The 72089-nt window shown below is 42.0% G+C and overlaps 2 protein-coding genes across 7 annotated transcripts in view; one reads left to right on the forward strand and one right to left on the reverse strand.

Annotated features, from left to right (window-relative positions):
- Positions 1-6813: 6813 nt before the first annotated feature.
- LOC106994692 (uncharacterized) lies at positions 6814-56042 on the reverse strand. 6 transcript variants are annotated; one of them, XR_013408814.1, is made up of 7 exons: positions 55851-56020; positions 37433-37560; positions 36698-36795; positions 15106-15193; positions 14493-14606; positions 13583-13678; positions 6814-11694 (listed from the first exon to the last, which is right to left on the reverse strand). XR_013408814.1 is itself a non-coding variant. In XM_077977117.1 (5 exons), exons 1-4 carry the CDS (start codon positions 55878-55880, stop codon positions 13608-13610), a joined length of 312 nt encoding a protein of 103 aa, XP_077833243.1. In that variant the 5' UTR covers positions 55881-56020; the 3' UTR covers positions 6814-11694; positions 13583-13607. The 6 variants fall into 6 exon arrangements, 1 of the variants encoding a protein (XP_077833243.1); XR_013408813.1 differs by having other exon boundaries at positions 15097-15193; XM_077977117.1 differs by lacking the exons at positions 36698-36795; positions 37433-37560 and having other exon boundaries at positions 15097-15193.
- Positions 56043-60452: 4410 nt separating this feature from the next.
- The window catches only part of ZNF681 (zinc finger protein 681), a 16183-nt gene continuing 4546 nt past the window's right edge, over positions 60453-72089 (forward strand). Inside the window, exons 1-3 of the mRNA XM_001083380.5 lie at positions 60453-60604; positions 63774-63900; positions 64412-64504. Coding sequence (XP_001083380.3) covers positions 60602-60604; positions 63774-63900; positions 64412-64504 — 223 coding nt within the window. The 5' untranslated portion in view covers positions 60453-60601. The remainder of the gene's footprint in view (positions 60605-63773; positions 63901-64411; positions 64505-72089) is intronic.

The following is a 72089-nucleotide window of genomic DNA, read 5'->3' on the forward strand; positions in this document are numbered from 1 at the left end:
GGTGGAAAAAAGGCAATTGATATAAGGAAGATCTCTGAAGTACTTGAGGGAATTGATGAGCGCCCTAGCCAGTTTTATGAGAGACTCTGTGAGGCATCCCAGTTTTATACTCCAGTTGACCCTAAGGCTGCTGAAAATCAGCACACAGTGAACACAGCATTTGTAAGACAAGTCCAGGGTGACATCAGACAGAAGCTGCAAAAGCTAGAGGGTTTTGCAGGCATGATGCCACCCAGCTTATAGAAGTGGCCACCAAGGTGTACGTCAACTGTGATCAAGAGGCAAAAAAGGAAACAGAGTGGAGACTTAGGAATAAGGCCAACCTGTTAGCAGCAGCCCTCCCAAAAAGGAAAATTAACATTGTAAAGGGATGCAAATGTGGATGTGGGTGTGGGTGTGGGTGTGGGTGTGGGCGTGGAAGTGGCCAAGTTGAACAGGGAGCCAAGAGACTGCTGAGGCTAAAGGGAGGTCAATGTGCGTGGTGCAAAAAGGAACACTAGAAAAATCAATGTCCAGAGGGCACTGAAGAGAATGGCAAAGGCTGTGAAACAAAGAGGCCACCAGCCAAGGGCTGCCACACCCTGAGGGAGCCAGATGTTGACCTGATTGGGCTGGCAGAGACTGAAGAACATGAGGACTAGGACCAACTGGGCTCCTTCTCCCTAGGTCCCCAGGAGCCCATGGCCACATTAGAAGTGGGGGAGGGGAGGAAGGAGCCCCTCCTCTGGGAGGCAGACCAGGTGAAGGCATTTAAACAAATCAAAGAAGCCTTAACTCGGGCTCCAGCCTTAGGACTGCCAGATCTAACTTAGCCTTTCTTTCCATAAGCTCACAAGTGAAAGGAAATGGCTATAGGAGTCCTAACTCAGGTCATGGGATCATGGCATCATCCAGTGGCATACTTATCCAGGCAGTTGGACTCCATGGTGCTGGGATGGCCCCCATGTTTCAAAGCACTAGCTGCCATAGCCTTACGGGCAAGGGAAGCTGACAAACTAACTCTAGGACAGCAACTAACCATCTGAGTATTGCACTAAGTTATAACATTAATGGATCAGAGAGGGCCCCATTGGTTATCAAACCCGAGAATGACTTGGTACCAAGGGCTTCTATACGAGAATCCTCGCATAACTCTAGAGATTGTGAACACTCTAAACCCAGCTACTTTGCTTCCAATTGAATCAGAACCAGGAGGTACCTCTTCATTGCTGTACAGACACAGTCAATGAGGTATTCTTAAGCTGGAGAGAACTTACAGACCAACCCCTCAGGGACCCAGATATTGAGTACTTTATAGATGGAAGCAGTTTTGTACTGGAAGGAGTCCAACGGGCCAGGTATGCAGTAGTAACATTGCACTCAGTGGTAGAAGCTCAGTCTCTGCCCACAGAAACTTCAGCCCAAAAAGCAGAGCTGATAGCTCTAACAAGAGCCCTTTTGCCAGCAAAGGACAAAAAGGTCAATATTTATACTGATTCCAAATATGCTTTTGCCACACTGCATGTCCATGGAGCTATATATAAGCAGAGAGGAGGACTTTTAACTGCCAGGGGCAAAGAAATAAAATACAATGAAGAAATTCTACAGCTCTTAGATGCTGTATGGGCCCCAGAGAAGGTAGCTGTTATGCACTGTAAAAGACACCAGAAGTCAGGGACACTGGAGGCCAAGGGAAATGGAAAAGCAGATAGAGAAGCAAGATGGACAGCAATGACTGCTCCACACTCTAGAAAACAAGCCCTGACCATGCCTCTCCTCCCGGAATCTCCCCTCCAGGAGACCCCAAGTTACTCTCCAAGTGACAGCGCCTGGTTTGCCCAAGAATCTGGAGAATATATTGAAGGAGGATGGTAGAAATTATCCAATGCGAGACTAGCCGTCCCTGAAATGGTGGCCCCTGAATTTGTGAGGCAATTCCAGCAAGGAACTCACATGGGAAAAATGGCACTAGAGACACTATTAGGACACCACTTCTATGTGCCACGGCTCACTGCCATCACATGAGCCGTTTGTGAAGAATGCCTACCTGTGCCCAGAACAACCTATTACAGGGGCCCACCTTGTGAAAGGCCCCTGTGGATTCAGGAAATAGGGGCTGCACCTTGTGAAAATCTGCTTATGGACTTTACTGAGTTGCCCCTAGCAGGGCACTATCGATACATGTTAGTACTTGTCTGTACCTTTTCAGGATGGGTCAAGGCTTTCCCCACCAGGACTGAGAAAGCACAAGAAGTACTGCTAAGAAACATTATCCCCAGATTTGGACTGCCCTTGACTCTAGCATCAGAAAATGGACCGGCATTCATAGCCAAGATAGTTCAGGAACTAACACAGCTATTGAAAATAAAGTGGAAGTTACACACACCCTACTGGCCACAGAGTTCAGAAAAAGTCGAACACATGAACTGGACACTCAAATAGCTACCAAAAATTTTTTGCCAAGAAACTCATCTAAGGTGGGATCAGGTCCTGCCCATGGTCCTCCTCCGAGGGAGGTGCACCCCCACCAAACAAACTGGGTATTCACCCTATAAGATCTTGTCTGGCCAAATTAAAGGTGATCTATGTGAACTAGAGGAATTAACCTTAAGGAGACAGATGCAGGCTTTAAGAATAGCCATGCAAAAAATTCATGGCTGGGTATGGGAAAGAATGCCCATAAGCCTCGCAGACCCAAGTTATCCCTTTAGACACCGGGACTCTGTTTAGGTTAAAAAATGGAATCCAACAATACTGGAACCCATATGGGATGGGCCCCATACTGTCATCTTGTCTACTCTTACTGCTGTTAAAGTTGCAGGAATCGTGCCTTGGATTCACTACAGTTGGCTGAAACTGGTAGTCTAGGACAAGTGGACCAGCCAGCAGGACCCAGACCATCCAACCCAGCTGATCCTATGACGGGACTGAGGTGCCAGTGAAGACTACAACAGCCCTGCTCTGGTCACTTCGGAAGCTGACCAGTCTACGCACGGCAGAAGCTTGAGGAAACAACAGCCCTGCTCTAGCCACCCCGGGAGCTGACTCGTCTACACACGGCCAAAGCTCAAGGCATCATCAGGAAAGTAAATGTGGTTAGAAATCTTAGGTCTAGAAACTTTCCTTGTAATATTAATTGTTTTACTATTGTCCTGTTGCTTTGCTCAACTTCCTCCTCTAGAAAAGGACCTCTTCTCTCCATGCTGGGTATAAATATGTTATTCATCACTTTTGCTACTCCCCTTAAACATGTTAAAGGGAGAATCCTTAGAAGGATGCCCCCACTGCACTGACATTACGTGGACAGGAAACACCATGACTGGAACCCTGTTGTACCACACTTATTATAGGTGTGCAGGGACCCATTGAGGAACTTGTACACTCAACCAGATAACCTACTCAATCTGCAACCCAGGAAGCCTTACGTATGTTATGACCCAAAGTCCTTACCTAGAACCTAGTTTGAGGTTAAAGTCGGGTCAAAAGAAATAAAAGGGGAATAACCATAAAGAATTAAAAAGCTAATGAATGGCCCCCTGAAAGAATAATGCCCATGGCCCATTATTCTTTAATAATGGCCCAGCCACATAGGCAAATTGATCATGGAGATACCGCACCCCTATTTATGTGCTAAATCGCATCATATGGTTGCAGGCAGTACTGGAGATCATTACAAATGATACTGCAAGAGCCTTAAATTTGCTGGCTCAGGAATCTACAGAAATGAGAAATGCCATTTAGACTACCTCCTAGCCCAAGAGGGACGAGTATGTAGAAAGTTCAACCTAACTAATTGCTGTCTAAAAATTGATGACAATGGAAAGGTCATCAAACAAAAAGCTGCAATAATTCAAAAATTAGCCCATGTTCCAGTCCAGACTTGGAAAGGATGATCTCCAGATTCCCTCTTTTCCCTGTTCAGAGGTTAGTTCTCATCCCTTGGAGAATTTAAAACCTTAGTAAGAATAGTTCTAGCCATATTAGGAGTCTGTCTCATACTCCCTTGTCTCTTACCCCTCCTTGTCAAAAACATCTAAACGGCTATAGATGCTCTTGTAACCAGGCAAACTACTACACAACTAATTGTTCTAACTAAATATCAGCCTTTGCCAAATGAAGAAAATTTGCCTTTTCATGAAAAATTAAGTCATAGTGATGGTTTCTATTAAACCTCATTTATAAAAAGTGTTAAAGGGGTAAATGAAGTAGAGGATGTAAAGAAAACTAGTCCTTAGCCCCTCTCTTCCCGTAGAGCAAAGATGGGAAAAACAATTTTTCCTCCTCTCCTAGCTTCCCCATCCCTTTCATAATCCTTCCTTAGTGAAACTCAAGGTTACTTCACAACAACTCCAGTTTCTCTGTTCTTGACAACAAGACGAGCTTGAGTAAGACATGCACCAGCTGCAAGGCCTGCTTTAGTTTGATAAATTCTCGTTTCCCTTCCAATGAAGCTGCAAGGTCAGCATAACCTGTTATTGTTTGATTAAATGCCCCTATTCTGCTTCTGTTAAGCCTGCTTGCCTGCACCATGAGCTTTGTGCCACTAGATGGCCACCAGGCATGTATAAAAGGCAAGCCCTGTCTTTGTCCAGGGCTCAGCCCTTTGGATGCAAATCCACTGCACCGGTGTGCACCTTAATAAAATCCTCCAGTTTCACCTACTGGGTCTCTCCTGCCTCCCATTTTCTGCAACAAAACCATATATAAAATAAAACTCTATATTAAATGTAAATATACAAATATAGAAATCTGTACTATCATAATGATGATGCATAAAACCCCTAAAATTCTTCTGTAGAATATTTAAAACAGAATACAATCTGCATACATATGTTAATAAATACACAATATAAAATAATTTTTATTTGTTTATTTTATTTTGAGATGGAGTATCACACTTGTTGCCCAGGCTGGAGTGCAATGGTGCAATCTCGGCTCACTGCAACCTCTGCCTCCTGGATTTAAGTGATTCTCCTGCCTCAGCCTCCCGAGTAGCTGGGATTATAGGCATGCACCACCATAACTGGCTAATTTTGTATTCGTTAGTAGAGATGGGGTTTCTCCATGTTGATCAGGCTGGTCTCAAACTCCTGACCTCAGGTGATCCACCCACCTCAGCCTCCCAAAGTGTTGGGATTACAGGCATGAGCCACTGCACCCAGCCTAAAAATTTTTAATATTATTAACAAACTGAAAAATACAGAGGTATAATTTTATATTCAATTGAAGTTGTCACAAAATTAAAATATATTGTTTGAATTTTAAGATGTTTAATGTAAACTCCATTTTTTTAAGATAATATGGTTTGGCTGTGTCCCAACCAAAGTTTCATCTTTAATTCCCACATGTTGTGGGAGGGATGTGGTGGAAGGTAATTGAATCAAGGGGGCAGGTATTTCCTGTACTGTTCTCATGATAGTGAATAAGTCTCATGAAATCTGACAGGTTTACAAAGCAGTTTTTCTGCACGAGCTCTCTCTCTCTTATCTGCCACCATGTGAGACATGCCTTTCACCTTCCATCATAACTGTGAGGTCTCCTCAGTCACATGAAACTGTAAGTCCAATAAATTTCTTTCTTTAGTAATTTGCCCAGGGTAAAGTACGTCTATATCAATAGCATGAAAACACACTAATAGACAACATGATTATAAAGATAACATTTAAATAAACTATGCAAAACAAAATTAGAAAAATAATTGAAGCACATCACTACACAATTGAAATAAAATTTAAGGCAATAAAACAGTAAATAAGAAAAAGCATACCACTCAGGAATACATAAAACAGTAACAGTAAAACCAGTAACTTCATTTTTAAGAAGTAGTTTTAAATATAAATTAATTAAATTACTTAATAAAAAAGAAATGTAACCTCAGGACTTTGGGAGGTTAAGGTGGGCTGATCACTGGATCTCAGAAGATTGACAACAGCCTTGACAATGTGGCAAAACTCTGTCTCAACCAAAAATACACAAAAAACTGGCTGGGCGTGATGCTACACACTTATAACCCAGCTACCTGAGAGGCTGAAATGAGAAAATCTTCTGAGTTTGGTAAGTTAAGGCTGCAGTGAGCCATGATCACAACACTGCAAACCAGTCTGGTTGACAGAGTGAGGCCCTATCTCAAAAATAAATGAATAAACAAGTAGATAAATGAAATTATAAAAAGAAAAAATAAAATGCTTTACTGGCTTAAGAAAAAAGCTAAGAGTATGTTGCCTACAAGGGAATCATTTTAGCACTAAGTCAAATAGGTTGAAAACCACAGAGTGAAAAAAAACCAAACTACATTTTATGAAAATAGTAACTACAACTGGGTAGGTATTAGACATAATATGTTTTAAGTCAAGTGCTAACATGAGATAAACATTGATATTATACATTCATAAAATAGGTTGATTTACCATAAATCTGTAACTATTATATCTATCTCCCTAGCTGTATGTATATGTATATATAACATAAGGGCTCCAAAATATATAAAGCAGGCCGGGCGCGATGGCTCACGCCTGTAATCCAAGTACTTCGGGAGGCCAAGGCAGGCGGATCACCTGAGGTCAGGAGTTTGAGACCAGCCTGGCCAACATGGCGAAACCCCGTCTCTACTAAAAATACAAAAATCAGTCGGGCGTGGTGGCAAGCGCCTATAATCCCAGCTACTTGGGAGGCTGAGGCGAGAGAATTGCTTGAACCTGGAAGGTGGTGGTTGCAGTGAGCCGAGATCGCGCCACTGCACTCCAGCCTGGGTGACAGAGCGAGACTCTGTCTCAAAAAAAAAGAAGAAAAAAAAATATATATATATATATATAGAGAGAGAGAGAGAGAGAGAGCGCAAATATTAACAAAATTAAAACAAGAAATCCATAACAACATAATTGTAGACATCAAGACCCCAGTTTTAATAACAGAAAATTCAGATTAAAAAATCAATAAGAAAACAAAACCTAGACAACATTATAGACTGTATTAATCATTTTACATATAGAAGAATACCTGAGAGTGGATAATTTATAAAGAAATAAAGACTATATGGCTCACAATCCAGCAGACTGTACAAAAAATGTGTGCCAGCATCTGCTTCTGGTGAGTGTCTCAGCAAGCTTACAATCATGGTTGAAGGCAAAGACCTTGAAGACATATTTGATACAATAGAATATTATTCAGTCACATTTAAAGATACACTTTGAGAATATTATGTCAACTGAAATAAGCCAGTAATGAAATCATAGATATTATGTACATGTCACATAATAACAGACAGAGCAAGTATGAGATGAAGGAGCCAGGTTCTTCTAATAAATCTGTTTTCATTTGAATTAATGGAGTGTAAACATTTTGATTACCAAGAGGATGGTGCCAAGCTATTTATGAAGACTTTGCCCCCATGACCCAAACACCTCCCACCAGCTCCCACATCCAACATTAAGGATTACATTGCAGCATAAGGTTTGGAGAACATGAACATCAAAACCATATTACAGACCAACTAGGCTTAACAGATGAGTACAAAACTTTCCAGTCAAAAGCAAGAGAATACACAATATTCTTATTTGCACCTGGCATATTCTGTTAGGACATATACTAAGTTTTATTAAATTTAAGAATGCCAGCTAGGTGGTGTAGCTCATGCCTATAATCCCAACACTTAGAGACCAAGGTGGGAGGATTACTTGGAGTTAAAGTTTGAGGCCAGCCTGGGCAACATAGTGAGACTCCATCCTTACAAATAATCAAAGAATTATTGAGACATGGTACTTCATGTTTGTAGTCCCAATTACATGAGACACTGAGGTGGAAAGATCACTTGAACCCAGTAGGTTGGGGCTGCAATGAGACAAAATCATGGCAGTACACTCTGGTCTGGTTGACAGAGTAAGATCCTGTCTCCAAACAAAAACAACAAATACAACAACAAATAAATTTAAGACCAAAATTACACACTTTGTGTTTTCTGACCAAAACTGAATTAAACTAGAAATTAAAAGTAAAACTAAAAAAAAATCCAAAAATATATGAAAATAAAACACACTCCTCAACATATGTTTGCTCAGGAATCAAAATATAATAATTTTTCAAAGATGTTAATACAACTTACAGTGCTAAACAAATTCAATATAATCTTCATAAAAACCCCAATAGCAGTTTTTTAAAGAAATATTGTTTAAAATGTTAAAATTTTATTATGACCTATAGCCAAACACCCATGAAAAAGAACAAAGGTGCATTATAATTTCTGAATTTGAAACATATTAAAAGCAACAATAACAAACACAGTGTGGTACTGACACAAAGACAGATAAACAGACGAAAGAACAGAATAGAGCGCCCAGAAATGAACCCTTCTGAATATGGCCAAATAATCTCCCACAAAATTGACATGAGCACACAATAGAAAAAAGATAATCTTTTCACAAAATTATTTTAAAAACTGAATATCCATACTGATAAAGTTCAATTATTTCCTGAAACCATAAGTGAAAAATCTTTTAATCAGCCATAAGAAGATAAGTTCTTTTTGTTTTCTTTTTTTTCTGAGATGGAGCCTTGCTCTATTGCCCAGGCTGGAATGCAGTGGCATGGCCTCAGCTCACTGCAACCTCTGCCTTCTGGATTCAACCAATTCTCCTGCCTCGAGCCTGCCACCATGCCTAGCCAATTTTTATATTTTTAGTAGAGATGGGGTTTCACCATATTGGACGGGCTGGCACGGTGGCTCACACCTGTAATCCCAGCATGTTGGGAGGCCAAGTTGGGCAGATCATAAGGTCAGGAGTTCAAGACCAGACTGACAAACATGGTGAAACCCTGTCTCTACTAAAAATACAAAAATTAGCTGGGTGTGGCAGCATGTGCCTGTAATCCCAGCTATGTAGGAAAATCGCTTGAATCTGGGAGGCAGAGGTTGCAATAAGCTGAGATCATGCTACTGCACTCCAGCCTGGGCAACAGAGACTCTGTCTCAAAAAAAAAAAAAAAGAAAGAAACCCATGATGACTGTCGGTAGAAAACAAGGAAACAAGGAGGCACCCATTATTTTATGTTATAAATGTACTTCTTATAATTAAAAATAAAATTATTATCACATACAGCAATTCCATTTATTAATCTGTATCTAAAATATGCAACATAGGACCTTCAAGACATATTTGATACAATGGAATATTATTCAACCTTTAAGAAAAGTCTTGTCACATTTAAAGATACACTTTGAGAATATTATGTCAGCTGAAATAAGCCAGTAATGAAATCATAGATATTATTATTTCACTTATGTAAGATATATAAAACAGTCACACTCGTAAAAACAGAAAGTGGAAGGGTGTTTGTTAAGGGCTGGAGAGAGCATAAAATGAGTAAATGTTATTTAATGGATACTGAGTCTTAGTTTTACAAGATATAAAATTTCTAGAAGTCTTTTGCAAAACAATGTGAATACAGTTAAGATAGTTGAAATATACAACTCTTTTTTTTTTTTTTTTTTTTTTGAGACAGGGTCTCAATCTGTCACCCAAGCTTGAGTGCATGGCACAATTATGGCTCACTGCAGCCTTACACTCCCAGGCTCAAGTAACCCTGCCCCTCAATCTCTCAAGTAGCTCAGACCACAGGTACACACAACCCTGCCTGGCTATTTCTTAGAAAGAAAAATGTTTGTAGAGAGGGTGTCTCCACATTTTGCCCAGGCTGGTCTCAATCTTTTGGGCTCAAGCAATCCTGTCCTGGCCTCTCAAAATCCTGGTTTTACAGATGTGAGCCACCACCATGCCTGGCCCTGACATGTGCATTTAAACAGATTTAAGAAGCTAAATTATATGTTATGTGTTTTTACAACAATTACTTCTTAAAAAACTGAAAAAAAATACCAAATTATAAATCTTCTAAAATTTTACCTCCAAATCACAAAATGTTTGTCTCACACAAAGGAAATACGTATTCATCATTAAACACATGGCGAAAATGAGGCTATTTCCAAGGCTACTCACTTAGACAAGATAAAACCAACATTGAAAATGAGCTAAGAGGTTGGGCACAGTGGCTAATGCCTACAATCCCAGCACTTTGAGAGGCTGAGGTGGGCAGATCACCTGAGGTCAGGAATCCGAGACCAGCCTGACCAAGATGGAGAAACCCAGCCTCTAATAAAGAAAAATAAAGAAAATTTGCGGGGTGTGGTGGCACATGGTTGTAATCCCAGCTACTTGGGAGGCTGAGGCGGGAGAATTGTTTGAACCCTGGAGGCAGAGGTTGCAGTGAGGCGAGATAGTGCATTGCACTCCAGCCTCAGCAACAACAGCAAAACCCCATCTCAAAAAAAAAAAAAAAAAAAAGAAAAAAAAAAAGAGAAAAAGAGAATGAGCTAAGAAAAAATATATGCAAGATAAGCTATAACAAAAATTGGGGTCACATTTGCAGATATAAACACACAAATATATATAATCTGATTGTGACAGACATATGGCTCATTTATCTTTTAATTAAACCCCACATTAATTTAAAGTATACAAACAGAATTGCCAATTGTCTAAAATTATAATACATAAATAAAACTAAAAACAATAAACTGATAGTAAGAAATTTACAGTAAAAAAGACAATTATAGTACTACAAGACAATAATAAATGTTTACTCATAAAATCTAGTTGGCAACATCAATGTACATTAACAAATAATTTGTCTAGATGACTGCAATGTTTGGCTGTAACTGTGCATTCCTGGAAGGCAGGCATTTTAAATTACTGGAATCTATTGTAAGGTAATAAAATTTCAGAGAAAATGAATTACAATCATAAACAGGAGATGCTAATGAAAAACTTTTAATAGATAAGCATTTAAAATAAACTAGTGTCAATTTTTGTTTTAAATATTTGCTATTTTTACCCAAAATAAAACTACTGTAATCCAAATATAGAAGCAAACAACACCTTACATTGTGAAATTATACATATATTTAGCAGAATAGGGTTAGAGCCTCATATACAAAACAAATATTTGGGGAATAAACTATGCTATTATTTAGATATAGGCTGACAAAAGTAGTTGAAAATTTTATAATTCCTTTTTGCCTGCCTGCATACTAATTATCTAATTTAATTCAGGCACAACATGTAAATTCTAGTATATTGCCCTAAATGTCTGAATCTAAAATTACAGACAAATTTGAAGTAGAAAATAGAAAGTAAAAATTTATATAGAGAGTGACATTAATAAGACTAAAAAAAAAAAAAAAAAAAAAAGGGCACCCTATTTGCTTATCCCCTGACAGCAAGAAAATTTGTCAGCCATTCCTAACGAAAATGCCTTTTTGAGAGAACCATGCATCATGGTTTACACCGATAATGACAGTTACATGATACATTAACGAATTGCTTGCAGTCAAAATATTAAGACATGCCTGGGTTATGTAATAAGACCACATCTCGAAAATAAGTGCCTTTGGCCAGGCACAGTGGCTCACACCTATAATCCCTCACACCTGTGATCCAAGGTGGGTGGATCACCTGAGGCTAAAAGTTCAAGACCAGCCTAGCCAACCTGGTGAAACTCCATCTCTACTAAAAACACAAAATTTAGCTGGGTGTGGTGGCCGCACCTGTAATCCCAGCTACTCGGGAGGCTGAGGCAGAAGAATCACTTGAACCCGGGAGGCGAAGGTTGCAGTGAGTCAAGATCGCGCCATTGCACTCCAGTCTGTGTGACAGAGCGAGACTCCGTCTCAAAGAAGAAGAAGAAAAAAAAAGTGCCTTTAAGAGAGTTCTGAGATCTAGGAAGGGAGTTGTGTTCTGCCAAAGCCCAAGATTGAAGTAATTCTGTTTAGAAGGCAGGCCCTCATTCAGGTGGCAAACTACAGGAATACTGTTTTTGGCTACAGACAAGAAAATGTTCCACCTAACTTGGTTCCAGTGAGAATTTTGAACTTACTCTGTAACCATCCCAAACTCTTCCCAGCCACAGTCTGGGGGAGGTCCTGCCCTTCCAGAGGCCTAGAGGAAGACACCCATTTACAGCCATGCTGGCAGGCCTGCAGACCTTGGCCTTTACTGTGGTCCCTGAGGCAGTTTCATGATTCATTTCCAGGTCCCTGAGCCACAGTTCATGGCCGGTTCTGCCTATGTAGAAACCCAAAGTGACCTGGGAAAATTCTCTCTTGTAGTCAGTGAAAGCCATGCTCACCCACATCCTGATATAAAGTCCACCATATGCAGACCCGACTGCAGAAACCTGCCCCTGGGTCTGCAATGCACAGCAAAGTCCTGAAAGATATTCACTCTATCCAAAAATTAACTGTCCAAAATTTAAATGTGAACTACAATTATCCAAGCCCCTTTTAACAAGACAACTAAAGGTGGACCCTTGTGCAAACCCAGCAGCCTTAAGACCAAGCTGCACCCCTTCTTCACTACAAACCCAGAGGGCATTCTATCACATTGGGGGCCAAACAAAAATTTACTTTTACTTTCTGAAACCAGTTTATAAAATCTTGAAGAGGTGTTTGCTCCTTTAAATTTACAGACCCCATTGCAAAACAACTGTTTCTTATTGTCAATGCTTCTATTTTAACATAGCACTGAAAGTATGTGGAAGAAATAGTCAAAAGAAAAATTTAAAGTCATTGAAATTGAAGACCAAAAGTAAAACGTTGCTCTCGGTAGATCATGTAATCTTATATCAAAAAAACATAAGCAGTACATTAAAACCTGTTTAAACTAAAAATATAAAATTAACACACAAATCCAAGTTATGGTTTCATATACTTTAAACAAATGGTCTGATAAAATAGAGAAAAAAATCTTATTTACAATAGCAATGAAATAATTAATTTTAGAACAAATTTAAACATGGAGCTTGTAAATCTTTTAAGTAAAAGATAAATCAATGAAAAAAAGTAGACAGGACACAAATAAATTTAAAAATATTTCTACTGAAAGAATAAGTATTGTGAAACAGCTATATTATCCAAAGTGATCTCTAGATTCAATAAACTCCCTGTCATAATTCCAGTGTTTTTTTTTTCACAGTAATGAAAAACACAATCCTAAAATATACATGAAACTACAATAAACTTTGAATAGCCAAAGCAATCTTAAGAAAAAAGAACAAAGCAGAAAGACATCATACTTTATAATTTCAAACTATATTTCAAAACTATGGTAATGAAAACAGGATGAAATGTGCAGAAAAAATGAACAAGAAAACCAATGAAACAGAAACCACCACTCTCATGCATTTCAGACGTGATGTAAAAAGAGAACTTAAAAATAGTTTAACATAGAGTATCTCAAAATTATGGAGATATCTCTCTGTCCACATAAACAAGGAAAAAAAAAGTCAGATTGTACACTCTTTTTGTATGTCACGAACAGTACTTTAGCTGTCACTGTAAATTTGAAAGAAGAACATTGAAAGGAAATTAGAATTCTTAGAAATTTTATAAACATAAGACAGAAGATGCCCCTATGTGAGAGTATAATTTTTAAAAATTTTCAGGCTTTCCAGAAACTATTTCCTTTTGAACACAGCTTCCCAAATCACTTTAAGGACTTGCTTTCTTCTTGACTTGGACCCCTCATCCATGTCATCTGTTGTATTCACTCTCACCTACCTGGGGGTTCATCCACCATCTCATGTCACTTCATATTCCAGGACTCTTTTCCTTGCTCCAGAGAGGTGATCAGGTCGGGCTTAGAGACAGCAATACCTGTTTTATTAAAAATAACTAACATGAATCTTACTCATATTCTCCAATTACCAACTTAGTAATGTGCTCAGTAAAGAGGATATAATAGAATATTCTAATAAATTTATCCCAATATACTAATTTATAACAGAAATGTTTAAATATTTAGAAAATACTTTTATTGGTCGGGTACGGTGGCTCACACCTGTAATCCCAGCACTTTGGGAGGCCAAGGCAGGTGGATCATGAGGTCAGGAGTTCGAGACCAGCCTGTCCAAGATGGTGAAACCCTGTCTCTACTAAAAATACAAAAATTAGCTGGGCATGGTGGCAGGCGCCTGTAACCCCAGCCTACTCAGTAGGCTGACGCAGGAGAATCGCTTGAACCTGGGAGGTGGAGGTTGCAGTGAGCTGAGATCATGCCATTGTACCCTAGCCTGGGTGACAGAGCAAGACTCCATCTCAAAAAAAAAAAAAAAGAAAAAGAAAAAAAGAAAATAATTTAATTTTGTAGGTTCTTAATTTCACTGCCTGGTACGACTGAATTAAAAATTGCTGATGACAATTAGATTTTAAGGCCTGAGTAACAATGTTTTATGCAACTAAACTTCTGAAATTACCAATAATCTAAAGTGAAGGACACAGATCAGCTCAGGAATATGGAAAGTTCAAGTCAAGATGAAACCTCTTGAAGAAATTATTTTCTAAACAGACAAATCCCCAGGATTTTCTTGAAAACAGAAATTTGAAAGCATAAATTACCAGAAAACATTCTACAAAAGAGAAATGAAAACTTTAGTTTATATAAGGAATTTTGTATTAAAGTTATCCTCACCCAGGAAGGCCAGGTTTTCATCCCATTCCTCTATAAATTCTGCTGTGCAGTGTCCAGGCACTGCTACTCCTCCAAAGAGAATTCTATGGCCACAACTGTAAATGTCAACAGTCCCTGGAAAAGACACACAAACACACATACTTACAAAGTGGCTATTGGCAGAATTTTCCATTTGACTCAAGGTAAAATCAGAAAGTGAACAGAACTGATTCTAACTTATAAGAGGGACTGAAATTATCCAATAAAATAATTGTCAAAACACAAACGTTTTCTAATATATTCTCTAACTCTGAGAAAAGAGAGTGGCATAATATCCACAAAATCAGTGTGTATATGATACTTGTCTGGATGATGAAGTATAAAATTGAGGGCATAAACACTAACATGTACATTTTTGGGGGACTATATTTACATAATACAGAATGAGTTGTGTATGTTTTTCAGATGAAAAAGACATAGCTGTTTACATTTTTCAGACAAAATAGACATGTTGACTTAGAAGGTAACACTTGAATTTTAATGTGTATAATAAACCAGACATCTTGTTAATGCAGATTATTGTTTCAGGAGATCTGAAATAAAGTCTAAGTTACGGAATCTTTACCAAGTTTACCAGTAATGCCAATGTTTTGGCCCCAAAAGATCATTTTGTCAAACATCCAGTAAGTGGAAGAGTCTGTGTCTTTTTCAGTTTTTCTGTCCTGTAAACAAAGATGAGAGCTTTCATTTACCAAAGAAAGATAAATACAAAGAAAACCTCAAAAACAGGGCAGCTGCCAGATTAAATGTGATGGTTTATGGACATCAGCTGCATAAAGATACTTAATGATGAAAAGAAAAAAAGAAAACTCTATAGCGAAAAAATCTGTAAGAGAGCTTACTAAGCAAGTGAGTTATTAACATCAAATGCACTAGGACAAGTTTTTATAGTGTGCTGATGCACCTAGAAGGACACAGCATCACTACTGAGATATTGCCCCCACTAAAGCCAGTTACAGTCTGAATTTAACTGTAAGAAAACATCAGTTGTATGGAAAGTTAAAGATACAGATATCGTCCATGTTCTACAATTTTTAATAGTGACTTTAAGTAGTCTTTCTTTAGCAACCAAATAAACAGGTATCTCCTGGTAATTGTTGTTTGTTTTTTGTTTTTGTTTTTGTTTTTTTGAGACTCAGTCTCACTCTGTCGCCCAGGTTGTAGTGCAATGGTGCGATCTTGGCTCACTGAAACCTCTGCCTCCAAGGTTCCAGTGATTCTCCTGCCTCAGCCTCCCGAGTAGCTGGGACTACTAGCGCATGCCACCACGCCTGGCTAATTTTTTGTATTTCTAGTAGGGATGGGGTTTCACCATGTTCACCAGGACGGTCTCAATCCTGTCCTTGTGATCCATCCGCCTCAGCCTCCCAAAGTGTTGGGATTACAGGCGTGAGCCAAATTGCCCAGCCACTTCTTTCAGAACTTTCTGGGTAATAAATGCCATTCTGTTTAAATGAGCATTTTCTTAATCGTGTAATGCCTCAAAACAATAAAGAACACAGAAAAAACCTCAACATTACATGTTCTCCATCTTTACTAGGAACCCCAGATTTTCCCCCAAAGAAATATAGAGTATCATTGCTGGATGCTGTGGCTCATGCCTATAATCCCAGCACTTTGGGAGGTTGAGGCAGGTGGATCACGTGGTCAGGAGTTTGAGACTAGCCTGACCAACATGGTAAAACCCCGTCTCTACTAAAAATACAAAAATTAGCTGAGTGTGATGATGTGTGCTTGTAATCCCAGCTACTCCGGAAGCTGAGGCAGGAGAATTGCTTGAATCTGGGATGTGGAGGCTGCAGTGAGCCGAGATCCTGTCACTGCACTCCAGCCGGGATGACAGAGTGAGATTCCGTCTCAGAAAGAAAGGAGAGGGGAGGGGAGGGGAGGGGAAGGGAGGGGAGGGGAGGGGAGGGGAGGGGAGGGGAGGGATACTGAGTATCCACAGCTATCCATGTTCAACAGCCAGTCAACATTTTTAATATTGCAGATCACAAATTCATGGTAAGAATTCTGCATGGCATATAAGAAGCCGTGATGTAGAGAAGGCTGTGATATATAGAAACGAAGTATTTTTCAGAGACCCTCGACTATCATAAGCATTTGTAAAAGTAGTTAAGAAAAACTCATTAGGGAGAAAAAACACAAGTATAGAAGTAAAGATTTGCAAGTACTAAGCACATGGCAATCCAGGAGGCAGAGTGGACACAGCTCTTGATGTCAGAAATGTTTAGCTGAAGAAAAGTCATTTTTTCTGTCTCCTCCTCCTCTAGAATTATTTCTCAGATGACACTTTCTGGACTAATTATATCTGCCTTTAAAAATTTGAGCACCATATGTTCATCTTTTACCACAACACCCAAAGGCAGAAAGCCCAAGACAGAAAAACTCTACCCATTTCTGTCCTTTATAACAGAAAAGATTTAGGAACAATGAGCTGCTCCACAGAGATAAAAAATGTAAGTTTATCTGCAGCCAGGCGCAGTGGCTCATGCCTGTAATCCCGCACTTTGGGAGGCTGAGGTGGGTGGATCACTTGAGGTCGGGAGTTCGAGACCAGCCTGACCAACATGAAGAAACTCCATCTCTACTAAAACTACAAAATTAGCAGGACGTGGTGGCTCATGCCTGTAATCCCAGCTACTCAGAAGGCTGAGGGAAGAGAAGAGAATCACTTGAACCCGGGAGGTGGAGGTTGCAGTGAGCCAAGACTGCACTATTGCACTCCAGCCTGGGCAACAAGAGTGAAACTTCATCTTTAAAAAAAAAGAAAAAAGTGTGCGTGTATATATATAATATATATATTTTATTTTTTGGTCCTCAGGTTCTCTCCTCTGCTACAGACACTAGCAATTTCTGCTACAGTAATAGAAATATTGGCCACACTGTCCTGTCCTTACCAAACCCAAACAGAACAGGTTCCTGGACCACCCTTTAGTGCAAAGGCAGCACTTAACTCTCATAAATGTATCTTGAACTCGTCATACTTGATTCTGGCACCTTAGAGTCACATGAGGCACTTAATGAAAACAAATAGACGCTTTCACCGAGAACACTAAACAAACTGTGAAAAGGGTACAAGAGAGTTCTGCAAATTGGCCATATGATTCTAATTAGAAGCCTGCCCTTATAACCACTTACCTAAGCACTGCTACTCAAGCTTTAATGAGCTTATACATCACTTTGTAAATTTGGCCCCACTCTATGTAGTATGATTCTTCAGGTTTGGAAAGGGTCCATAAATGGGTGTTTTAATTTTTTTTTTTTTTTTTTTTTTTTGAGACGGAGTCTCGCTCTGTTGCCCAGGAAATGGGTGTTTCAAAGAAGTCCCCTGTCAGTGCTGATGTCACTCTCTCTGGGCTCATTATTAGCATTGGCCCAAAAGCCAGCAGGAGAGACTCAGGGTGATTCTAAAAAGAAAATGAAACTATCTTGGTGGAGCTCCAGAACCTGGATCACCTGTCCTGATTAGCTAGCTTTTGGGCATGTAGAAAAATGAGGCATGGCACAGAGTCCCTTATATTCAGCAGTCTTGTCACAACACAAATACTTTTGATACAAATGAAGACAACCATTCTTTATCTTAAAGTATTATATTATTTGCTGGCTCTTTAAAGTTTATAGAGAAAACAGAAAGCAGCAATTTCTGAGTAAGTCTGCATTTAGAAAACAACATGTGCACATGTACTAATGCAATGTTTATTAAGCAGGTACCGTGTGCTCAATAAGAGGTTACAGAGCACTGATAACCCATTATTTAATTCTGATAAAACCTGTGAGTTTATACTAAGTGTTCAATAATTCCAAGGATTTAGAATAAGAACCCAGCATTTTTATTTCTTTTGTTTATCTGTCACTGATAGACAGATGAGCGGGATACAGATAGAAAGAGTTTAATGCAATTTAGATGAATTTTTGTTGTGTTTATATTTATTATTTTGTGATTTGTGAATCAATTACTATATCTGCAGGGACAGAAAACAAGTTGCTAAATGTAATGTCTCTGCAAACAATGGTTTCAATAAAAAATTTAAAAATTAAGACCATATAAATCATATTTCATATTTTCCATTTATCTGCTTTTGGGTTTCAGAAAATCATGAGCATCAACCCTAAAAAAGCAACAGGATTCATCACCCAAAACTCTGATCTCTTCTAGTTAGTTCTGGGAGGCACGACTCCAGAGTATGGCCACACCTAAATAAGGTCTTCAAAAAGGGTGAATCTGATCAGGGCTGGGGCAAGGTGTAGAACTAATGTAAAATTCTGTTCTTTATGCCACTGGGGAGTATTTTCAGTTGTTTCATTTTTTAAGTGTACCAAAAAAAAAAAAAACTTAAATCTCAGAGTTTATATAATTTTTAATCTTTTTAAACCCCACTGCCCTCTCAAGGGCATATCACATACTAATAAGCAGTTTAAACAAAACGCTTAAGGTTTTCTAAAATAATTTTTAGAAGGTAAGTATTCTTAGCAAGCTAAAAAATACAAATAATAACTCTTTTGTTTATAAATATATGTTCAGGTGTAGACATCAGAAGTCTCAACAATATAAAGAAAATGGTGCAAATAAATCCCATATCTTTGCACACATCTACTTATTGTACCCACCATATGATGCATAATTATACCACTTATCCAGTTGATAGTCAAGACTAAAAGTTCTTGCATGGTAGGGACCATGACTGCTTTATCTATTTTTCTAATGACTATATGAAATGGAATCAATTTGTTTATCTGTTTGAGTCTCCAGATCGCCTCCTTGTTTTTCACCCAATTACCAGGGAACCAGAGAAACTCTCATCTGGGTACCAGCCAAAGACATCTCTTGTATGGTGGGAGGAACAAATACCAGATGACTCATTTCTTTTACATTAAGACAGAAGCAAAATTAACCACTCTTGTCAGCCTGACACAATTCTGTTCTGGAGATTCTCAAATGTCTCAGATGCCTAGGTGATTATGAGAGCACTTCCAGTGACCCTGGGCTGATGGCCCAATAAGCCAGCAGGAGAGACTCAGGCTGATTCTAAAAAGAAAATGAAACTATCCTGGTGGAGCTCCAGAACCTGGATCACCTGTCCTGATTAGCTAGCTTTTGGGCATGTAGAAGGACAATAACACCCCGGTATCACATTTTCCAGGTAGCTATAGTTGTGCTCAGGGCTCTGGCTACTTTGTGGCCTTGATCTCTCACTCCTAAGATGCTTGTTTACACTTAGAGATTCTGTCATCAGATTCTATTTACACCTGGGGCCTCTCACATAACTAGCAGATGAACACACAAGATGTGAAAAGGTCAAAGAGCCACACTCTCAAAGGAGGGATCTGAAATGTCTATGTTGACATCTCACAATGCAGAAAACGCCTCCTGCTGGTTTTCTGTACATTCTCAATCTAAAGTCTGGCCCTGTTTTGTAAATTCCAGGCAGAGGCCAGACCTTATTTGCAGATTCCAGATAAAATCAACATCACTCTACATTTTTGGCTGTTACAGCGAGTACAATCAAAGAAGAAATCTACTCAGAGGCTGCTCTAGAAAATTCTAAATAATATTTCACCTAAAAAAAAGCTGACACAACATGAATATAAGTAGACAGTTTATTGGGGCCAAACTTAAGCACTGTAACTTGAGAAGAAATATTCAAGATGCCTGGAATCTACACTTTGATTAGCAGCAATTACAAGTGGATTTGTGAAGGTAAAAAAAGAAGAGAGACAGAGAGAGAGGTGATACAAACTAGTTTGTGAGAAATTCTTCTTTGTTTAAATAAATAACTTATTATTAGTTTAACTTATACCTACTTTTGGCAATAGTGAACAGCTTCAAGAGATGAATACATAGTTGAAAGTAAGGAGAAAGACATAATTGTGCTCTTATTTTAATGTCTAAGTTTTATAAGTAAAAAGACTTGCAGACAGGCACAGTGGCTCACGCCTGTAATCCCAACATTTTAGGAGGCCAACAAGATAGGATCACGAAGTCAAGAGATGGAGACCATACTGGCCAACATGATGAAGCCCGGTGTCTACTGAAAAAAGTAATACAAAATTAGCCAGGTGTGGTGGCACATGCCTGTACTCCCAGCTACTCAGGAGGCTGAGGCAGGAGAATAGCTTGAACCTGGGAGGAGGAGGAGGTTGCAGTGAGCCAAGATCATGCCACTGCACTCCAGCCTGGTGACAGAGCAAGACTCCATCCCCACTCCCAGCCCACCCCCCCAAAAAAAACTTGCATTTCTCAAATGAAACTTTTGTTTTGTTTTGTTTTTTAATTTCTAGACCTAGATTTAGAATTTGGAGTTTCAGATTTAGGTCCTAGATGGGTGGAGTAGCAGTAGGTGTTACCTGCAATTGTGAGCATTTTAGTAAGAGGAAGGAAAGAGAAGTGGAGATTCTCATGTCTCCATGTCTACTCAATGCACACTTGTTACACTGATTGGGTTTCTGGGCTCCATGGTCTCTGAATCAGTTTCAGGTCTGAAGATACAAGAGTCATTGAAAGAAGTAAAATGGTTAATATCTGCCCTATAAAGTTTGTAGAAATCTAGGCCAGGCGAGGTGCCTCACACCTGTAATCCCAGCACTTTGGGAGGCTAAGGTGGGTGGATCACCTGAGGTCAGGAGTTCGAGACCAGCCTGACCAACATGGAAAACCCCTGTCTCTACTAAAAATACAAAATTACCCAGGCATGGTAGTGCATGCCTGTAATCCCAGCTACTCGGGAGGCTGAGGCAGGAGAATCACTTAAGCCCAGGAGGTGGAGGTTGCAGTGAGCTGAGATTGTGCCACTGCACTCCAGCCTGGGCAACAAGAGCGAAATTCCATCTAAGAAAAAAAAAAAAAAAGGTTTGTAGAAATCTGCTCTAGCCTCTCTAGAAGTGACTGTGGAGGACTATAGATACCAAATAGGCAGAGACACAATTCTGCCTGCATATTTAGGTGACAGCATGCATTTTACAGCATAATTGTGAGAAGCCTGAGAGGGAAAGTCCCCTCTAGAGTAAAGCTTGGTTGGCACCTTATTTGTATATATTATGTCTGGTAATTCTAGGAAATATAGTTTTAAAAAAAAATCCTCTTCAGCCCCAGAGAAACCACAATAATAGCAAAGAAAGAGGCTGGGCATGGTGGCTTACACCTGTAATCCCAGCACTTTGGGAGGCTGAGGAGGGTCGATCATGAGATCAGGAAATAGAGACCATCCTGGCTAACACGGTGAAACCCCATCTCTACTAAAAAAAAAAAAAAAAAAAAAAAAAAAAAGCCGGGCGTGGTGGCATACGCCTGTAGTCCCACCTACTTGGCAGGCTGAGGCAGGAAAATCACTTGAACCTGACAGGCAGAGGTTGCAAAGAGCCGAGGTTGTACCACTGCACTTCAGCCTGGGTGACACAGCAAGACTCTGTCTCAAAAAAAAAAAAAAAAAAAGAAAAGGAAAGAAAAAGAAAGAAAACTCTTTCATTACACAATTAAATCTCAATGTCACATATATTATAGTCAGTCTGCTTAAGAGATTGAAAAGACATAAAGATGGTTATCAAAAATAGTTCACAAGTAGAAGAATTTACAGCACCATGTCATACACAGTTCATCCTAAATTCCCCTGGTCATTGGGGAGGTCATCCATGTATGCTAATTGGTTATATTCAATGACAAAATAAGCTTTTCACATGTTCATGACAGAAGATAGTTCTGCAACTTGAAGCCAGCTGCCTGCTGAAGGTAGACTTTCACGCTTATACAAAAGTGGTTGAATAGGGTGCTATCTTTTTGGCTACCTGCATTTTAAAGCAGTGCCTCTCTCCTCCCTGAGGACGGGGTTACAGTACTCTGGTTTCCCCTCTTCTGGTGGCCAGCGTCCTCTTTTGTTTCCTACCCTCTGCCACTGTGGTACAGCCCACAGCACAGGGCTCACAGCTAGCAGCTCACATTATAGGTGAACGCCAATTGCTATAGCAGCACTTTAGTGTCACATCAAAGAGTGAAGCCTGAACTGCAGGAAGAGAGCCTCCCTGGGTAGAACTGCACCTTCACAATAATGGAAATGAGAGCATTATTTAAGCCACAGTTTCTATTTATAATGGTGACATGGAAAATAAACTGCTGGATTTCTAGCATGCATCCAGATAGAGATAGCTCCAAGAGTTCTCACTGTAATAGCCGCGTCTTTCACAGACATTATGGGATACTAATAGGGCTTCTAAAACAGATACACAAAGCATTCTAAAGAAAAACAGCTCTCACTCTGAGAAAGATTATATTGAGAGAAAAAAAAGTTAAAAGCATCTTAAGAAAAAACTGAAATTAGATATAAGATTGATCAAGTCAGGCAGAAAATATTCCTCCAAAAAGAATTTCTCTCTAAATACTCAAAGTGCATAGCTACTCACAGCATGAGAAACATGAGTATTATGAAGAAAAGAAGTATATTATCAGAAGAATTATAAAAGATTTTTTTCTATCTCTGATGCTAATTTTCTAGCCATCGAATGCGGAATCTATATTCAAATATATCTCACAACTTCCACTAGCACTTTTTGATAAAAAATTAAAATCTGACTGTGTTAATATAGTGGAATATATGTGAACCTGCAAGGTAGCTAACTGGAGAGCTACAACAGTTTTTGGGCAGCCACATCGCCTGCCTTTATTTGTCCTGTAATAGCAGCATTCCAATTTGTGAAATGAAAGACACTGAAATTATGCTTACTTATAATTATCCCTATTGGTTAAATTAATAAGCATAGAAGACTAATATCTACTGTAACAATTTGGTAGTAAAATTTCTTTGGATATTGGATATAAATATGTAAGGAGGAATAATTTTAATGTACTAGTCATAATGTATGTAGGATTTTTTTAAATTTCTGTAACTATATTTCAATTGAAAAACTTTACATTTCAAAAGTGTGAATCACAATATTAAAATAACTAAGGAATTCATTCAAAGTAGACATTGTGGCTTTATATTCATACTATTGTAGAAAATATTATTAAATGTATATGAATGCAGGTTGTCTAACAACACCACACATAACTATGCTAATTGTACTGAAGTAATAAATAGAAACCAAGGTATGACAACATACTCCACTGTTCAGTTTATAAACTGAACTATTTTTGCTTTTGTAGTATAAGTACTTCAGCCTGTAAATAATCACGTTGGATAAACAGGTTTGTCAATCAAATTACACAATATCTTTTAGTCCTTATAATTCTGTTTTGCTAAATTTAATCCTATTTTTATGCTAAACTTTTGTGTGCTCTTGGAATGAGTTTTACTGTGAACAAATCTGTGTCAACTTTAAAAGACTAAAAATAGTAAGAATAACCTTTTGCCAAAGCAAAAACAAAGCAATTAATCTCAGGTCCCAGATAAAGACAATCCTGAGTAAAAAAAATAAATAAATAACAAAGATTTATTTAACTGTTAATATGATTTACATATATTTCAAAAAAAGGGAGATAAAAATCTATATAAAACCTAACTGTTTTAAGAAAAGAGATTTTAGTAAGATATTTTCTCTTATTTTTATGTGGACTAATTAAGCCTCTTATTTCTTTTTTTTTTTTTTTTTTTTTTTTGAGACGGAGTCTCGCTCTGTCGCTCAGGCTGGAGGGCAGTGGCCGGATCTCAGCTCACTGCAAGCTCCGCCTCCCGGGTTTGCGCCATTCTCCTGCCTCAGCCTCCCGAGTAGCTGGGACTACAGGCGCCCGCCACCTCGCCCGGCTAGTTTTTTGTATTTTTTTTTAGTAGAGACGGGGTTTCACCACATTAGCCAGGGTGGTCTCGATCTCCTGACCTCGTGATCCGCCCGTCTCGGCCTCCCAAAGTGCTGGGATTACAGGCTTGAGCCACCGCGCCCGGCCAAGCCTCTTATTTCTAATTTAGACTTTTACAACAGCCAGGTCTCTAAACATGTTCTTAAACTCGTGGACATCTAAATTTTGCAAATTGTGCATACATGAAAGAATGTTTACAGAAGAAAAAGCAGAAAAGAGGTGTTATATAAAATTAATGGGTTCACATGAATAAAGCAAGTTCTTAGAGACCTATGAAGAGATTTAGATTCTGACACAATAACAGTGGGAGACTACAACATCCCACAGGCACTAATAGACAGATAACTGAAGAAGAAAATTAACAAAACATTAGGACCTAAACTCAACACTTGACTAAATCATCCCAAGAGACATCTACAGAACTCTTCAGCTTGACAAAAATATAATTCAACAAAAAGAAAACAACTTGAAACCATACCATACAATTACATAAAAATTAAACAACCTGCACTTGAATAACTTCTGATAAATAATGAAATTAAGGCAAAAACCAAGTTCTTTTAAACAAATAAGAACAAAAAAAAAACAGGCCAGGGCTGGGCACAGTGGCTCATGCCTCTAATCCCAGCACTTTGGGAGGCTGAGGCAGGCGGATCATGAGGTCAGGAGTTTGAGACCAGCCTGGCCAAGATGGTAAAACTCCATCTCTACTGAAAATACAAAAATTAGCCCATCGTCGTGGCACACGCCTGTAATCCTAGCTACTTGGGAGGCTGAGGTAGGAGAGTCGCTTGAACTCAGAAGGTGGTGGTTGCAGTAATCCAAGATTATGACATTGCACTTGGCCTGGGCAGCAAGAACAAAAATGCATCTCAAAAAATAAATAAATAAAAAAAATAAAAATAAAAATAAAAAACCAACACATCAGAATATCTGCAATACTGCTAAGGTGGTGTTAAAAGGGAAATTGATAGCATTTAATGCTCAAAAAGTTTGAGAGATCTTTGTTTGACAAGCTGACATCATAAATAAAAGAATGAAAGAAGCAAGAGCAAATCAACCCCTAAGCTAGCAGCAGACAAGAAATAATCAAAATCAATATCAAGAAATCCAGGAATTAAGTCTATGAAAAAATAATAATATAAATAAACTACTACCTAGATTAATGAAGGAAGAAGGGATGATCCAAATAAACACAATTAGAAATAACAAGACATTACTACTGACCCCACAAAAATATATTGAAGTCAGGCCGGGCACGGTGGCTCAAGCCTGTAATCCCAGCACTTTGGGAGGCCGAGACGGGCGGATCACGAGGTCAGGAGATGAGACCATCCTGGCTAACCCAGTGAAACCCCATCTCTACTAAAAACTACAAAAAACTAGCGGGTGAGGTGGCGGGCGCCTGTAGTCCCAGCTACTCGGGAGGCTGAGGCAGGAGAATGGCGTAAACCCGGGAGGCAGAGCTTGCAGTGAGCTGAGATCCGGCCACTGCACTTCAGCCTGGGTGACAGAGCGAGACTCTGTCTCAAAATATATAATATTGAAGTCTACTATGAATATCTCTGTGCACACAAACAAGAAAAGCTAGAAAAAATGAAAATATTATTAAACAAATACATCCTTCCAAGAATGAAAAAAAAGAAATCAAAGCCCTAAACAGATGAATAAGAAGCTCAAAAATTGAATTAGTAATAAATAGCCAACCAACCAAATAAAGCCAAGGACCAGACAGAGTCACAGCTGAATTCTACCAGGTGTACAAAAAAGTGCTGGTATTATTTCTACTGAAACTATTTTAAGAAATTAAGAAAAAGTAACTTCTGTTCAACTTATTATATAAGAACAGCATTATTCTGATACCAAAACCTGGCTGAGATTTAAAAAAAAAAAAAATTCAGGCCAATATCTTTCAACATTCATGCAAAAATCCTCAACAAAATACTGACAAACCAAATTTAGCAGCATATCAAAAAGCTAACCCACTATGATCAAGTAGAATTTATTTTGGGAATGCAAGATTGGTTCAATGTACACAAATCAAATCAATAAATGTGATTCATCACATAAACAGAACTAAAGACAGAAACCACAAGATTACCTCAATAGATGCTGAAAAGGCTTCTGATAAAATATAATATCTTTCATGTTAAAACCCCTCAAAAACCTAGGCATTGAAAGTACATACTTTACAATAATAAGTTATTTATGACAAACTCTCAGCCAAAATACTGAATGAACAAAATCTGGAAGCAGATAGGTACAGTGACTCACACCTGTAATTCCAGCACTTTGTGAGGCCAAGGCAGGTGGATCACCTGAGGTCAGGAGTTTGAGATCAACCTGGCTGACATGGCAAACCCCATCTCCACTAAAAATACAAAAATTAGCCAGGGGTGCCTGTAATCCCAGTTACTTGACAGGTTGTGGAAAAAGAATCACATAAACCAGAAGGCAGAGGCTGCAGTGAGCCAAGATTGTGCCACTGCAATCCAGCCTGGGAGACAAAGGGAGACTCTATCCCAAAAAGAAAGAAAGAAAAAAGCTTGAAGCATTCTTCCTCAAAAATTGGCATAAGGCAAAGATTCCTTCTCTCAACTCTTCTATTCAACATAAAATTGGAAGTCCTGGTCAGAGTAATCAGGCAAAAGATGACAATAAAAGGAATTTAAACAGAGAGGAAGTCAAGCTATACCTTTTTGCAGACAACATAACTCTATATCTGGAAAACTGTATAGTCTTGGCAGAAAAACTCTTTAAACCTACAAACAACTTCAGTATCATTACAGGACACAAAATAAATGCACAAAAATTAGTATCATCCCTGTAAATCAACAACATCCATACCAAACACAAATTATAAACATACCATTAACAATCGCTGCAAAAAGAACAAAATATCTAGGAATACAGCTAACCAGGAAGGTGAAAGATCTCTATGATAAGAATTACAAACAATGCTTAAAGATGTCAGAAATGGCACAAACAAATGGAAAACAACTTTACACTCATAAGTAGAAAATATCAATATCCTAAAAATAGTTATACTGCTCCAAAAATTTACAGATTTAATGCTATTCTAATCAAATGACCAAAATATTTTTAACAGAACAACAACAACAAAAACTATTGTAAAATTCATATAAAACCAAGAGTCGGAATAGCCAAGGTAATCAAAAGCAAAAACAACAAAGCTGAAGGCATTACATTACCTAACTTCAAATTATACTACAGAGCTACAGTAAACAGAGCAACATGGAACTGTTACAGAAACAAACTCATAGACCAATGCAACAGAACGGAGCCCAGAAATAATGTCACATACCTACGACCATCTGATCTTCAACAAAGGTGACAACAGAAATGTGGAAAGAATTCCCTATTTAATAAATGGTGGTGGAATAACTAGCTAGCACTATGTAGAAGACTGAAACTTTATTACACTATATACAAAAATCAACTCAACATTAATTAAAGGCTGAAATATTTATTTGAAAATTATTTTATTTATTTATTTATTTTTTTTGAGACGGAGTCTCGCTCTGTCGCCCAGGCTGGAGTGCAGTGGCCGGATCTCAGCTCACTGCAAGCTCCGCCTCCCGGGTTCACGCCATTCTCCGGCCTCAGCCTCCCGAGTAGCTGGGACTACAGGCGCTGCCACCTCGCCCGGCTATTTTTTGTATTTCTTAGTAGAGACGGGGTTTCACCGTGTTAGCCAGGATGGTCTCGATCTCCTGACCTCATGATCCGCCCATCTCGGCCTCCCAAAGTGCTGGGATTACAGGCTTGAGCCACCGCGCCCGGCCTTGAAAATTATTTTAAAAACCCTGGAAGATAACTTAGGAAATACCATTCTAGACGCAGAAACTGGCAGAGACTTCATGATGAAGATACCAAAAGCCATTGCAACAAAAGCAAAAATTGATAAATTGGACCTAATTAAACTAAAGACCTTCTTCACAGCAAAGGAAACTATCAACACAGTAAACAGACAACCAAAAGAATAATAGGAAAAATTTGCAAACTATGCTTCTGACCAAGGTGTAATATCCAGAATCTATAAGAAACTTAAATAAGTTTACAAGAAAAAAAAAGATCTCACTAAAAGAAAAAAAACACGAAAAAGATGTTTTTCAAAAGAAGACAAACGTGGCTAACAAGCATGTAATAAAATGCTCATCAATAATCATTAGAGAAATGCAAAGAAAAACTACGAGATGCCATCTCACACCAGTGAGAAGGGCTATTAAAAAGTCAAAAAAATAAACGCTGTCAAAGTTGCAGAGAAAAGGGAATACTTATACTCTGCTGTTAAGAGTGTACATTAATTCAACCATTGTAAAAAGCAGTGTGGCAATTTCTCACAGAACTAAAAACAGAATTACCATTTCACCAAGCAACCTCATTGGGTATATACCCAAAGAAATATAAATTATTCTGTCATAAAGACACATGCACAAGCGTGTTCACTGCAGCACTATTCACACTAGCAAAGACATGGAATCAACGTGAATGTCTATCAGTGGTAGACTGGATAAAGAAAATATGGTATGATCAGACACAATGGCTCATGCCTGTAATCCCAGCACTTTGAGAGGCCAAGGCAGGTGGATTGCCCGAGCTTAGGAGTTTAAGACCACCCTGAGTAATATGGAAAAATTCCATCTCTAAAAAAATACGAAAAGAAAAATTAGCTAGGTGTAGTGATGCATGCCTGTAGTCCCAGCTACTTGGAAGTCTGAGGTACAAGAGGATTGCTTGGCCTGGAGGGATGGCTCACACCTGTAATCCCGGCACTTTGGGAAGCTGAGGCAGGCAGATCACCAGGTCAGGAGTTCAAGACCATCCTGGTCAACATGGTGAAATCCCGTCTCTACTAAAAATACAAAAATTTGCTGAGTATGGTGGTGGTGGGCACCTGTAATCCCAGCTACTCAGGAAACTGAGACAGAAGAGTCACTTGAACTCCAGAGGAGGAAGTTGCACTGAGCCAAGATGACGCCATTGCACTCCAATCTGGGCAACAAAAGCGAGACTGTCTCAAAAGAAAAAAAAAAAAGAAGACTGCCTGAGCTCGGAAGGTTGAGGCTGCAGTGAGCCAAGATCATGCCACTGCACTTCAGCCTAGGCAACAGACTGAGACCCTGTCTCCAAAAAAATAAATAATATGACATAATATAAAATACAAATAAAATAAAATACAAATACAATAAAATACAAATAAAACAAGAGCAAAACTCTGTCTCAAAAAAAAAAAAGATACAACCCCAAAAAAGTGAAATGTATAGGACCAAGAAAAAAGGTGGGAAAAGATGAAGCACAAAGATGATAAACAGCTGTGATTAATAAAATTCTCATCCCTTGTGTTCTCCAGGAAGACTTTAAGTGGTGGCGGGGGAGATCGCTTTCCATTATGACTGAAATGGTGTTCTCTTTTCTTACCTATCACACAGCCAGAAAAACGCTTTGTACATTTTCTTTTTTTACTCACTGAAAAACAAGCTGACTTTGTCTTCAGTGCTCAACATAAAATACTTCTTAATCAAACAGGTTTATTTTCGTCCCACAAGCTCATGAACTTGATCTCATCCTCAGTCTGAGCCACCATACAACTCCATTTTATGTCCTTCCTAAGAACATATGTCCGAGTAAAACATTCTCTAATCTAAAATCTGATTTTCTTACCCTCCACTTAAACATTCCCCTCCAACTTCCTTTCTAATCTTGTTTGCTTTTCTCTGGAAAGTAAAGCCCTTTTCTGTCTAATCTTTGCAATATTTAAAAATCTTGGCCCAGCGCGGTGGCTCACGCCTGTAATTCCAGCACATTGGGAGGCTGAGGCAGGCGGATCACAAGGTCATGAGTTTGAGACTAGCCTGATCAACATGGTGAAAGCCCGTCTCTACTAAAAATACAAAAATTAGCCAGGCTTGGTGGTGCACACCTGTAATTCCAGCTACTCAGAGGCTGCCTGGTCAACTGAGCAAGATCCCGTAGCAAAAAAAAAACTTATAGTTGCTACTTTCTTCTGTTGCAATACTCCTTTGAAATTCAATTTTTTTTACATATATGTTTTGTTTTTAAAAGTCTAGAAACTGCCTCAAAACAGTAACAACTCCATTTGCGGTAAGACCCTCTCAATCTCCTTTATATTAACCTTATCTGCATTTGCCTGCGGATCCCCAGAGTTCCAAGGCTCTATAGCTTCTCTCAGTATAGAGGTTTCTTCCCTGGCTTGGATAACCAGGCTGGGAAGTTTGCAGGGGAGGCTCCCCAAAAGGAACTAACTGGGCCTTAATAACCTCCTTTTGAAGGCCCAACATTAGCCTCAGCTTGGACTCACTGGGCTTAAACTTCCATGTCAGAGTTATTAACTTGGTTTGTGAAACTAAAACTAAATGTTAGAAAAATTCAGCAATATTACTTACAGTGTTCACATAAGGGAAGAAACTTTGAAGGTGCTTACATTTTATATCTCAGTAAGAAAAGCAAAATCATTTATTCCTTTCAGACAATAAATGTATTATTATTTGTATTAAAAATCATGTAGTAAACAATTAATCGGCAGGGCACGGTGGCTCACACCTGTAATCCCAGCATTTTGGAAGGCCAAGGTGGGTAGATCGCCTGAGGTCAGGAGTTCACGACCTGCCTGACAAACATGGTGAAACCCTGTCTCAACTAAAAATACAAAAATTAGCCAGGCGTGGTGGTGGGCACCTATAATCTCAGCTACTCAGGAGACTGAGGCAGCAGAATCGCTTGAACCCAGGAGGTGGAGGTTGCAGTGAGATCATGCCACTGCACTCCAGTCTCAGAGACAGAGCAAGGCTCCCTCCAACTCAATAAGTAAAAAAATAAATAAAATAAAATAATATCAAAATATACACTCAAGGACAAATAATTAATAAAATGAATTAGGGAGGGGAAACTGGCATTTGGGAATATCAGACGAAACTGGAAATTTAGTATTTTACTGCAAGCCAGAGTTAGGCTGGAGGAATAGGGGATGAGGGGTGGACTTGAAGTCCTGCTTGTGACACATGTGAAAAATTCAGGGAAAAATCAATCACCAGTGGAATGTGAAAATAATTAAGTGGCAGGCAATTAGACTGAGGTGGCTCTAGTCCCTGGATTTCTACTTCTAAAAAATAATCTAAACTCAAGAGCATTTTTTGGTAAATTACCACATTGCCGGAAACAAGTTTCAGGTTTAACCAACTATAAACTGCCAATTAAACGCTGATTATATAACCAAGATATTTCCACCTTGATTGTAAAAATTAAGAAACTAGGACAGGTGCAGGGCTCAGGTCTGTAATCCCAGCACTTGTGGGGTGGAGATGGGTGGATCACCTGAGGTCAGGAGTTCGAGAAGCCCCTTCCATAGACCACAAATTACAAACCATAGCTGAGTGCTCTACAATTTTTGAATCACCCTTTGATTAAATTATTTAATACTTAATAACCCTGAGTCAGGATTCTGCCCTGACGATTCTCCTGTGGTCCCTGCACATCTGGGAGAGATGCCGCGCTACTGGTGCAGAGCTGCCCAGAGAGGGCTCCAGGCCATGGTACAGTCACTGCACTGGGAAGACAGGGTGCCAGGGGGCCCGCCTGTCAGCCTAGCTGCCATCTTCTGCAGGAGACTGACGCAGACCTGGGCAAGGAGAACTCAGGGTGCAGAGCTGACTGTGGGGAGGCCTGAGTCCCGCCACAGCCACTTCCCACCAGTTCCAACCAGCCCTTGCCCCTCTCCGGATGTCGGACCCGGCAATCTCACCATTTCTAGGCTTTCAGTGGTCTTTTGCTGTGCATCTCCAGTACCTGCAGGTCGCAGGGCCACACAGGCTGGGGCTCTAGGTCAGAAGACACAGAGCAGTGAAGACGAGAGCAGGAGTTCCATCTTCAGCTAGAGACAGAGTCCCCCCTCTACATCCCGGAAGTCACCCTGTCCGCTCCAGTTGTGTGTACGATTGCAGTTTCCAGTCCAACGTCGCTGATTGGATATAGTTCAAGACCCCACCTTCTCAGGCCCTGAGTGACACAACATGTGATCAGCCTAACACAAGAGTGACAGCCTAAGTTGCAGCCTTTTCAGGGAGGACTTTCTGCCTGAGCTGAGCCAGGCCCACCCCAGAACATGGGAAAAATCTTTTTTCTATTTTTTTTTTCAATGTATTCAAAATGTGAACCAAAATATTTTATGTATATTAACAATACATAAAATTATTGTTCAAGAGAAAATCAGACCGGGTCCGGTGGCTCACGCCTGTAATCCCACCACTTTGGGAGGCCTAGGCGGGCCGATCACAAGGTCAGAAGTTCCAAGCCAGACTGACAAAGGTGGTGAAACACTGTCTGTACTAAAAATACAAAAAGTAGCCGGGCACAGTGGCGGGTACCTGTAATCCCAGCTATTCAGGAAACTGAGACAGAGAATTGCTTCAACCGGGGAGGCAGAGGTTGCAGTGGGCCCAGATCATGCCACCGCACTCCAGCCTGGGCAACAAAGCAATACTTCATCTCAATAAATAAATAAATATATACATACAAAAAAAGGGGGCCAGGTGCAGTGGCTCATGCCTGTAATACCAGCACTTTCCGAGCATGAGGCCAGCGGATCACCTGAGGTCAGGAGTTCTAGACCAGCCTGGCCAACATGGTGAAACCCTGTCTGTACTAAAAATACAAAAAATAGTTGGGCTTCGTGGTACATGCCTATAGTCCCAGCTACTCAGAAGGCTGAGACTGCAGTGAGCCAAGAGTGTGCCACTGCAGTCCAGCCTGGGTGATAGAGCAAGACTGTCTCCAAAAAAAAAAGTAACACAATATCATCTGTAATTTTGTTCCTTGATGGCACTGTCTGTGTCACCCGAGGGCTTTATACAATATTTGAGAGAGTGGTAATTCTCTATGACCTTGGCAAAAAAAAGGAGACTAAGGATTGTGTTTGTTTTCCTAAGCCTAGCTAGGAGAGAGAGTAACTCTTTTATTGCCTGGTTCAAGGTGTGAGAATCATCATAGAAACTACAAGCTGGGGCAACATATATGTCACAATTACATCAGTGAGTAGAGAGTGAGCAGAAGAGTCACATTACCTGGGGCTTGTCTAAAGATGTTACAATCTTTTTTGGAGGGAAGAACCAGATAGGAGAGTCATATCACATCACCTAGGTACTTGGCCAGGGATGCATTAAAATCTATTTCTATAAGATGGCCGCAGGTGGCAGGCAGGCAGACTGGGTGCAGTGGCTCATGCCAGTAATCCCAGCACATTGGGAGACTAAGGCAAGTAGATCAACTAAGGTCAGGAGTTCGAGACCACCCTGGCCAGCATGGTGAAACCCCACCTCTACTAAAAATACGAAAATAAGCCCAGTGTGGTGATGCATGCCTGTAATCCCCAGCTACCTGGGAGGCTAAGGAAGGAGAACCTCTAGAACCCAGGAGGTGGAGATTGCAGTGAGCCAAGATCACATCACTGTACTCCAAACTGGGTGACAGAGACTCTGTCTCAAAAAAAAAAAAAAAAGGAAATTAAAAAAAAGATGAGCACAGGCCACAAGTCACATCATCTGGGTGCTAGGCCCAGTGATATGTTACAAAGCTCTCAGTGAGCAACGCCCTGAGAGGTGAGACACACACCTGGTGGCTGATTCAGTGATATGTTACAATCTTTTCTTTGTGCATGAAGCATGTAGGCAAGGACAGTCACATTTCATAGGATATTGATCCAAAATATGTCACAAGACCGCCTGTGGGCAGGGCGCAGGAAGGAGCTTCCCATTCCCTAATGTCAGACTCAATGATATGTAACAATATGAAAATATGCAAGGTCCAGTCAAAATATAAGTTACATCATCTAGCTGCTGGGTCCAGTGATACATCACAATTCCCTTGTGGCAGGGTAGAAGCTGAAAAAGAGTCACATTACTACCTAGATGATGAATAAAAAGATATTTCATAATACTCTTGTGGCTAGGGCTTATGTAGAAGACTCTTATCACCTGGGTGGCAGCCCCAGCTATAGGTCACAATGCAAAATGTTTGTAGGGCCCAGGCCAGAGAAAAAGAGTCCCATCACATAGGTGCTGTGCCAAGTGATACATCACAATCCCTTTTTGGTCAGAGTCCAAGCAGTAGAGGAAGTCACATCACCTAAATGCTGCATCCAGCAACATGTCACAATACCCTGAGAGGACGACCCAGGAAGAAAAGTCACATCACCTTGGTAAAAGGCTCAGAAAGAAAACCAGAGTCAGAAAACAGAGGAGCTGGGCCCAGCTATATGGCACAATCACTACAGTAGGCAAGGCCTTGGCATAAGAAGAGTAACATCACATACGTGCTGGGCCCAGAGATATGTCACATTTCCTACTGTGGACAGGTCCAGAAAGAGAAGGAGAGACCTGTCATTTAGGCGATTGGCCAAGAGAGATGTCAAAATGACCACTTGGGCAGGAATCAAGCAGTAGTATCACAACTCTGTGGGCTGGGCCTAGTAGTAAGTCACTGTTGCTTCTGTTAGCACGACCCAGGCCCAAAGATATATTACAGTCTAATCTATGGACGAAGCAAAGATAAAAGAGGAGAGTCACATAAAATAGTTGATAGGCAGAAAACTCATATCATCTAGGGGCAGGGCACAGCAATACGTCACAATGTATTACATAGGCAGGTCCAAGAAAAAAAAGTAATATCACTTTGGTACTTAGTTCAGTAATATTTCACAATCTTTCCTGCAGGAAAAACTAAGAAATAAAAGAAAAAAATCAACCATATGCTGTGAAAGGTCACGATTCTTCCTGTGAGCAGAGACCAGCTAACATGAGAGAGTCACATCACCTTTGGGATTGGTGCAAAAACATTCATTCTTTCTTTCTTTCTTTCTTTTCTTTTTTTTTTGAGATGGAATCTCACTCTATCACCCAGGCTGGAGTGCAGTGGCACGATTTTGGCTCGCTGCAACCTCCACCTCCCGAATTCAACCAATTCTCCTGCCTCAGCCTCTTGAGTAGCTGGGACTACAGACACCGGTCACCATGCCTGGCTGCTTTGTTTTTTAGTAGAGACAGGGTTTCACAATATTAAGCAGACTGGTCTGGTACTCCTGACCTTATGATCCACTTCCCTCAGACTCCCAAACTGCTGGGATTACAGGCATGAGTCACCATCTCAACTGTGGCCAGATATTCACATATGACAAAGTTCCAACTGTGGAGTACATTCATGTGAAATTCAGGACCTCACCCAGTGGGCTCTCTCCATGTGTAAGGGTGACAATTCTAAAGGTTGCTGGGCTGTGCATAGGACAAATGCAATCTCATCTGCATGATGGACCCTGTTATGACATTCTCTGTAACACACTAGGGCTTCACATATGTGAGAGAGTGGTAATCCTCTATGACGTTTGTACAGAAAGAAGAGCCAGGATCTTCTTTGTTTTCCTAAGCGTAGCTATGAGCAACATTATCTCTTCTACTGGCTTCTCGGAGGTATGAAAGTCATCATTACATCTGTGTGCTTGGCCAAGTTATATGTCACAATTACACCTGTGGGCAGAGAACAAGCACAAGAGTCACATCAACTGTGTGCTGGGCCAGGGTTATGTCACAATCTTCCCTGAGAGCATGCACTAGCCAGGAAAGTCACATCACAGGGTTCTCAACCAGAGACATTACAATCCTCTCCTGAAAGCAGGGCACAGGAAGAAGAGTAAGATCACCTGCATGCTGAGCTCAGATATATGTCAGAAGACTCACTGTGGGCAAAGTCCAGAAGGACAGATGAAGCACCTGGTTGCTGCGCCCAGCAATATGTCACAATCTTCTCTATGGGGAGAATGCAGGCAGAAGTAGAGGGTTTCACCCTCCAGATGATGGATAAAAAAATACATACCAAGGCTATCTGTGGGAAGGGCTCAGGCAGAAACTTTCCAACCCCTAGGTGTTTGTTTCAGTGATATGTCACAATAACCAAAATATGTTGGTTTCAGGCAAGTGAAGAGAGTCACATCACCTAGGTGCTTGGTCCAGGAATCTGTCACAAATTTTTTTTTTTTTTTTTTTTTTTTTTGGCAGTGCTCAAGCAGAATGGAAAAGTCACATCACCAAGATAATGAAAGAAGAGATGTATTAGAATATTTCTGTGGGAGGGCCCATGCAGGAAAGTCGTATCATCACGTTGTTGAACCCAGAGATATGTTGAAATAAATTATTCCAGCCAGGTGTGGTGGCACCTGCCTATAATCCCAGCACTGTGGGAGGCTAAAATGTTCGAATCATCTGAGGTCAGGAGTTCGAGAACAGCCTGACCAACATGGAGAAATACCATCTCTATCAGAAATACAAAATTAGGTGAGAGTGGTGGCACATACCTGTAATTCTAGCTACTCGGGAGGCTGAGGCAAGAGAACTGCTTGAACCCAAGAGGTGAAGGTTGTGGTGAGCTGAGATGGTGCCACTGCACTCCAGCCTAGGCAACAAGAGCAAAACTCCATCTCAAAACAATTAATTAAGTAAAAGAAATACATGATGCATGCAGGTCTCAGGCAGGAGAGGAGAGTAACACCATGTAGGTGATGGATGCACCTAAATGCACATCACAATTTCTCCTTAAGCACACCCCAAGCAGTAGCAGAGAGTCATATCACCTAGGTTCTTGGTCCAGCAGTATTTCACAATACCCCTGAAGGGAGGGCCTAGGCAAACAAGTCACATTACCTAAGTGAGAAGTCTAGAAATATGTCACAATGTCCCTTGTGGGTACGGCTCATAAACAAGAGGAGAGACACAGCCTAGGTGCTGGGCTCAGCTTTATGTTCCAATCACCCCGGTGGAAAGAAGCCAAGAATGAGGAAGAGTCACATCACATAGGAGCTATGTCAAGTGGCATATCACAATTCCCACTGTGGACAAACTCCAGAAGAAAAGAGTCACATCATCCAGGTGGGAGGCCTAAACATATATCACAGTGACTCCTGTGTGCAGGGACCAGGCAGAAAAATTACATCACTGTTTTGCTTGCCCCAGCAATAAGTCACTCTCTATTCTGTGGGCATGGCCCAGGCAGAAGAGGAAGGTCACATCACATAGGTATAAAGGGCATTTACCTGAGCTTGGCCCATTGGAGAGATTGTAATGGGTCAAGAAATATGTCACAATGCTCCCTGTGGTCAGGATTCAGGCAGAGGACTAACATCATCTCAGTGTTAGGCCCAGCAGCATGTCTCAATGCCTTCTAAGGGCAGAGCCAAAACAAAAGAAGTAACATCACCTTAGTGTTAGGGACAGTCATACGTCATAATCTCTTTTCTAAGCAGAACCTTAAAAAAAGAAAAGTGTCACATCGGCTAGGTGCTAGACCCAATAGTATGTCCCAATACCCCCTGTGATTAGGGAACAGGCAGGAAAAGTTAGTCATATTTCCAGGGTGATTGGTGAAGACATATATTACAATCCCCTCTGTAGACAGGTCCAGGATGAAGCGTTACATCACCTGGGTGTTGGACTCAGCAATGTTACAATGGCCTATGTGTTTAGGGCAAAAGCAAAAGATTCACATAACATAGACCAAGCAATATGTCACAATACATCTGTGGGCAGCACCAAGGCAGAAGAGGAGACTCAAATCACCTGGGTGCAACTCCTCGCGATATGTCACAATGACGCCTGTGGGCTGTATCAAGGCAGAACAGAACCACATTACCAAGGATCTGGATCCAGTGATACAGCACTGTGAACTGGGCCCAGGAAAAAGAGATAAATAACTCAGATGTCACAATACACTTGTAGAAAGGTCTTGTGATGACATTAAGAGTTACACACATGTCCTGAGTCAAGGGATGAGAATCAACACCTCGTGTATGTTGGGTCTAAGTACAGGAGTCACAATCTCAGTGGTGAACTGGATTTGTGCATGAGAACCTCCATTTCCTTTGCAAATTATATGCCTTAAGCTGGGCACAGTAGCTCACACCTGTAATCCCAGCACCTTGGGAGACCGAGGTGGGCAGATCATTTGAGGTCAGGAGTTCCAGACCAGCCTGACCAACATGGTGAAACCCCATCTCTACTAAAAATACAAAATATTAGCCTGCGTGGTGGTGGGCATCCCAGCTACTCGGGAGGCTGAGGCAGGAGAATCACTTGAACCCAGGAAGCAGAAGTTGCAGTGAGCCGAGATCACGCCACCGCACTCTAGCCTGGGTAAAGAGAAACTCCATCTCAAAATAAAACGAATGAATTATGCTCCTTAGTGAGATTACAGTAACAAAGATGTGTTGAATTTTGGTTACAGAGTCACTAACTCGAGGCCAGGCATGGTGGTCATGACGGTAGTCCCAACACTTTGGGAGACTGAGGTGGGCAGATCACGACGTCAGGAGTTCGAGACCAGTCTGGCCAACATGGTGAAACCCTGTCTCTAGTAAAAAATAGAATAATTAGCCAGGCATGGTGGCATGCACCTGTAGTCTCAGCTACTCTGAAGGCTGAGGTGAGAGAATCGCTTGGACCTGGTAGGTGGAGGTTGCAGTGAGCCGAGATCATGCCACTGCACTCCAGCCTGGATGACAGAGCGAGACTCCGTCTCAAAGAAAAAAAAAAGTCACTAACCCAACTGTGGACAAAATCCACAAATGAGAGTCAATTTTCCAACATTCAACTACCTCCAAAAGTGAGGTTCAGAACCTCAAAGGTAGGCTGTATTTAAGTGGATGACAATCTTTGCTATTGACTGGGTGTGAATATAAGTTTCACAATCTCACCTGTGTGCTTGACCCTGTAAGGGCACTCTCTTGAGGACTGTATATGGTGTGCATGAGAGTTGCAACCTGCTCTGAGAACATTATGCTGCTCTGTACCCATGATCTAATGTGGTCAACATCTCTCCAACTGGCTGGGTCCAGAGAGGAGCATCTCATCCACCTCTGAGCTGGGCTTAGAAATGAATCACCATCTCAACTGTGGCCACATGTTTACAAATGATGTTCAGTTTTAACTGTGGCCTGCATCTGTGCATGAGAATTAAGACCTCATCAGTGGGCTTTTCCACGTGTGACTACTTTATACAATATACGAGAGAGTGGTAATTCTCTATAACCTTCAAACAGAGAGGAGACTTGGGATCTTACTCCTTTTTGTAAGCCTAGCTGTGGGAGACAGTATCTCTTCTATTGACTGGTACGAGGTATTAGTTATCATCAAACCTGTGAGCTGGGCCGAGATATATGTTACCAATGAACTTTTTGGCAGAAATCACCCAGGAGAGTGATATCACCTGGATGCTGGGCCACTGATATGTAATTTTTCTTTTCCCTGAGGACTGTGACAAGGCAGGCGAGTCACATCATCTGGGTTCTCAACCAGTGATGTGTTACAATTTTCTCCTGAAAGTTATGCACATGCAGGAGAGACACATCACTTGGTGGTTGGGGACCGAAGTATGTCACAATCTTTCCTGTGGGCAGGGTGCAGATAGAAAAGGCATCACATCTTTTATGTAATGGATGCAGATATATATCACAAGAAACCCTGTGGAAAGGACTGAGGCCGAAGTCTCCCATTCTTCTAGGTGTTTGGCCATGTGAAATGTCACAATACCCAAAATACATGGTTGCTAAACAGAAGAGTCGCATCACCTAAGTTCTGGTTTCAGTGATATGTCACAATCTTTCCTTTTGACAGGGTTCAGGGAGGAGAGGAGTCATATCACTTAGGTGATTAACAAAAATAAATGTCCTAATAACCCCATGCTCATGATCCATGTGAGAGAGCTGAATCACCCATGTGTTAACCCCAGCAACATATCAAAATATACAATTTATGCAGTGTCCAGGCAGGAGAAGACAGTATCTTCACCTAGGTGTTAGGCCCAGTGATACATCACAATACCTTCTGTGACACAGTCCAAACAGTGGGGAAGAGTCACATTACCTAGGTGCTGAGTCAAAAAATGTGTCACAAAAATCACCGAGCAGAAAGCCCAGGCAGGAGAGTCAGCCAAATTACTTACATTAGGGGCTCAGAGATATGTTGCAATGACCTCTGTGGGTAGGACTCAGGAAAAACAGGAGAGTCACATAACCTAGGGGCTGAGTAAAGCTATATGACACAGTTGCCCAAATTGATAGGCCCAGGCAAAAGAAGAGAGTCTCACCACATAAGTGCTGGGCCAAGTGATGTATCACAATCCTCATTATGGACAGTTCCCAGGAAGAAGAGTCACATCGTCGAGGTGATGGGCCTAGAGATGTCACAATAAGCCACGTGGGCTGGGTTCTTGCAGAAGAATCTAATCACTTGTGTGTCAAGCCTAGTGATAAGTCACTCTCTTTTTTGTGGGCATGGACCAGGCAGGAGAGGAAAGTCGTAACATCTAGGTGCTGGGCCCAGAGATAGGTCACAATCTCTACTACTGGCAAAGCCCAGGTAAAAAAGGAGGGTCACCAGGCACAGTGGCTCACACCTGTAATCCCACTACTTTGGGGGGCTGAAGTGGGCAGATCACCTGAGGTCAGGAATTCGAGACCAGCCTGACCAACATGGAGAAACCCTGTCTCTACTAAAAATACAAAAAATTAGCCAGGTGTGGTGGTGCATGCCTGTAATCCCAACTATTTGGGAGGCTGAGGCAGGAGAATCACTTGAAACTGGGAAGCAGAGGTTGCAATGAGCCAAGATTGTGCCATTGCATTCCAGCCTGGGAAACAAGAGCGAAACTGTGTAAAAAAAAAAAAAACAAAAACAAAAACAAAAAAAAACCACAAAGGAGAGTCACATCATATAGTTCATTGGCCAAGAGATCTATCACAATTCCCCCAGTAGGCAGGGTTTAGGCAAGAGACAAATTACATTGGTAGGGCTGGGCGCGGTGGTTCACGTCTGTAATCCCAGCACTTTGGGAGGCCGAGATGGGCGGATCATGAGGTCAGGAGATCGAGACCATCCTGGCTAACACAGTGAAACCCCGTTTCTACTAAAAATACAAAAAAATTAGCCAGGCGTAGTGGCGGGTGCCTGTAGTCCCAGCTACTCAGGAGGCTGAGGCAGGAGAATGGCGTGAACCCAGGAGGCAGAGCTTGCAGTGAGCTGAGATCGCGCCACCACACTCCAGCCTGGGCGACTGAGCAAGACTCCGTCTCAAAAAAAAAAAAAAAAAAAAAAAAATCCATTGGTTCTGGGCACTGCAATATGTCACAATGTCTTTTAAGGGCAGGGCCAGGCAAAATAACTTTGCTGATGGGCCTAGTGATATGTCAGTTTTTTTGCAGGTAGAATATAGGAAGAAGAGACAAGTTACATCAGCTCCGTGCTGAAACCAGCAATATGTATCATTATCCCCCAGTGAACAAGGACCAGACAGGTGAAAAGATTCACATCACCTGGGTGATTGGCACAAAGATATGTCACAATATCCCTGGAAGGCAGTGGCCTGGCAGGAGAGTTACATCACCCGGGTATTGAAACCAGCTATACTTTGCAATAGCCTAAGTAGACAGGGCACAGGTGGCAGAGTTCCATCACTTGGGTACTGAGCCCAAGGATATGTCACAAGGTTCCTGTGGGCAAGGCTCAGGCAGGAGAGAAACATCTTCTAATTGCTGGGTCCAGTGATGTCACAATCTTCTCTGTGGGAAGAATGCAGGCAGAAGACGAGAGTCACATCTTTCTAGGTAATAAAACCAGAAGACAGGCCACAAAGCGTCCTGTGGGCAGGACCCAGGCAGGAGCCTCTCATCCCCTAGCTGTAAGGCCAAGAGATTTGTCACAATACTCATAATATTCTATGCCCTGGCAATAAAGGTGAGTTACATCACCTAAGTGCTAAGTCCAGGGATATGTCACAATTCCTCTTTCATCAAGGCCCAGGCATAAGTGGAGAGTCATACCACCTGGGTGATGAATGAAAAGGTACATCATCATACCCCTGTAGGCAAAGTCCATGCAGGAGAGTTACATCACCTCGGTGTTGGCCCCAACGATGTGTCAAAATACATAATGTATGCAGGCTTTAGGCAGGAGAAAAGAGTAACATCACCTAGGATCCTGGTCAAGCAATATATCAAACTCTCTTTTTGGGTATATTTCAGGCAGTAGAGGAGAGACATCACCTGGGTTCCCAGTCCAGCAATATGTCACAATGCCCCTTGTGAAAATAACTGAAGGATAAGAGGAGAGTAACATAACCTAGGGGCTAGGCCAAGCTATGTGTCACAATCACACCTGTGAACAGGGCCTAGGTATGAGAGGAGAGTCACATCAAGTAAGTACTGGGCCATGCAATATATCACAATCCCCATATGGACAGGTCCCAGGAAGATAACACCTAGGTGCTGGGCCCAGAAACTTGTGACAATGTCTCTTATAGGCAAACACAGGGTAGGAGATGGGAGGGGATAACATCAAACATCTGATGAGCCAAGTGATGTTACAATGCCCCTGTGGGCAGGGTCCAGGCTGGACACACTTATCACCTTGGTGCTGGGCCCATGAATATGTTACAGTGCTTTCTGAGGGCAGGCACAAGGCAAAAGAATAATATCATTATGCTGCTGGGTCCAGAGGTTTGTTACTATCTCTGCAGCAGGTGGAACCTAAAAGAAGAGTCACACCAGCTAGGTATGGGGCCTAGAGATATGTCACAGGATGTTTTGTGAGAAGGAACTAGGCAGTAAAAGGGAGTCACATCACCTAGGTGATGAGCAGAGATATGTGACTCTTGCAGGCAGAACCCAAACAAGAGAGTTACATTGCCTGGGTTTTAGACCCAGCAATATGTCAGAATGACCCATGTGGGCAAAGCAGAGGCAGGAGAGTAACAACCTAGGGGGCAGGGCAGCAATATTTCACAATGTTGACTGTGGACAACACCAAAGCAGGAAAGAAAACTCCCATCCCCTGGGTGCAAGGCACAGTGATATGTCCAAATGCCCCATGTGGAAAGCACAGAGGCAAGACAATGGAGTCACATCACCTAGTTTCTGGTCCAGCGACATGTCACGATTCCATCTGTGGGTTAAATACAGACAGGAAAGTAAACTCACTCAGGTTCTACACAGAGGCATGTGTCACAGTCACACGTGCAGGAAGGTCCAAGAAGAGATTAACAATCCTGTACATATCCCAATTCTGTGTGTAAAACCAAGGCATGAGAGGAGACTCACATTACCTCGGTGCAAGGCTCTGAGATACGTTACAATGTCTTTTTCGAGGAGCACCAAGGCAGGAGAACAGAGTTACATCACCCAGGTGCTGGGTCCAGCAGGGTGGCACAATCCTATATCTAGGCTGGGCCAATTCTGAAGAATCACATTACTCAGATGCTGGGCAGAAGTGTGTGTCAAAATCACACCTGCAGGAAAGACCAGGGATGACATTAACAATCCTGTATATATCCCAATTCTTGGTACGAAAGTCAACACCTCCTGTATGTTGGATCTAAGAACACAAGTCACAATTTTTAGAATGAATTGAATCACTGAATGAGAGACTCAATCCCTCTTACTGGCTGTGTCACCTTAGTGGAATCAGACAAACAGGTGTGTTCAATCTTGGTCCGAAAGTCACTAACTTGCCTTTGGACTGGATTCACTTATGAGAGTAAATTTTCCAACTTGCGACTGTCTGCATATGAGATTCAGAACCTCCAGTGGACTGTGTTCGTGTGAAAAGATGAAAATCTTTACTGTCGGCTGGGTGTGCATGAGTGTCAAAACCTCAACTGTATGCTGAGCCTAGTTAGAACACTCTCTGTACTACCTGAGAAATTTATAAGGTATGCATGAGAGTCGCAATCTTTGGTAACTGGGAGACATTTGTGCTGCTATGGACCCATGATCGTACCTGTGGCTCTATGCCCAGATATGAGAGTTAACACCTCTGTAATGGCTGGGTCCAGATATGAGAGTTGTCACCTACCTATAAGCTAGGCTTACTAATGAGTCACCACCTCAGCTGTTGCCTGATGTTCACATATGATAGTCACAATTTCAACTCTGCACTGCATCGAACTGTAAGATTTAAGACCTCACCAGTAGGCTCTGTCCATGGATGAAGGTGACAGTCTTAAGAATTGGCAAAGTGTGCATACATAAAAACAATCTCATCTGTTTTCTGGACCCTGTTATGACACTCTTTGTACCACCCGAGGGCTTTATACAATATGTGAGAGTGTAATTCTCTCTGTCCTTCCTACAAAGGGGAGAGCCAGTATCTTACCCATTTTCCTAAGCCCACATATGAGAGATATACAGTATGTCTCCTATTGGCTGATTTTAGATATGAGAGTCAACATCGCACCTATGATCTGAACAAAGATATATGTCACAATCTCCCCTGTGGATAGGGAGTGAGCAGGAGAGTTACATCATCTGGGTAACAGGCCAGGGTTATGTCACAATCTTCTCTGAGAGCAGGCACCAGGCAGAAGAGTTAAAACCTGGGTGCTCAGTCAGGGATATGCTAAATTTCCTCCTGAAACCAGGGCACAGGCAGTAGAGTCACATCACTTGGGTGCTGAGACCAGTGATATGTCACAATGCTCCCTGTAAGCAAAGCTCAGGCAGAAGAAACATGTCGCCTGATTTCTGGGCCAGAAGGTATGTCACAATCTCTCATATGAGGGAAGCCTTGGCATAATAGGAGAGTCACATCAAATAGTTGATGCTCTTAAAGATACATCACAATGCTCTGTTGTCAGGGTCCATACAGAAGACTCATGTCACCTTGTTGCTGGGCCCAGCAATATGTCACAATGCCTTTTGAGGTCCAGGCCCAGGAAAACAGTACTATGTCACACTGGCGTAGAGCTCCACAATATGTCTCAATCTCCCTTGCCAGCAGAACTTACGATGGAAGAAGAATCACACTCGTTTGGTACGGAGCCAAGTGATATGTCACAACTCCCTCTGTGAGCAGGGATCAGGCAGGAGAAGAGAGTCACATTCATCACATTCACATCACCTGGATGATGAGCGGAAATATGTCACAATGCTTCTTGTTGGTAGTAGAGTTATACCAGAGAGTCAGACTCAGCAATATGTCACAATTGCTTATGTGGTCAGGGGACAGGCAGGAGAGTCACATAATCTGGGTGTGGGGCCCAGAGATATGTCACAATGCCTTCTGTGGGCAGTACTGAGGCAAAGGAGACTCTCATCACCTAAGTGCAAGGCCCAGCGATATGCCACAATGCCCCCTGTGAGCAACACCAATGCAGAAAAATAGAGTCACATCCCTTCAGTTCTGGATTCAGCAATATGTCACTATTCCATCTGTGGGCTGGTCTTAGGCAAGAGTCAGATCACTCAGGTGCTGGGCAGAGAAAAACGTTACAATTAAACCTGCAGGAAGGTGCAGGGATGAAATTAACAATTCCATACATGTTCTGGTTTTAGGAATAGAAAGTTAACCCTTCCTATATATTGTGTCTAAGAACAGGGGTTACAATTTCAACGATGGACTAAATTTGTACCTGACAGCCTATACTCCTCCTGTGGACTTTAATTAGTGAAGTCACAGCCTCATAGGTGTGCTGAATCTTGCTCTGAGTATCATCAACTCACCTACTAACTGGATCCACATATGAGAGTCAATTTTTCCACCTCTGACTTCCTCTCTGTGTGAGATTCAGAACTTCAAAAGCAGGCTGTGTTTATGTGAGAAAATGATGATGTATGCTGTTTGATGTGTGTTCACACAACAGTAAAAATCTCCAGGCCGGCTGCAGTGGCTCACGCCTGTAATCCCAGCACATTGGGAGATTGAGGCGGGCAGATCATGAGGTCAGGAGATCGAGACCTGGTCAACATGGTGAAACTCCGTCTCCACTAAAAATACAAAAATTAGCTGGGCATGGTGGTGTGTGCCTGTAATCCCAGCTTCTCAGGAGGCTGAGGCAGGAGAATCACTTGAACCCAGGAGGCGGAGGTTGCAGTGAGCTGAGATCGCGCCACTGCACTCCAGCCTGGGTGACAGAGTGAGACTCTGTCTTTAAAAAAAAAAAAATATATATATATATATATATGTATGTATCAAATTAGCCAGGCGTGGTGGTGGGCACCTATAGTCCCAGCTACTGGAGAGGCTGAGGCAGGAGAATGGCGTGAACTCGGGAGGCAGAGCTTGCAGTGAGCCGAGTGAGTCGAGTGCCACTGCACTCCAGCCTGGGCGACAGAGCGATACTCCGTTCAGGATTTAAAAATAAAAATAAAAATAAAAATCCCTTGTGTGCTGGGTCTTGTTAGCACACTCTTTTTTTTTTTTTTTTTTGAGACAGAGTCTCAGACTGTCACCTGGGCTGGGGTGCAGTAGCACGATCTCAACTCAATGCAACCTGGCTAGTACACTCTCTGTACTACTCAAAGGCTTTATCTAGTATAAATGAGAGTCACAATTTACTCTAAAATAATGTTTTTAAGCACCCATGACCATATCTGTGGCCCAAAGCCCAGGTATTAGGGTAAACATCTCTCCAGTTGGTTGGGTTTAGATAGTAGACTCCTCATCTGCTATGTTCTGAGTTTAGAAATGTGTCACCATCGCAACTGTGGCTGGAGGCTCATATATGACAGTCACAATTCCAACTCTGGACAGTGTTTGCATTTGAGATTCAAGACCTCAGCAATGGGCTCTTTCCATGTGTGAAGGTGATAATCCTAATGGTTGGTGAGGTGTGCATATAAGAAACAATCTCACTTTTGTGCTGTGCCCTGGGATAACACTCTTTGTAACACTTGAGGGCATTATATGATATGTGGGAGTGTGGCAATTCTTTATGGCCTTCATAAAAAGAGAAGACGACCAAGGATGTGACTCATCTAAGGCATGCTATGAGAGACACTATTTCTTCTAATAGCTGACTTGAGGTATGAGAGTCATCATTGCACTTGTAAGCTGACTGTAGTATATGTCTCCATTTCACCTGTAGGTAGGGAGTAAGCAGGAGAGTCACATCACCTGGGATTTCAGCCAAGGATATCTCACACTCTTCCCTGAGGGAAGGAACCAAGCAGGAGTGTCACATCACCTAGGTGCTCAATCAGGGATATGTTACAATTCTCTCCTGAAAGCACAGCACGGGCAACAGAGTCACATCACCTGGGTGCTGAGCTCAGCACTATGTCACAATGCTCCCTGGGGGCAAGACAGAGGCAGAAGAGCCACATCACCTGGTGTCTGGTTCCAGGGATATGTCACAATCTTTCCTGTGCAGGGCAGGGTGCAGGTAAAAAGTGTCACATCTTTTATGTCATGGATGCAGATATATGTCACAAGGTCCCTGTGGGCAGAGCCCAGGCAGGAGCATGCAATCCCATAGGTGGTAGGCCTAGTAATATTTTACAATACTCAAAATATGTGAGGCGCAGGAAATATGGGTGAATCACATCACCTAGGTGCTGGGTCCAGGGATATGCCACAATCCTCCCTTCCGGCAGTACCCAGGCAGAAAAAGAGAATTACATCACCTAGGTGATGAATGAAAGGATATGCTATAACACCTCTGTGGGCAGGGCCTATACAGGAGATTTACATCACCAAGGTGTTAGAACCAGCCACATGTCAATACACAATGTACAAGAGAAACCAGGCAGAAGAGGAGAGTCACATCACCTAGGTTCTGGACCCAGAAATATATTACAATCCCTTCTTTGGAAAAGTCCAGGAAGTAGAGAAAAGTCACATCACTTGGACATTACTCACAGTGATAACTCACAGTGATATGTCCAATGTCCTCTGTGAAAAGCACTAAGGCAAGAGAATAAACTCACATCACCTAAATGCTGGGTCCAGCAATATGGCACAATCCCATCTGTACGCTGGGCCCTGGCAAGAGAGTCAAATCACTCAGGTGTTGGGCAGAATTGTATGTCACAATCACATCTGGATGAAGGTGGAGGCATGAGATTAACAATTTCACACATTTTTTAGTTCTAGGTATGAGACATAATACCCTCTGTATGTTGGGTATAAGTACATGAATGACAGTCTCAATGACGGTCTGGATTTTTATATGAGAACCTCAATCCCTCCTGCAAATTACGTCATTTATTGAAGTCAATGACTCACAGGTGTGCTGAATCTTGGTACCAGAGACACTAACCTCTCTATGGACTGAATTAACATATGAGATTCAATTTTCCAACTTTTGGCTGCAGCTGGGTATGAGATTCAGAACCTCAACAGTGAGCTGTGTTCATGAGGAAGGTTGACAGTCTTTACTGTTGGCAGGTTATGCATATGAGTGTCACAACCTCCCCTGTGTGCTGAGTTCTGTTAGGACATTCTCTGAACCTCTTGACAACTTTACACAACATGTGACAGAGTGTTAATTCTTTATGACCTTCATACAAAGAGGAGGCCCAGGATATTACTCATTTTCCTGACCCTGGCTATGAGAGAAACTACATCTGCTACTGGTTGTCTAGAGGTATGAGAGTCATTATTGCATCTGTAAGTTTGGATAAGATGTGCATCACAATCCCACTAGTGAATAAGGATGGACCAGTAGACTCACATCACCGCATTTTGGGGCAGTGATATGTCACAATCTTCTCTGAGGGCAGGGATAAGGGAGAAGTGCCACACCCACACGTGGGTGCTCGATTAGGGATATGTTACAATCTCCTCTTGAAAGCAGAATACAGTCAGCAGAGTCACATCACCTGGATGCTAGACCCAGTGATATGTTACAATGATCTGTGGGCAAGGACCAGGCAGGAAAAACACATCACCTGATTGCTGAGTCCAGTGATTTGCCACAATCTTCCCAGTGGTCAAGGTGCAGGCAGAAAAGGGGGGTTAAATCTCCTAGATAATGCATGCAAAGATATGTCACAAGGCCACTTATGTGCTGGGCTCAGGCAGAAGCCTACTGTTTCAAGGGTGTTGAACTCATTGATATGTCACCATACCAAAACTATGCCAGAAACAAGAAAATAAAATCACCTAGGTGATGGAAAGGAGATATGTCATAATACTTCTGTGGGCAATTCCCATGTCATAAAGTTGCTGAATCCAGGCATATGTCACAACACACAATGCATGCAGGGCTTAGGCAGAAGAGGAGAGTCATAACACATAGGTGGTGAGTCCAGCAACCATCACACTCGCCTGGGCAAAGCCCAAGCCATAGAGAACTATGAGTCACATCACCTATGAACTAGGCTCAACAATATGTCACACTACCCTTTATGGGGAGGGCCCATGCAAGAGTCACATCATCTAAATTATGGGCCCAAAAATATGTCAAAATGCTCTGAGTATGGCTCAGGAAAATGAAAGAATCACATGACCTAGGGTTTAGGCCCAACTATATGTAACAAACACCCCAGCTTGCAGAGTACATGCATGAGCAAAGAGTCACATCACCTAGGTGCTAGGCCCAGTGATATTTAACACTTTTTTCACAGTTCCCAGGCAGAAGGAGTGTCACATCACCTAGGTGATTAATAGAAAGATATTTCATAATACCTCTGTGGGCGGGGCCCATGCAGGAGAGTTGCATTACCTAGGTGTGAGACCCAGTGATATGTCTCAGTACACAGTGTGTGCAGGTCCCAGGCTGGAGAGGAGAGTCACCTCATCTAGGTTCTTGACCCACTGATATGCCACAATCTCTTTTTGGGCAGAGACCAAAGAGTAGAGTCACATAACCTAGATGTTGGGCCCAGCAATATGTCACAATATCCCAAGAAGAGGGTCCACACAAAAGTGTCACATCAGCCGGGCATGGTGGCTCACGCCTGTAATCCCAGCACTTTGGGAGGTCAAGGCAGGTGGATCACTTGAGGTCAGGAATTCGAGACCAGCCTGGCCAACATGGTGAAACCTCATCTCTACTAAAAATACAAAAAGTAGCCAACTGTGGTAGTGCACGCCTATAATCCCAATTACTCATGAGGCTGAGGCAGGTGAATCGCTTGAACCCAGGAGGCAGAGGTTGCAGTGAGCCAAGATTGTGCCACTGCACTCCAGACTGGGTGACAGAGCCTGACTCCATCTCGAAAAAAAGAGTCATATCACCTAATTAAGTGTCTCAGAGTTAAGACACAGTGCCCCTCATGGGTAGGGCTCAGGAAGAAGTGTGAAGTCACATATCACCTTTCAGCTGGGCCCAGCAATGTGTCAAAATCACTCCAGCAGGCAGGGCCCAAGTCTAAGAAAAGAGTCATATCACATAGGTGCTTGGCCAAGCAATATGTCACAATCCCCACTATGGACAGATCCCAGGGAGAAGAGTCACACAATCTCAGCGATGGACCCAGATATATGTTACAGTGACTTCTGGGAGTCAGCAGAAGAATCATATCACCTGTATGCTAAACTCAGCAATAAGTCACTCTCTCTTCTGTGGGCAAGGCCCAGGCCGAAGAGGAGAGTCAAATCACCTTGGTGCTGGGTCCAAATATATGTCACAGTCTCTTTTTGGGCAACTTTCAGGTAAGAGAGGAGTCACATAAAATAGTTAAAGGGGGCCAAGCAAAATGGCTCACACCTGTAATCCCATCACTTTAAGAGGTTGAGGTGGGCGGATTGGCTGAGGTCAGGAGTTTGAGACCAGCCTGGCCAACACGGTGAAACCCGTCTCTACTAAAAATAGAGAAATTAGATGGGCCTGGTGGTGTGCACCTGTAATCCCAGCTACTAGGGAGGCTAAATAGGCAGGAGAATCACTTGAACTTGCAAGGTGAAGGTTGTAGTGAGCTGAGATTGTGCCGCTACACCCCAGCTTGGGCAAAAGAACAAGACTCTTTCTCCAGGAAAAAAAAAAAAAAAAGCTTAAATATCTGTCCTTTTCAGACAATAAACATGTCATTTAAATATTTCCATGAGAGAGAATTTAATAAACAACCATATGTGAACATTTCCAGAAGGTGTCAAGCTCCATGTCATAAAATTTTGCATTAAACTTGGACATCTAGACAACGGGATACAGAACAGAGATATCCACCATTACAAATTCTAGACCCTGCAAAAACAGAGGGGCTGATGGTTTGAGAAATATACACAATGCACCAATTAATCTATCATATTTGCTTGTGGAAATGTATTCACTTTCTATAGCCATAATGGAAAAAAGATTTTTCCTACTTCTCTTCTCTGGTAGCATTCCCAAAGCAAACCCTTGGGGTTCTATTTAAAGTCACACAACCAGAAAAAAAACCATAAATTTAACAAATAAAACATATCACTAGATTTTTCTGAAATATACCTTTCATAGTCTTTGACTTCTTAAACATCTTTTAAGCTCTTCTGATGAAATGTAATTTACAGTTATTAAAAAACTGAAATTGGGCTGGGCATGGTGGCTCGCACTTGTAATCCCAGCACTTTTGGGAGGCTGAGGTGGGCGGATCATGGGGTCAGGAGTTCCAGACCAGCCTGGCCAACACAGTGAAACCCCATCTCTACTAAAGATACAAAAATTAGCTGGGCGTGGTGGTAGGTGCCTGCAATCCCAGCTACTCGGGAGGCTGAGGCAGGAGAATCACTTGAATCCGGGAGGTAGAGGTTGTGGTGAGCCGAGATCGTGCCACTGCATTCCAGCCTGGGTGACAGAGCTAGACTCCGTCTCGAAAAAAAAAACTGAAATTGAAATAAGTGAAAAAATCTTTCAAGGTGACAAACTCAGGAAGTGGCAGTGCTGACTGGGACACAAATATGTCCGACTCCACTGTCAAGTCAGACCATATCACTCAAAATATTCTTTCATCCCCATCCTGCCCATTAAATTACTCAGTGACCACCTTCCCAGGAGACACTGTACTGTACCCCACTGTAAGTCTTAGGTACATTTTGCTTGCAGGTTCTTGCATTGCCTTACTGGGATGGGATCTTCTTGTCCTTTGGAAAAAAATTTATTTCAATAATCTAGAGAAGAAAAATCATTTCTGCCTTTTCTCATCAATATGAACATCTGATTGTCTCATCACCAATGTGTCTACTAAAAATAAAAATCAGGTTGAGGCTAGGCGTGGTGGCTCACACCTGTAATCCCTGCACTTTGGGAGGCCAAGGCGAATGGACCACCTGAAGTCATGAGTTAGAGACCAGCCTGGCAAACATAATGAAACCCCGTATGCACTAAAAATACAAAAAATTAGGCCAGGTGCCATGGCTCACACCTGTAATCCCAAAACTTTGGGAGGCTGAGGCAGGTGGATAACCTGAGGTCAGGAGTTCGAGACCAGCCTGGGCAACATAGCAAAACCCCGTCTGTACTAAAAATACAAAAATTAGCTGGGCATGGTGGCACACGCCTGTAGTCCCAGCTACTCAGGAGGCTGAGGCAGGAGAATGGTTTGAACCCGGGAGGTGGAGGTTGTAGTGAGCCGAGATTGCACCACTGCACTCTAGCCTGGGCAAGACAGTGAGAATCCATCTCAAAAAAAAAAAAAAAAAAAGGAAACGAAATATCTGCACCAGCAACATTAACACAAAAAGTTCCATTAAACAATGACAGCCACTCAAATGTCACCTCTTCTATAAAGCCCTCCTTGATATTTCCACTGCTATGTTAGTGGCAGAATTGATAACTATTATCTTTCAGCTCAATACCTTATGTCTTTTCATGTACAAGTATTATTCTAGAGAATAAATTGTTTACACACCTATCCATGCTAATGAGCTATAAACTCCTACATGGCAGGTATGTTGAACCCTGTTCATCTGTGTAATCCAAATTTGATACATAATGGGTGTCATATACACATAAAATCAAAACGCTATCAGGGAATTATTGGAAAAGCTAACAAAATTTTTTTTAACTTTTAAGTTCAAGGGTACATTTGCAAATTTTTTGCATAGGTAAATATGTGTCATGGGGGTTTGTTGTGCAGATTATTTCATAACCCAAGTATTAAGCCTACTACCCATTATCTTTCCTGATCCTCTCCCGCCTCTAATAGGTCCTAGTATGTGTTGTTCCCCTCTACAGGTCTATGTGTTCCCATGATTTAACTCTCACTTACAATGAGAACATGTGGTATTTAGTTTTCTATTCCTGTGTTAGTTTGCTAAGAATAATGGCTTACGGCTTCATCCACGTTACTGCAAAGGACATAATCTCATTTTTTTTTATGGGTGCATAGTACTCCATGTTTTATATGTACATTTTCTTTATCCAGTCTACCACTGATAGGCATTTAGGTTGATTCCATGTCTTTGCTATTGTGAATTGTGCTGCAATGCGTACACGCATGCATGTGTCTTTACGATAGAATAATTCATATTGCTTTGGGTACATACTCAATAATGGATTACTGGGTCAAATGGTATTTCTGTCTTTAGGTCTTCAGGCAGTTCCCATCATGTCTTCCATAATGGTTGAACTAATTTACACTCCCACCAACAGTGTATAAGCATTCTTCTGTGAAAAAATAATTTTAATTTTCTAAGAGGTTAGTTTTTTAGATAAATACTATACAAGGAAATTTTCCACAGGCCTAGGCCATCCAGCTGCTCTTCTGAGAGGCTACACTCTTACTCCTCAGGCTGTCCTCTAAGAGACAACTCGGGATGATATTCATTAGACATTCCAAGATACATGGCCACTGTGGGTATCTTGGGTTCTCCCAGACAGTTCTGAAACTCATGACCAAGAATAGAATACAGGGCTGCTGTAAAGGGCCCTGTAATTTCTCCAAAGCAAAACTTCAACCCAAAGACGTACTAGTAAGGTGTGTGTGCCTAGGGAAGATAAAAGGAGAGGTGCAGACTTTTTTTTTTTTCTTTTTTACAGTGGAGTTCCAGAAGATTCTTTTTCTACTTTTTTTAATCACGTAAAATGTTTACAGACTTGGAAGGCTGAGGCGGATGAATCACCTGAGGTGAGGAGTTCGAACCAGCCTGTCCAAAAAGACAAAACCCAATCTCTACTAAAATTATAAAAATTAGCAGGGCACGGTGGTGGGAGCCTGTAATCCCAGCTACTTGGGAGGCTGAGGCAGGAGAATCGCTTGAACCTGGGAGGCGGAGGCTGCAGTGAGCTGAGATCATGCCATTGCACTCCAGCAAGGGCAACAAGAATGAAACTCCGTCTCCAAAAAAAAAAGTGTTTACAAACAGAAAACAAATCTTTAAAAACCTGCCATCCACTGCTGTGTAAAAACATGATTAACAAAAGACTGGGTTTGAAACGCACAATAAAGGACAAATAGTTGATAGTGTTGTAAATTGGAGACAGGAAGTTGTTTGTCCTCATTTCCTACATTTGAGAATGTAGGAAAGAAAGTAGAAATTTATAATTTTACTGCAAGCCTTAGTTAAGCTAGGGGAAGAGGGTAGTGGATTAGAAGTCCTGCTTGCATACATCAGGAAGTCACAGAGGAAAACCAGTCCTCATGTGGAGCGTTAAAATAATTAAAAAGCAGGAAATTAGGCTGAAGTGGCTCTGCCGGGCGCGGTGGCTCACGCCTGTAATCCCAGCTCTCAGGGAAGCAGAGGCGGGAGGATAGCTTGAGCCCAGGAGTTCGAGACCTGCCTGGGTAACATAGCGAGACCCCGTTCTTCACAAAAAGAAAAAAAAAAAGACTGAAGTGGCTCTAGTGCCCTTTATTCATAAGTAAAAAATGTAAAACCTAACTCGAGTTTCTTATAAATTACTATTTTAGGCGGAAACAAAATTCAGGCTTAACCGATCATAAACTTGCAATTAACCTCTGATCACATAACCAGGAAATTTCCACCTGAATCATACAAATAAGGTGACTACATAACTGTAAGCAATTCTTGAATTTGGTTTGCCTTCTCACATGCCCTTTATAAAACTCTTTCCTTTATGCCGCTCAGGTGGGCCACATATTATGGCTGGGTGCTTTCCATTTCACCAATCACTGCTCAAATAAACTCGTTAACGTTTTAACATTGACTCCCTTTAATTTTTAAGAGAAGGGGCTGGGCGCAGAGCCTCATGCTCCTAATCTTAGTACTTTGGAAAGCCAAAGCTGGCGGATCACTTGAGGCCAGGAGTTCCAGACCATTTTCTGCCATGGCGAAACCACTTATCTACTAAAAATACAAAAATTAGCCAGGAGTGGTGGCGCAGTTCCCTAATCCCAGCTTCTCTGAGGGCTGAGGCACGAGAATCGCTTGAGCCTGAGAGGCGGAGGTTGCAGTGATCTCGCACTGCACTTCAGCCTGGGCGGCAGAGCAAGACTCCGTCTCAAACAAACAAAATGTTTCACAAAAGAGACTGGGAGCCCTCACCGGCCGCAGTTCTTCCCACGCAAACACCGGGTCGGGATTCTGCCCTGATGACCCGCCTGGCATCCCTGAACAATCTGGGAAATAATTGGGGCTGCCTGAAGAGCTCCTAAGGGAGGTCCAGACATGGTGCCGCAGGGACCGGGCGGGAGGCTGGGGTCCGGGTATGGGCCCAGCCGCCATCTTGCGGCCAGAGGGGCCTGAGGCGGAGCTGCGCCAGAGGAGACTCTGGTCTGCGACCCGGGAGCGGACTGTGGAGAGGCCGGTCCTGCTGGTTTCACAGCCTGGTCTCCCCTCTCGGGTTGCCCAACCCCGCACACTCACCCTTTCCCAGATTCCAGGATGTCCTGGCATCTTAGCTGTGCGTCTCCCTGCAGATTACAGGTCAACAGAGGCTGTGACAGAGTCACCGGAGGCTCCCGCGGTGTAAGATGCGGAACAGTAGAGACAGATCCGAAACTCTGGAGAGAGCAAAAAGCAAAGTCCCCGCCGAATGTCGGAAGCCACGCCCTCCCCTCCGGCGGCGCCCCTGATTAGGCGGTTCCCGCGCCAGCGCCACTGATTGGATAAAGCAACAGCATTCGTCCCACCACCCGCCCCACTCGGCATTAGTGCATTTTACCGACGTGAAAACATGCTAAAACATGCACAGGGAATTACAGTTAATTAAGAAGTAAGCTGAGACATGAATGCACTTACTCTTTTCCTTACCAGGGTCTTGTATAATGCATCTTATTTGCTACTTAAGGGTAAGAAAAGAACATTTGGACTTTTCTTTTTCTTTTTTTTTTTTTTTTGAGACCGAGTTTCGCTCTCATTGCCTAGGCTCAAGTGCAGTGGTGCGATCTTGGCCCACTGCAACCTCCTCCTCCCAGGTTCAAATGATCTTCTTGCCTCAGCCTCACGAGTAGCTGGGTTTACAGGCGCACGCCACCACACCCGGGTACTTTTTGTATTTTTAGTAGAGATGTGGTTTCACCATGTTGGCCAGGCTGCTCTCGAACTCTAGATCCCAGGTGTTCCGCCCGCCTCTGCCTCCCAAAATGCTGGGATTACAGGCGTGAGCCACCGTGCCCTGCCCATGTGGAAATTTTTAAACCACTTTTTAATGATTTTCATAAGGCAGGAAAGAACCTCATCCCATCCCTGAGCCCCTCTCTCACCATGCTGTACTGTGCTGCTGAACACATTGTGGGATGGCCATTAGAAATGAGGCGGGGGTGGGGGGCAGCCCAGGCTGAGAATGGTGTAGAAAAAATTATGTTACCGGGCGGGGCACGGTGGCTCACGCCTGTAATCTCAACACTTTGGGAGGCTGAGGCAGGAGGATCACGAGGTCAGGAGTTCCAAACCAGCCTGACCAACATGGTGAAACCCCGTCTCTACTAAAAAATACAAAAATTAACCGGGCGTGGTGGCGTGCGCCGGAAACCCAGCTAGCTACTCTGGAGGTTGAGGCAGGAGAACTGCTTGTATCCGGGAGGCGGAGGTTGCAGTGAGCAAAAAAAAAAAAAAAAAAAAAAAGGCCGGGCGCGGTGGCTCAAGCCTGTAATCCCAGCACTTTGGGAGGCCGAGACGGGCGGATCACGAGGTCAGGAGATCGAGACCATCCTGGCTAACACGGTGAAACCCCGTCTCTACTAAAAAAAAAAAAAAAAAAAAAAAAAGAAAGAAAGAATTGTGTTACCCAAATTTGTTCATCTTAGAAAGGCTCCTTACTTTGGGAGGCTGAGATGGGCGGATCACGAGGTCAGGAGATCGAGACCATCATGGCTAACACGGTGAAACCCCATCTCTACTAAAAATACAAAAAATTAGCCAGGCGTGGTGGCGGGCGCCTGTTGCCCCAGCTACTTGGGAGGCTGAGGCAGGAGAATGGCATGAACCTACCAGGCAGAGCTTGCAGTGAGCCGAGACCGTGCCACTGCACTCCAGCCTGGGCAACAGAGCAAGACTCCCTCTCAAAAAAAAAAAAAAAAAAGAAAGGCTCCTCAGTCATTCCGTGTGAAGTGGCTATTCCAGGGTAATTGTGCCCTGACTACACTGCATTTCAGTTTGGCTTCTCTTTTTTAAAATCGCTGGTATTTAATTTTCTAATTGAAAATGACCAGCTATTCTTTGTGGGTGTCCTGATTTGATTTGCTAGTTTAGACTCTGGAGGTAGGGGTGAGGAAATATTGGGTCACATCAGAATACCTTATCTTACTTAGAGGATATATAGGAATTTCTTAATAATATCTAACAGTTTTCTCAATACCCATAATATTTAACAGTGATAGCTTACAGGGCAGGAAGGGGACACAGAGGACACAACCTTAGAAATTTAATTTGGTCATAAGTTTTTTTGTTTTGTTTTGTTTTGTTTTTGGAGACAAGGTCTCACTCTGGTGCTCAGGCTGGAATGCAGTGGCACAACTATAGCTCATAATTTGGTTGTAACAGTTCTTTAAAAAATATTGTTGGCAGGGTTTGATGGCTAACACCTGTAATCGAAACACTTTGGAAAGCCATGGTGGAATGATTGCTTAAGCCCAGGGGTTCAAGACCAGTCTGGGCAATGTAGTGAGACTCAGTCTCTACAAAAATTTTAAAAATTGGCCTTGTTTGGTGTTGCATGCCTATAGTCCCAGCTACTCAACAGGCTGAGGTAGAAGGATCACTGGAGGTTGAGGCTGCAGTGACCCTTCATTCAGCCACTACACTCCAGTCTGGGTGACAGAGTGAGACCTCTATGTGTACACACACACACACAAAATCGCACACACATATATATACACATATATACACACACAAACATACACATACATATTCCCTATATATATGTATATATACACCTTATATATATAATCAAAATAATATATATGTTTGCCAGGCATGGTGGCTCACACCTGTAATCCCAGCATTTTGGGAGGCCAAGGTAGGCAGATCCCATGAGGTCAGGAGTTCGAGACCAGCCTGCCCAACATGGTGAAACCCCTACTCTACTAAACCTACAACAATTAGCCCGGCGTGGTGGCCCGTGTCTGTAATCCCAACTCTTCGGAGACTGAGGCAGGAGGATTGCTTGGACCTGGGAGGTGGAGGTTGCAGTGAGCCAAGATTGCACCATGGCACTCCAGCCTGGGTAACACAGCACAACTCTGTCTTAAAATAAATAAATAAATAAAGTATATTGAAAGAAATTTAAGCACAGAAGAAGAGTGAAAGACTATGGTGGGGAATGTGATAAAAGGTGAGTGCGGCTCTACAGCTCAGTGAGACTTGGTTTCCATCTTAAGGAACTGCCCTCCCATACTGAAACCACAACCCAGCACATGCCATTTCTCACACTTTATACTTTGCACAAAGGCAGCAGAAGGAGGTCAGCAATATCGATCATGACATGGAAGTCTATTCCCCACTGAGACATTTTTAAAATGTTATTGTCTTAAGCCCTTTTCTTTCTAATAAAGCCTATACAAATACACACAAGCCCGAAGCTACTCAAAATAAAAAATCAGGTTTTTGAAATCCCATAAATAAGCAAACACAAAAACAGCCACTTTGACCAAGGAGAGAGTGGGATGGAGGGGTTTAGGAGGCTGCTCGCTTCACCTCCTGGCCCCATGTGGAGGAGGGGATGGAGTCTAGGGAGACCCTGGGAAGTCACTTGTTCTGACTGGGCTTTCCCCCACCTCCACACTTTGTTAACCATTTCCTGGGAAGAGCTTAGGAACCTCCTGTGCTCTAGTGAGTCAGGGCCTCCCCTCACAGGGTATTTGCAAGGAGAAATTCTGAGACTCTGTGACTGAGAAGCTAGCATAGTGTTTGATAAGCACCTGTGGGAACTGTCATCCTCTGTAACTATCATGTGGCCTTGGAGGGTTCAGATGGCCTGGCCTGGGGCTTGGTGGAGCTGTTTGAGGGTCAGCTGCTTTAGGCTCCCACTTTCTCCTCAATCAAAGTGGCTGCTTGTGTGTCTGTTTATGGTTTTAAAAACCTGATATATAGCCAGGCGCGGTGGTTCACACCTGTAACCCCAGCACTTTGGGAAGCTGAGGGGTGTGGATCACGAGGTCAGGAGTTCAAGACCAGCCTGAACATAGTGAAACCCCGTCTCTACTAAAAATACAAAAATTAGCCAGGCATGGCGGCACGCACCTGTAGTCCCAGCTCCTCGGGAGGCTGAGGCAGGAGAATCGCTTGAACCCGTAAGGCAGAGGTTGTGGTGATCTGAGATTGTGCCACTGCATTCCAGCCTGGGCAACAGAGCAAGGCTCCATCTAAAAATAAATAAATAAATAAAAATTAAAAAAAAAACCCTGATATATAAATAGAAAGTGCAGCTGGAGGTGCCAACGCTCAGCGTCTAGAGCTGTGCTTCATGGGCTTACTTGCTGGCGTGAGACCAGATGAACTCTGGGTGTGAGGCGGTTCCCACCCTCGACCTACAATCCCCACATCCTTTCCCAGGGCCTGAGTAACCAACACAAGGCAGTGCTAAAGAGCGGGTGAGTGACGGGCTTCAAGCCCATCCAGGAAGATTTGAATGCCATCTGTGCTGGGGGCTGTCAGGGTAGGGACTATGGCTGCCAGAAACCAGGACGGTCATAAAAGCTGAAATTTTAAAATAATCGTTATTATATATGTATTTATTTTTGAATAGCTATCTAGTCTATTATTTGAAATGCATGTGACCTTACACAGACGGTTAAAGGCAAATACCCTTTTGGGTGGGCCCAGCTCAGCTCTGGGAGGGAGCCCTGTCTGAAAAGGCTGCAACTTAGGCTGTTAGTCTTCATTCGGCCGAGCATCTGATCACATCTTCTGTCATTCAGGACCTGAGGGGGTGGGGTTTTACTTATTATCTAATCAGGGACGCTGGGCTGGGAACTGTCCAATCAGGAATGCAGGTAGAGCGGACAGGGCGGCTTCCGGGTTTGGCGGGGCCTTTGTCTCTCTCTGCAGCCGGAGCTCCAGGTTTTGCTTTCACTGCTCTGTGTCCTCTGTTTCTAGGGGCCGAGTCTCTGTGGCTCCGTGACGGGCAGGTATTGGAGATCCATATCTAAGACGCCAGGGTCCCCGGAAACCTAGAAATGGTGAGAATGCCGGGTCCGACATCCCGAGACAGGGGAAGGGGCCATGGCGAGACGCAGACCTCGCCGCAGTCAGTTCCACAATCTGCGCCCTGAGTTCTCGCCCGGGTCAGCCTTAGTCCCCTTCGACCATAAGATGGCGGCTGCGCAGCCAGCCAGCCCCCTGGCGTCCTGTCTCTTCCCTGGTCAGTGACTGCGTCCTGGCCTGCAGCTCTCTCTGGGCGGCTCCGCACCCGCAACGCCGGGTCTCTCCCGGATTGTGCAGGGACCATGGGAGGGTCGTCAGGGAAGAATCCAGACGGATGCCGGGTTCATGAGTGGGAAGAGCTTTGGCCCGTGGCATTCCCAGTTTCTCTTTCCTTCTATTAAAAAATGTATGGGAGTCAAAAGGGTTGGCGCGGTGGCTCATGCCTGTAATCCCAGCACTTTGGGAGGCTGAGGCGGGCAGACCACGAGGCCAGGCTGTTCGAGGCAGCCTCCGGAGTAGTTGTAATTACAGATATGTGCCACCACGCCCGGCTAAATTGTTTTCTTTTCATATGGCCATTAGAAAAATAGATGAAGCAGTCATGGTCCCTACAATCCAGGAGCTTTTAGTGTAGACTAACAGCTGGATAATGGTTAAATTAAACATCATATAATTGGTACAATAAACAGATGTGTGCAGAAAACTTGGGCTGTATTTGTGCCACTTTCTTTATATAATTGTGACTTGTGATGTCATCACCTGAAGGGATATTTATTTCTTTTACCTTGTTAATACATATTTGTCTTTTAATAAAATTACCCTAGAAAACCTTTATAAATTTATTTAAATTGCTTATTAGTATATGTTACATATAATTGATAGGGCAGTGTCTAAGAAAGGTTAAAATTATACGAACTCTGAGATTTAAGTTTTTTTTTAAGGTTGGTTTAGGAAAAACAGAACTGGAAATATCCCAGTGGCATAGAGAACAGAATTCTACATAGAATCCACTCCCTGCCCCAGTTCTGCTCAGGTTCACCTTTTTGGAGGCCTTATATAGGTCTGGCCCTACCCTGAGGTGTTGCCTCATAGAACTGATTAGTGGAGATCAGAGTTTTGACTGGTGAATTCTGCTGCCTTTCTAGAGCTGGTGCTTACAATTCCCGAAACACAAAAGCAAATAAATTTTAAAAATAAAGTATATATTTTAGTGTTATAATTTTTTATTGAAACTAGTACTTGCATTCTATCTAGCAACTTGTTTTCTATTCCTACAGATCTAGGAGTTGCTCCACAAGTCACAAAAAAGTAAACATAAAGAATATAAATTTTTCTAAAATACATTAAATTCTTTCTGCATTTCTGTCTATATTTAACTTTTATTGTTTATATTTAAAAAAAAATCAATGACAGAGAAACAGAAGAAATAAAAATGCTGGACTTTAAATCCTGGGAATTATTAAACAGTACCAGCTCCCAGGGTGTTATAAAAATTAAATTACATAATATGTTATCTCAGGCACAGTGCCCTGTAACATAATCTTTTTTCTTTTTACTTTTGTAGTATCTCAGCACTTTTAACTATAACTTTTTTTTTTTTTTTTTTTTTTTTTGAGATGGAGTCTGGCTCTGTTGCCCAGGCTGGAGTGCAGTGGCCGGATCTCAGCTCACTGCAAGCCCCGCCTCCCGGGTTCACGCCATTCTCCTGCCTCAGCCTCCCGAGTAGCTGGGAATACAGGCGCCCGCCACCTCGCCCGGCTAATTTTTTTTGTATTTTAGTAGAGACGGGGTTTCACCGTGTTAGCCAGGATGGTCTCGATCTGCTGAACTCGTGATCCGCCCGTCTCGGCCTCCCAAAGTGCTGGGATTACAGGCTTGAGCCACCGCGCCCGGCCTTAACTACAACTTTTATAAGCCGGTTGAGGTGGCTCATGCCTGTAATCCCAGCATTTTGGGAGGGCACGGCAAGTGGATCACGAGGTGAGGAGTTTGAGACCAGCCTGGCCAACATGGTGAAAGCCTGTCTCTACTAAAAATACAAACATTAGCCAGGTGTGGTGACGGACATCTGTAATCCCAGCTACTCTGGAGGCTGAGGTTGGAGAATTGCTTGAACCCATGAGACAGAGGTTGCAGTGAGCCAAGATCATGTCATGGCACGCCAGCTTGGGTGACAGAGCGAGACTGCAACTCAAAAAAAAAAAAAAAAAAATTGAAAAATTTTTGTTATTTATTTCTAAGTATAGTCTTTTATAATATATATTTTTTTCTATTTTACTTTAAGTTTCGGGATACAAGTGCAGAACGTGTAGGTTTGTTACATAGGTATACATGTGTCATGGTGGATTGCTGTACTTATCAACCCATCATCTAGGTTTTAAGCCCGGCATGCATTAGCTATTTATCCTAATGCTGTTTCTCTCCTCGTCCCCCCACACCCCGACTGGCCCGGGTGTATGTGGTTTCTCTCCTTGTGTTTATGAGTGCTCGTTGTTCAGTTCTTACTAATGAGTGACAACATGCAGTGTTTGGTTTTCTGTTCCTGTGTTAGTTTTCTGAGGATAATAGCTTTCAGCTGCATCCATGTCCCTGCAAAATACATGATCTCATTCCTTTTTATGGCTGCATAGTATTCCATGGTTGTGTATGTACCACATTTTCTTTATCCATTCTATCATTGATGGGCATTTAGGTTGGTTCCATATCTTTGCTATTGTAAACAGTGATGCAATAAACATATTAGTCTTTCTAGTAGAATGATTTATATTCTTGTGAGTATATACTCAGGAATGGTATCACTGGGTCAAATGGTATTTCTGGTCCTAGATCCTTGAGGAATCACCGCACTGTCTTCCATAATGGTTGAACTAATTTACATTTCCACCAACATTGTAAAAGCATTCATATTTCTCCACAGCCTCACCAGCATTTATTGTTTCTTGACTTTTTAATAATTACCGTTCTGACTGGCAATTTATTTAGGTCTGGTGTTGTAGATCTAATGTGACTTTCTTTTCTCATAGTTAGAGAATAGATCAGAGAATGTTCCTGTGTAAAAAAAATTATTTTATTGGATAATTTCAGTCATTTATGTAAGTCAGAACCAGTTCTCTTCACTTTCTTATTTTACCTTGAGTCAAATTATAAATTCTTTCCATGGCCACTTTGTAAATATGTATGTGTATGTGTGTGTGTGTTTTTCAGGAACCATTGAAATTTAGGGATGTGGCCGTAGAATTCTCTCTGGAGGAGTGGCAATGCCTGGACACTATACAGCAGAATTTATATAGGAATGTGATGTTAGAGAACTACAGAAACCTGGTCTTCCTGGGTGAGAATAACTTCAATACAGAATTCCTATTATATCCTAAAGATTTCATTTTTCTTTTTTGTGTAATGTTTTTAGGTAATTTATGCTTTGCATAAGTGAGTTTCAGATCCCTGTTTTTATAAAAATCTTAGGGTTTCATCTCTGTAGAAAAGAATTTCTTTAAGCTGTTTCATCTTGACCTGAACTTTCTGCATTCCTGAGCTAATCTGTATTCTTCACTCTAGATTAGAGTGGTAATTCCAGAAGTTTAGTGGCATAAAATATTATTGCCCACACTTTAAAATCTAATTACCAACACTAATTTTTGATTTGTTGTACTGGACTGGACAGTGAAATTAAGAACTAACAAATTTAAAATATTTTCTAAATATTTAGAAATTTCTTTTGTAAATCAATATTTTGGAATTGATTTACAAGAATCTTCTATTTCACCCTCTTTACTGAGCACATTGCCATGTTGGTGATTAGAGAATATGAGCAAGATTTATGTTATTTATTTTCAATAAAACAGGTATTGCTGTCTCTAAGCCAGATCTGATCACCTGTCTGGAGCAAGAAAAAGAGCCTTGGACTAGAAAGAGACATAGGATGGTGGCCAAACCAGGTAGGTGAGAGTGAAAGTGAATACAACAGATAACATAGATGAACGGTTTAAAGGTCAAAGAAAAAGCTAGTCCTTAATAATGTGATTTGGGAAGCTATGTTCCAAAGGAAGTAGTTTCTGGAAAGCCTGGGTTTTTCTTTTCTTTTCTTTTTTTTTCCTTTGAGAGATGGAGTCTCACTCTGTCACCCAGGCTGGAGTGCAGTGGCACAGTCTCAATCTCAGCTCACTTCTGGAAAGCCCAAGTTTTTCTTTTCTTTTTTTTTTTTCTTTTGAGAGATGGAGTCTAGTTCTGTCACCCAGGCCGGAGTGCAGTGACACAGTTTCGGCTCACTGCAACCTCCACCTCCAGGGTTCAAGCGATTCTTCTGCCTCAGCTTCCCAAGTAGCTGGGACTACAGGTGTGCGCCATCATGCCCAGTTAATTTTTGTATTTTTTTTTTTAGTAGAGACAGGGTTTCACTGTGTGTTGGCCAGGCTGGTCTTGAACTCCTAACCTTAGGTGATCCACCCACCTTGGCCTCTGAAAGTGCTGGGATTACAGGCATGAGCCACAGCACCTGGCCGAGTTTTTCTATTTTGCTCTCACATAACAGCGTCTTCTGTCTTATGCTTTTAAGTTCTCTTAGGACTCTGCTTTGCCTTCAGTGATCTGCCTTCTAATTTAGAGTGAGAGCCAAAGTCGTCTTAATGGCATATAAGAGACTGCACAATCTGAGTGCTTTTCCATTGTTTTGGGGGACACACAGATATCTGCATAATTTTGAGAAACTCTATGTTAAACTATTTTTTAAGTTCTCTTTTTGCATCACCTCTGCAATGTGTGAGAGTAGTAGGTTTTTGTTCATTTCTCTGCACATTCCATCCTGTTTGTATTACTATAGTCTTCAAATATAGTTTGAAATTATAAAGTATGATGTCGTTCAGCTTTGTTTTTATTTTCTCAAGAGTGCTTTCACTATTCAAAGTTTATTGTAGTTTCATATATAAATTTTAGACTTGTATTTTTCATTACTGTAAAACGCCACTGGAATTTTGATAGGGAGTTTATTGAATCTATAGATCAAGTGCCATTTTTTGAATCTATAGATCTAAGTGCCATTAACATGGCACTTTTTATTTTGAGACGAAGTCTCACTCTTTCGCCAGGCTGGAGTGCAGTGGCACAATCTTGGCTCACTGCAACCTCTCCCTTCCAGGTTCAAGCTATTATCCTGCCTCAGCCCCCCAAGTAGCTGGAACTACAGGAGCTCACCACCACGCCCAGCTATTTTTTGTTTTAGTATACTAAGAGACAGAGTTTCACTATGTTGGCCAGGATGGTCTCCATCTCTTGACCTCGTGATCTGCCTGCCTCAGCCTCCCAAAGTGCTGGGATTACAGGCGTGAGCCACCACGCCTGGCCAACATGGCACTTTAGCAGTATTTATTCTTTCAATCTATAGACATGAAATATTTCCAATTTATTTGTGTCTTTTCTAATTTCTTTCATTGATATATCTTTCATTGTAAAGATTTTCTAACTCTTTGATTACATTTCTTCTCAGAAATTTATTTTAATGCTGTCGTAAATAAGATTTTTTTTTTTTTGAGACAAAGTCTCACTCTGTTGCCCAGGCTGGAGTACAGTGGTGCAATCTCGGCTCACTGCAACCTCTGCCTCCCAGGTTCAAGCGATTATCCTGCCTCAGCCTCCCAAATAGCTGGGACTACAGGCACGCACCACCATGCCTGGCTAATTTTTGTATTTTTAGTATAGATGGGTTTCAGTATGTTGACCAGGCTGGTCTCGAACTCCTGACCTTGTGATCCACCCGCCTCGGCCTCCCAAAGTGCTGGGATTACAGGCGTGAGCCACCATGCCCGGCCCTTGTCTTCAGTTTCAATGGCTCTTTTTCATTTTTTTGACTAATTCTTTTGCCACATACTTAATGTTCTTTATTAAAATAGAAGCATTGACAATAGGCAAAGTGCAGTTTTGTATTAGTGTCTTTAAACTTGAAAAAGCAAACACCTCTTCAAGTTTTTATAACCTGTTTTCAGAAGGTAAAGATCTTTTATTGGGCCCCCAGGGTCATGAGATGCCCTCTGGGTTTGTAGTGGAAAGGGGATGTAGCTTGGTCACAAGGCTGCTGGGTCTGCACTGGGGTCCACCTTCAGTTGGCTTCTTACAAGGGGTTTGGGTAGTTGTAATTCACATTTTATTTTTTGGACAGACTGAATTTCCCTCAAGGCTTTGACCTGTAGGGCAGACACTAGGGCAGGTTTCTGCAGTCAGGTCTGTATATGGTAAGTCTTATTTAAGAATGTGGATGAGTATGGCATTCACTGTGTATCAGAGAGGATTTTTCCAGGTCACTGAGTGGGCTTTAACATAGGCAGAACTGGCTGTGAACTGTGGCTCAGGTATCTGAAACTGAGTCATTGAACTGCTTCAGGGACCAAGGTCTGCAGGCCTGCTGCATGGCTATAAGTGGGTACCTTTCTCAAGGCCTCTGAAAGGGTGTGACCTCTTACAGACTGTGGCTGGGAAAAGTATGAGATGATTACAGGGTAATTTCAGAATTATCAGAAGACCAAGTTGGGTAGGCCATTTCCTGGTCTACACTGGAAAACAGGAGTTCTGTAGTTTGCCACCTGCCTTCTGAAAAGGAGCATTCCTCAGAATTGGGCATTAGCAGTTTCACAACTCCCTCCGTGGATCTCAAAGCTCTCCTAAAGGCACTTAATTTGGAGATTGGGTCTTGCTACATAACCCAGGCTGGTTTTGAAATCCTGGCCTGAAGCAATTTTCCAACCTCAGACTGGGTGCAGTGGCTCACGCCTGTAATCCCAGCATTTTGGGAGGCCGAAGTGGGCAGATCACGAGGTCAGGAGATAGAGACCATCCAGGCTCACATGATGAAACCCCATCTCTACAAAAAATACAAAAAAAAAAAATTAGCCAGGCATGGTGGCAGGAGCCTGTAGTCCCAGCTACTCAGGAGGCTGAGGCAAGAGAATGGCATGAACCCGGGAGGCAGAGGTTGCAGTAAGCGGAGATCGTGCCACTGCACTCCAACCTGGGTGACAGAGCGAGACTCCGTCTCAAAAAAAAAAAAAATTGTCTCTAGTTTCTTTTAAATGCTTATTAAAAGTTTCTCATTAGTTTCTTTTAAATGCTTATTTATTAAAAATTTCTCATTAGAATCTTCTGTTTATGATTGCACTTCATTTTCTTTGAAATTTTACTGCCGTGGAGCACATGCCAGTTATTCAAAATACCTGCCTTCTGTGAGTACACAGTCACATATTACATTGATGTAGAGAATAGAGTTTGTTTTTGTTTTTGTTTTTGTTTCCTTTTTTTTTTTTTTGAGACGGAGTCTTACTCTGTCTTCAGACTAGAGTACAATGGCGCAGTCTAGGGTCACTGCAACTTCTGCCTCCCAGGTTCAAGCGATTCTCCTGCCTCAGACTCCCGAGTAGCTAGGATTACAGCCATGTGCCAAACCGGCCGGCTAATTTTGTATTTTTAGTAGAGACGGGGTTTCACCATGTTGGTCAGGCTGGTCTTGAACTCCCAGCCTCAAGTAATCCACCTGCCTCAGCCACCCAAAGTGCTGGGATTGCATGTGTGAGCCACCACACCCGGCCTATTTAGAGAAATTTTTAATGGTACATCAATATTGCAAACCACATTTTTTTTTTTTTTTTTTGAGGTGGAGTTTTGCTCTTATTGCACAGGCTGGAGTGCAATGGCTCAGTCTCGGCTCACTGCAACCTCCACCTGCCAGGTTCAAGCAATTCTCCTGCCTCAGCCTCCCTAGTAGCTGGGATTATAGGCATATGCCACCATGCCTGGCTGATTTTGTACTTTTTTTTTCAGTAGAGACGGGGTTTCTCCATTTTGGTCAGGCTGGTCTTGAACCGCCAACCTCAGATGATCCACCTACCTCAGCCTCCCACTGCGCCCGGCCTTTTTTTTTTTTTTTTTTTTTTTTTTTTGGAGATGCAGTCTCACTCTCTTGCATAGGCTGAAGTGCAGTGGAGTGATTTCAGCTCACTGCAACCTCTGCCTCCCATGTTCAAGGGATCCTACCACTTCAGCCTCCAGAGTACCTGGGACTACAGGCACATGCCACAAGGCCTGGCTAATTTTCATATTTTTAGTAGAGATGGGGTTTCCCTGTGTTGGCCAGGCTGGTCTCCTACTTCTGAGGTCAGATTTGTCCACCTCAGCCTCCCTAAGTGCTGGGATTACAGGCATGAGCCACCACACCTGGCTGCAAACCGTATTTTGAGTAAACATTTCTCTCATTATTGTTTTCCAGTTCATACTAGTGTGTTTTTTTAGTGTAGGTTTCTTAATATTAGTTTCTTGTGCTTTTTAATTTTACATATGTATTATAATTTCAGACAATTTGCAATTCTGTTTGTACATTTTAAGTCAATGTGGGATTTACTTCAGAGATACATCAGCCATATGTCTATCACAATGACAGTATATATATTTGTGTGTTTATCTATAAATATAACCACAATTTTGGTTATGACTTATCTTGTATATATTCTTTCTTAGTTTACTGATTTTTTCTTTTTCTTTTTCTTTGTTTTTTTGAGATGGAGTCTTACTCTGTCTCCCAGGCTGGAGTGCAATGGCATGATCTCGGCTAACTGCAACCTCTGCCTCCCAAGTTCAAGCAATTCTCCAGTCTCAGCCACCCAAGTAGCTGGGATTACAGGTGCATGTCACCACACCCAGATAATTTTTGTATTTTTAGTAGAGATGGGGTTTCACATGTTGGCCAGGCTCGTCTCAAACTTCCGACCTCAGGTGATCCGCTCACCTCGGTCTCCCAAAGTGCTGAGATTACTGGCATGAGCCACTGTGCCTGGCCCACCCCCTTGCCACTTTTTTTTTTCTTAATTTTCAGTGGTTGTTTTATCTTGTCTAATTGAGTAGTCATGGAAATAGTTTTATTTTCACCATGTGTTTAATGATGAATATATATTTGCTCTGTGTGAAAGAAATACTTTTGTGATTTGAAGATAATTTATGAAAAGATTTATGATTCTGTATTTTTTCAGATTTATTTTGAGAAAAATTAATTGTAAAAACACATAACATAAAATTTACCATCTTAAGTCTATTGAAGTGTACATTTCAGGGCCAGGCATGGTTGTGGCTTACATGTGTAATCCCAGAATTTGGGGATGGTAAGGCAGGAGGATTGCTTGATCCCAAAAGTTTGAGACCAGCCTGGGCAACATATGGAGATTCCCTCTCTACAATTTTTTTTTTTTTTTTAAACCCAGGCATGGTTGGGTGCAACTGTGGTCCCAGCTCTTTGAAAGATTGAGAGAGGAAGATTACTTGAGTCTGGGAATTTGAGGCTACACTTACCCATAATTGTGCCACTGCACTCTGCCTTGCATGACAGAATGAGACCCTGTCTCAAAAAAAAGCTGTACATATCAGGCATGTTAAGTATATTCACATTGTTATGCAAAAGACTTCTGAAAATTTTACATCTTGTAAAACTAAAACTCAATATCCATTAAGTAACAGCTGAACATTTTACCCTTTCTCCAGCCCTTGACAAATATCCTTCTACTTTCTGTTTTTATGAGTGTGACTACTTAAGATATCTCCTATACATGAGATCATATAGTATCCATCATTTTGTTACTGGCTTATTTCAGGTGACATAATATTATCAAAATTTGTCTTAAAGTGTGTCAAGATTTTTTTTAGGGCTGAATAATATTCCACTGTACTTATATGTTACGTTTGTTGATGTATTTATAAGTCAAGAAAGGGTAGCTTCAGTCTTTTGGGTTTTGTGAATACTGGTACAGTAAACATCAGTGTTCAGATATGCCTTCTAGGTCCTACATTGCAGAGTTTGCATATCGATTTACAAATTGAATTGTTGTATTTAATAATTCCTTTTTTTTTTTTTTTTTTTTTTTTGAGACAGAGTCTTGCTCTGTCACCCAGGCTGGAGTGCAGTGGCCGGATCTCAGCTCACTGCAAGCTCCGCCTCCCGGGTTCATGCCATTCTCCTGCCTCAGCCTCCCGAGTAGCTGGGACTACAGGCGCCTGCCACCTCGCCCGGCTAAGTTTTTGTATTTTTAGTAGAGACGGGGTTTCACTGTGTTAGCCAGGATGGTCTCGATCTCCTGACCTCGTGATCCGCCCGTCTCGGCCTCCCAAAGTGCTGGGATTACAGGCTTGAGCCACCGCGCCCAGCCTAATAATTCCATTTTTAATTATTTGAGTAACATTTATAACATTTAAAAACAGTGGCTGCATCCTTGTTTTACACCAACAGGTAACAGGTTTTCAGTTCAACAGATTTAATTTTTTTTTTTTTTTTTTTTTGAGACGGAGTCTTGCTCTGTCACCCAGGCTGGAGTGCAGTGGCCGGATCTCAGCTCACTGCAAGCTCCTCCTCTCGGGTTCACGCCATTCTCCTGCCTCAGCCTCCCGAGTAGCTGGGACTACAGGCACCCGCCACTTCGCCCGGCTAGTTTTTTGTATTTTTTAGTAGAGACGGGGTTTCACCGTGTTAGCCAGGATGGTCTCGATCTCCTGACATCGTGATCCGCCCGTCTCGGCCTCCCAAAGTGCTGGGATTACAGGCTTGAGCCACCGCGCCCGGCCCAGATTTAATGTTTTTAAAAAATTGATAGTGGCCATTCTAATTGGTTTGAGTTGATTTTTTCACGTGATTTTTATGCATTTCTGTACAAATGTAATTTCCTGTGTCCTTTCAAACGCTTTTTCCCATTTTTGTATTTTTTTGATGAAAACGAATTTCAATTATTAGTCCATTTAAGACTTGTTTATATATTCTCAGTATTAACTGCCATGGACCTTGCTTGACTGAACAAAGGAGGATGAATGCGGGAATAAAGACAAAAACAAAAGAGTATATTTGGAAGAAGGGGTCAGGGGGCTCCTTGCTTCTAGTGAACAAGGGTCCTGAACTTCAATAGCCCTTGGTATTTATTGAGTAAGAGAGAGAGGGAGAAGGGAGAAGGGGGTGGTTGTCAGTCACTTAGGGCAGGCTTGCACGACTGCATTCTTTGAACAGTAGTCTCCAGATATTCCAGTAGATAACCTCAAGGAGCACGGCACGGCACCAGGGAGTGACTGCCCTCAGCAAACCTTCTGGTGGCAGGCACAGATGTGAATTTACCTACATCCTGCACTCATGATAAACAGTTTGCTGTTTGATCACATAGCCTTCAGTGGAATGCTGAGTTGGTCATGACCCTCGGGCCTTTAGCTCCCTACAGTTAACTCTTATCACATATAATTTGCAAATATTTTTGCTTATTTTCTACAAGGTATTATCACTCTAATGTTTTTTTGATGTGTGGAAATTTTGAAGTGTAGTGTAGTTACTTTTTTCTTTGTTGTTCATGCATTTAATGTCATATCAAAAAAAAAAGGTGCCAAGACCAACATCACGTCATTTCTCTTTCTTTCCTAAGAGATTTGTTAGTAATTTTTATATGTTTAAGTATTTTATTTAAAATATTTTTTGTATATGATACAAAGAAAGAATCCAGCTTTATCAGTGTTGGTGTCCAGTTT

The sequence above is a fragment of the Macaca mulatta genome, chromosome 19 (assembly GCF_049350105.2).
Source record: "Macaca mulatta isolate MMU2019108-1 chromosome 19, T2T-MMU8v2.0, whole genome shotgun sequence".
NCBI classification, from domain to species: Eukaryota; Metazoa; Chordata; class Mammalia; order Primates; family Cercopithecidae; genus Macaca; species Macaca mulatta.

Excerpts from the sequence above, each read along its gene's own strand:
- LOC106994692 (XM_077977117.1), bottom strand. The coding sequence starts at position 55,880 with ATGCCAGGACATCCTGGAATCTGGGAAAGG. Across the intron at positions 15,194-55,850 it reads ATCCTGGAATCTGGGAAAGG|GACAGAAAAACTGAAAAAGA; the intron begins GTGAGTGTGCGG and ends CTTTGTTTACAG. Across the intron at positions 14,607-15,096 it reads TGGCATTACTGGTAAACTTG|GGACTGTTGACATTTACAGT; the intron begins GTAAAGATTCCG and ends TGTCTTTTCCAG.